Source organism: Silene latifolia, chromosome Y (assembly GCF_048544455.1).
Source record: "Silene latifolia isolate original U9 population chromosome Y, ASM4854445v1, whole genome shotgun sequence".
In the NCBI taxonomy this organism is placed as follows: Eukaryota; Viridiplantae; Streptophyta; class Magnoliopsida; order Caryophyllales; family Caryophyllaceae; genus Silene; species Silene latifolia.
Genome location: NC_133538.1, coordinates 479,913,963 through 479,986,051, shown reverse-complemented (window position 1 = coordinate 479,986,051; position 72,089 = coordinate 479,913,963). Strand labels below are relative to the sequence as shown.

Sequence of the window (72,089 nt, the reverse complement as noted above, 5' to 3'; positions counted from 1 at the left end):
GACATTTATCACCCACTTCCCCTACGTAACAAGGTTTGTACCCCGGTATGGCCGAGTGCACTCCCTCACGAAATAGGTTTTCATGGTTTTTACTATTTGGTAAGGCTATGTCTCAATTGATTGTTTTAGCGAGAGGTCATGTCAATTTATTATCTATCACGTTTTTAAGTGAAATAAAGCGGTGAACTACGATAATTCTAATTGACACGGTCGATTAACTCGATTAAAAGATGATGCATGTTTTAGTTAAGGCGATTTAGCGATGAATGCGACATATAAATAAAATGCAAAGCATAAATTAAATCCTAGTATGGCCTTCCTAGAATAGAAAATCTAATTAACTATTACATATTCAGAAACCAACTCCATTGGTCCCTTGAACTTCGGTTTTGGCACGCATCTCGAGGTAACACCGTCTTTATGTATCGCCATCTTGAATGACACCGTCTTCAAGGAACTCCGGAATAAATAAATTACATAACAAATTACATAATTTCCTATTATACATTTTTAATTAAAATAAAATAAATCTATTAAATTACAAAACGGTGATACGAGATCACAATAAATTACAACCGAATCGATATTCCCATACATTTCGGGCAATATCAATTAAAACTAAGGCCATACTAAGTAAAAATTACATAATTCAAAATTACATAAAATAAAATTATGACAATCATAAATAAAATACAGCATTATAATATGTATGAACATGCCCAATTTTATGCTAAATCGCCTTTAAGGAGCCAATATCGTATATTTAATCGGTTTTTACCGATTTGCGTGATTCAACCTTTTAAAATCACAATAAATTACATAAATTCATATTTATGCACAAGTTAATTACCCTAACTTCTTAGGACTCAAAATTAGTCTCCATTAACTATTTTACTATAATTAACTCATATTTCTTAAAATTGTTCATTAATGGACCCAAAATTACAATAAAAATGCTATAAACTTCAAATAAATCACAAAAAATTCAAATAAATTCAAAATTTGAAATTTGAACTTATGAACATTCTGGAAAAATACCATGACACTCATAAAAATTTATCGGAAAAAACAATGTTGCTGTTTATCGGATTTTTCAATAATAATCATAAAAACATGAGAGAAATTATATTCATCAACTTTTCAATTTTAGATCTGAAAAAGATAATAAAATGCAACATGTGACGTTTTTCTTTAGTCATGGAGTATGTTTTAGCAATTATTCACTAATTAAGTCACTATTTATGCTATTTTTCATCAAAAATTCATAAATCATGCATAAAGACTTCAATATAGCCTATTATTTTACACACATCTTGTAAAATTTCATGTGACAACATACTAAATTTCAATGACCAGATTCGAAATTTATCTCATATTAACCTATTTTTCATCTAAATCCGATTTTTATCATGAAAAATCCATATTTCGAGCATAAAAACTCCAAAAAATTTGAAAATTTACAGGTCATCTAAAAATAAAACATGTGATAACATATCCAAAAATCACTGGAAAATTCGAAGTTTAGCTAATTTTAGTCCGAAAATGACATTTTAATCATAAAATCATATTTTTAATGCCATTATTATATAAGATGAACAATAAAAATCCATAAATCAACCAAAATATCCTAAATACATTTTAGGATCAGAAAATTTAACATGCATAAATTATTTTCGTGATATATCATAATAACACAAATTTACAAGTTTTATATGTTAATCGTATAACTCGGAAAAACTATAACCGATTTGCATGCAAACAACCAAGGCTCTGATACCGCTTGTTAGAAATCTATATCTCATTACTTGATATATTCATATATGTGATGATTTTAATTTAGTCATAAAATTAAAAGATGATCTTATATGCATGCAAACAATAAAATAATTAAAGAAGAAATCATCATCTCACATTGAAGATTTCGGTTTATATGGGTACAAGTGAGTTCTCCTACTCACTTGTTCTTGAGCTTCCTTAAGTGGATGAACAAGGATTAAAGTAGAAAATCCCTCCCAAGGTTTTATACCCAAAGTAACAACTTAATAAAATTAATATTATTATTACTAGAACAATATTAATTTTGTATAAAAATTGACCCAAAATATTATTTGATCTCTCAATAATTTCGGTTAAGAGAGAGGGAGGAGGAGGGAGATTTTATCTCACTAAAACTCTTATTTTTAGATGATGAAAAATGAATAATTGATATACTAACTATTGGTAGTGTATATGGTAAAATAAGGAGAAAAATCCATGGTTTTCTCCTCTTGAAAAACCGGGTAGAAGGGGAAGGAAGGGGCCAATGCATGCACAAGGTTGTCTTCACAAGATCAAGTAGGGTTGCATGGCTAGGTTTAGGAAGACATGATTATGTTTACCACTAACATAATCAACATAATATATTCCTAATCATCCCCATTATTTCGGTTTTCATGGATAAAATGGACTCCATTTTATTTTTGTCAATTTGTCAATTTATCATATGTCACATGTCACATGTCACATAAAATTGTTATGTATTTTTAACATATTAAAAATCAACGCATTAATAAAAATACGTCATATAAAAAATCGACTTAGTAATTCATAATTACTTGTACCAAAATAATTTACCAATTATAAATGACAACATCTTGTATTTATAATAATTTATTCATTCAAATGTAATTGTTTCCTTAAACAATAATTTCATCTAAGTAATAAAACAATTCGATTACTTAGACCGTATCTTATTTAATCAAATTACAATGAGACACGTAAATATTACTTCCAAAATCGTCCGTCAATTTTAAGTAATTTAATTAACCCGTATCGTCATACGATCAATTAAATGATCAATTAAGAGTGTTACCCTTTAGGTATGACCTAAGTGGATCAACTGATCACCACCGTCGCACGACAGTAATGTCAAACTCTAGTCAGCCAATCATTACCGATATGTGTGGACCAGTTGACAATAAAATATTACTTCCCAATTGTATTCTTTAGAATGAGACTGAAACATGTGATCATCATGATCAACAGTTGTGATCGCATTATTGTCGGAGGACACATATTTCAACACCTGTGACCTGCGCATAAGAAGAAACTACAAGTAGAATATGAGAATAGTTTAAGGAACAGATGTCCCTTAAACTAATAGAAAGACTAAAAATAAAAACAACTAAAAATTTTAAACAATTACCTCCCCGGCAACGGCTCCAAAATTTGATGCCAGTCGTTGTGTGCACCAAAGATAAAATTTATAATACCTATTAAAACTAAAAGAAGCTAGTGGTAACACGGTCGAACCACAGGGAGGAGATGCAATTATTAGTTGTCTATTTAAGTCTTAAAGTAACGGTGTGTGGGGGTTTGATTTGATTTGTTCTATAGCTAAAGACAATAAAAGATAAGTAAACTAAATAAACAGATGAAAACAAATATTAAAAGGGTGCTAAGATGGTCGGTTCACTATAGTTTCGGCGGCAGTATACTAGGTAGGTCTAAAACAAACACGTGAGACGGGAAAATAAGAAGTCCTCTCGGTCCATTCTTACACGTAACATCTTTCGATCTCGCTACAGGTCCCTAATATCACTAATACTAACTTTCGTCCTGAAAGGTCACTAAAAAGGCTAAATTAACTCATCTCTCGATCTTATTAATTTAGTCGTCTTAATTAGGTAGGCTATCTCCCTTCCCTAACTTTCGATCTTTATTGGGTCGGTCAAGTCCTAGGCATTTAACTAGTCGCGTGCACTCGATTCGTCAAACATAGCAATTTGATTAATTAAAACGAAGGTGATCTCACGTGGCCGGTCGATCGACCAGGGAACCCAGTCGATCGACCAAGGCGCGATTCAGGCCTACTATTCTAACGCCGCCTACTTCTACAGATTCCCTACATCCTAGCACAGGGTATTTAGCTACTCATGACTATGACGAAAACAACAGTGAAATTAACGAATAAAGATATTGAATGCATGATTAAACTAACGAAACAAGCAATTAACATAAGATGATAAATTGGCTTTTGGGAAACTACTCTAACAATTCTAAACTACGAACGAAATAAAGCAATAAAACTGAATAATAGAACAAAGAAGTACCGTGAGAAACAGGAGCAAAGAATTGCAGAATAAAGATCCAAAAACCGAATGCAAAAGTAAACTGTATTCAATACGAAATAATCTTTAAAACCCTAATTACTGATGGTAAAACTTGATAAAAACTGAATTAAAGCTTGATTATCATTCTGAATAACCTAGGTTACGTTATATAGAATATCGCGTAACACTTATTCCTAAACCTAATATACAATGGGCTTTGGAAATCTCGTTCTATTAATTCACGTCAGAATTAACGGTATGGTCGATTGAACATAGCAGCCGGTTGATCGACCGGTCTGCAGTGTATAGTAGCTTCTGTAAGTCGTGGGTTGGTCGATCGACCATGGAGGCCAGTCGATCGACTGCTTTAGCTGATAGTCCGCTTCTAATTCTTCATAAAATTATCTTTCAGGCCTCGAAATGCGCACCAAGCTCGTTCCTTAAGTAAATACTTCACGTCAAGTGCAATGCAAGATACTCGGGGACGGATTTAGCTCAATATCTACTCATTTTCGCATAAATCTGCAATATTACATAAAAATACGAAAGTAGACGAAATGGGGCAAATAGTAGCTTTAAACTATATAATTGAGCTCTGAAATGCGTGTAAAATGGGGTGTAAAACATCATATTTAGGACACGCATAACTTAGTCTAATTTACTTCCGTGCCTCTCGACTTTAGAACGAATGAACAAACTTAATCTACGATTACGGCCGATAACCAAAGATTAAACGTAACAATGCAAACATGTGATGGAAACAATTGAACAATATTATTATCAACCTATTTAAACATGTTATATATTTGATTTTGCATGGCTCCCCTAGTCTTTAGACTAAGAAATTTAGCTACTCATATTAAAATGCAAATTGCAAACTAAATTATAAGAAATGCAAACATGGTTGTATGATTTATATGGATTAGATGATATAACATGTAAAAGGAAAAATGCTAATGTAAAATGAAGTACTTAATTATATGGTAACTAAATTAGTAATGTGAAATTGCAAACTTAGAATTAGAAATACCTTAATGGAAGAGAACTTATATGGAAGAACAAATAACAATAACCAAATGCTTGAATATCAAATGCTTGAACAATAGTTTGTAGTACAAATGTTGAAAGATTAACTAATGGAATGCTTAACAACTTCTAAATTAAAATGAGAAAACTAATGAGAGAAAATATAATGCTTGAGGCTATTGTAAGTAAACTTAGACGTGAAAAATGATATCCTAAGCCTTGGAATACCTCTCCTATTTATAGGAGAGGAAGAGGAAACGTAAGAAATCAATGAGCATGCGGCCCCGATCGGGGTCGTGTGTTTTCTGATTAATTGCCTTAATTCCTTGATTAATTACTTGAGGAATCTCTATGCTCGTGTTTTAATGCTCCTTAATCACCCGTTAATGCTCTAAATTCCTAGCATCCTAAGGTTCATGGCATCCAATGCTTTCACCTTAATATGGACCTTTATTTTGGGCTTGACTTTACACTTGGCTTCATTTGTAATTTCTTACTTCAATCCACTAAATCTTCATGCAAAACCCAAGCAACTTTACACACTTAGTCCAATACTTGGTCTTGTTTAGCTTAGTGAACTTGGTGTATAAAATCATAGGAAAAAGCCTCTAAATGCTTAGATTCCTACAAAACCGTAACAAACACAACAATACACCTAGAACACAAGATTAGCTCAAATACATACTAATTAATGTATGATAAATAATAGAAACCGAGCTAAAATGACGGGTAAAAGTATATATAAAATGAACATATCAAACTCCCTCAAGCTAAACCCTTGCTTGTCCCCAAGCAAGAAACCAAATCCCATCAATTGTAATATCCCAAACAAGCCATGCATAATGATTTAGAAACCTGAATCAACATGGGCAAGTGACAAAGCAAAACATGGATAAAATTTACATGACGGCGTAGCATAGAAAACTTTGAAATGAACCTTTAAGCTCTTGCATGATCTTGTGACTTATGGACTCTCACGGGACACTCAAACTCTTTTATATGTGAAAGGACAATTTTGTTAATGAACACTCAACTATCCTCAACTTATAACAATATGCCCGCAATCTAATATGGTAAACATGTCAAAACTAGCAAGCTAAGATAATCAAATATAAGCATGATACAGAAGCCAAATGGGTAGGAAGAAGGCGAATAAACTGTTGGAATATGTGTCCTCCGACAATAATGCGATCACAACTTTTGATCATGATGATCACATGTTTAAGTCTCATTATAAAGAATACAATTGGGAAGTAATATTTACTGTCAACTGGTCCACACATATCGGTAATGATTTGCTGACTAGAGTTTGACATTACTGTAGTGCGACGGTGGTGATCAGTTGATCCCCTAGGTCATACCTAAAGGGCAACACTCTTAATTGATCATTTAATTGAACGTATAACGTTACGAGTCAATTAAATTATTTAAAATTGACGGACGATTTTGGAAGTAATATTTACGTGTCTCATTGAAATTTGATTGAATGAGATACGGTCTGAGTAATCGAATTATTTCATTACTAAGATGAAATTATTGTTTAAAGAAACAATTGAAATTGAATGAATTATTATAAATACAAATTGTTGTGATTTATAATTGGTAAAATATTTTTGTACAAGTAATTATGAATTACTAGGTCAATTTTTGTATATGACGTATTTTTATTAATACGTTGATTTTTAATATGTTAAAAATACATAACAATTTTATATGACATATAACATGTGACATATTGACAAAAATAAAATGGATTCCATTTTACAAAAGTGCCGAAATTAAGAGGAGGATTAAGCTAATATTGTGTTGACTATATTAGTGGAGAGCATGACGATTACCCTAATTGACTAGCCATGCAAAACTAGTGTTCATTGTGAAGAACAACTCAAGCATGCATTGGCTCCCTCTAATCCCCTCTTCCACCCGGTTTTTGAGAGGAAAAAACACTTTGGTTTTTCCTCTTATTTTACCTAATATACACAAAATGTTTTAGTTGTTCATTCATTCAATTTCATTCATCAAAAATATTTTAGAGAGATAAAATATTTTCTTCTTCTTCTCCTCCTCTTAACCGGTTTTAAGAGTCCAAAATCAAAGATTTTTGGGTCAATTTTATGCTAAATTAATATTGTACTAGTACTCATAATATTAATTTTATTAAGAGTGTGCCTTGGGTATTATACTTTGGGAGAGATCCTATACTTGGATCTTAGTTTTTCCATTAAGGAAAGCACAAGAACAAGAGAGAAGGAGATCTCTCTTGTGCCCTTATAAACCGAAATTCCAATGTAAGATAAAGATTTCTTCTTTATATTGTTTATAGTTTGCATGCATAAGATCACCAATTAATTTTATGATTAAATTAACCTAAAACATTTATGAATATATTGAGTATATAGATCTACTTTTCCTTACAATTGGTATCAAGAGCCTTGGTTGTTTGCATGCAAATCGGTTAAAAGTTTTTCCGAGTTATACGATTAACATATAAAACTTGTTAAATTTGTGTTATTATGATATATCACGAAAATCATTATGCATGTTAAAATTTCTGGTCCTAAAATTTTTTTAGGATATTTTGGTTAATTTATGGATTTTTATTGTTCATATTATATAATAATGGCATTAAAATATGATTTTATGAATAAAATGTCATTTTCGGACTAAAATTAGCTAAACTTCGAATTTTCCAGTGATTTTTGGATATGTTGTCACATATATTATTTTGAGATGACCTGTAAATTTTCATAATTTTTGGACTTCTTATGCTCGAAAAAATGGTTTTTTCATTATTAAAATCGGATTTAGATGAAAAATAGGTTAATATGAGATAAATTTCGAATCTGGTCATATAAATTTAGTATGTTGTCACATGATATTTTACAAGATGTGTGTAAAATAATAGGCTATATTGAAGTCTTTATGCATGATTTATGATTTTTGAAGAAAAATAGCATAAATACTGACTTAATTAGTGAAATATTAATAAAACATACTCTATGACTAAGGAAAAACATCACATGTTGCATTTTATTATCTTTTCCAGATCTAAAATTGAAAAGTTGATGAATATAAATTTTCTCATGTTTTTATGATTATTTTGTTAAAACCGATAAATCGCAACATTGTTTTTCCGGATAAATTTCGAAATTTTTAACCTAAGTTTTTTGAACATTATGAGTGTCATGGTATTTTTCCAGAATGTTCATGAGTTTAAATTTCAAATTTCGAATTTATTTGAAATTTTGTGATTTATTTGAAATTTATAGCTTATTTTTGTAATTTTAAGTCCATTAATGAACAAATTTTAGAAATATGAGTTAATTATGGTCAAATAATTAGTGAAGACTAAATTTTGAGTCCTAAAAGGTTAGGGTAATTAACTTATGCATAAATATGAATTTATGTAATTTTTGTGATTATAAAATGTTGAATCACGCAAATCCGTAAAAACCGAGTAATATACGATATTGGCTATTTAAAGGCGATTTAGCATAAAATTGGGCATGTTCATACATATTATAATGCTGCATTTTATTTATGATTTTCATAATTTTATTTTATGTAATTTTTGAATTATGTAATTTTACTTAGTATGGCCTTAGTTTTTTATTGGTATTACCCGAAATGTATGGGAATATCAATTCGGTTGTAATTTATTGTGATCTCGTATCACCGTTTTGTAATTTAATAGATTTATTTTATTTTAGTTACAAATGTATAATAGGAAATTATGTAATTTGTTATGTAATTTTATTTATTTCGGAGTTCCCAAAGACGGATTTCTTCAAGATAGCGATTCACAAAGACGGTGTTACCTCGAGATGCGTGCCACAACCGAAGTTCAAGGGACCAATGGAGTTGGTTTCCGAATATGTAATAGTTAATTAGATTTTCTATTTTAGGAAGGCCATACTGGGATTTATTTTTATGCTTTGCATTTTATTTATATGTCGCATGCATCGCTAAATCGCCATAACTAAAACATGCATCATCTTTCATCGAGTTTATCGACCGTGTCAATTAGAATTATCGTAGTTCACCGCTTTAGTTCACTTAAAACGTTATAGAAAATAAATTGACATGACCTCTCGCTAAAATAAATAATTGAGACATAGCCTTACCAAATAGTAGAAACCATGAAAACCTATTTCGCGAGGGAGTTCACTCGGCCATCCCGGGGTACAAACCTTGTTACGTAAGGGAAGTGGGTGATAAATGTCTATCCACCGAATTCGTGTTGATGAGGGTTTCATCGGCCATCCCGTGCCCAAATTAATGTGAATTTGGATCATGGACACATTTATTCGAAATTTGGATTGACCTCAACGGAAGTATTCGTGACCGTAGTCGCATGTGTTCCGGGCTATAGATAAACATTAGAGTAAATTTATCGACCAAGAGTTCTAAAATTAGAATCGATTAAGCGTTAATCCACCGAGTTATATTGATAAGGGTTTCATCGGCTATCCCATGCCTAAGTTGATATGAATTTGGGTCTTGGAATCATTTATCTAGTTGGGTAGAGGTCACTAGAAAAATGCAATAAAACTTGTTTAAATTAGTTTTCACGAGTATTATTATTAAAACGACATTTGTTTTACTTTTTCTATTTTGTTTTGTAGACCACTTCTTTTTCTCATAACAAATGGCTACACCAAACCCAAACGCCACGCCGCTCGCTAGTTCATCATGGCTCCGATCCTTCATGGATCGATGTAAACTTGAAAAGAATGGGTCAAATTTGTCCGATTGGGATGCCCAACTCAAATTAGCCGCCCAAGGTGACGACAAGCTTTGTTACCTTACCGAGGCCTCTCCACCCGAACCTACTACTAGGTCGACCGCCGCCACTAGGGAAGCATATGAGGCTTACCATAAGGAGTCCGCCACAATGAAAAATGTATTAATCTTTGCGATGGAGGCGGATCTCCAAAGGAGAGCCTTTAAGATGGGCACCGCTAATGAGATTTACTCCAAGCTTGTGACAATGTTTTCACAACTCCGCGGATCGTCCAATATGAGGCGGGCGCGGCATTCTTTGATCTCGACTTCAAAGAGGGCCAAAAGGTTAGCCCTCATGTGCTCAAACTTATGGAGCTTGTCGAGACCTTGAAGATTCAAAAGGTTGAAATCCCCAAAGAACTCATTGTAGATAGGATTCTACACTCCTTGTCCAAAGTCAAAGCGTATGTTCAATTCCGGGTGAATTTTAACATGCAAGACAAGGATGTGTCTCTTGAAGAATTGCACAAGTTACTTGTGCAAGCCGAAAGGGACATGGGGTTAAATGTGAACCCACCCAAGGATGTGCTTAACATTAGCACCAAAAGCAAGGGGAAGTTCAAGAAGAATGGGAGGAAGGGTAAGAAACAAGCTCCCACTTTCACCAAAGCTAAGACTTATGAAGCTAGCACTTCAAAAATCAAGAAGGGTCCTCTTGATAAATGCCATTATTGTAATGGTGTAGGACATTGGAAAAGAAATTGTTCCAAATACCTTGGTGATAATAAGGCTGGAAAGATTACTCCAGTAGGTAAATGACTATCCTTTCTTTTATGTTTCTATTTCAACTATGGTATTGTGATACAAAGTTGTGATAATGTATCTCCCTTTTTATTGTAAATAGGGCCTCCACCAAGCAAAGACAAGGGAAAAGAAAAGCAAGCTTGAGAAACCATCAAGAAGCTAGGAATAGCTTTCATGGAGCTTCGCTTTTTATTGTCTTATTTTAACTATGTTTTGGATTTTAGAACCTTTAAGTTTCCGTGTTCGACATGGAAAGGTATTTTGGATAATTGGTTGTATTTTGGATAATGGTGGCTTGGTTTGCAACCCAAGTCACCCGTTTTATCATTTTATCCTTGTTCTAAAATTCGTATTTACATGCTTGCTCTTAGAAACATATGATTATTCACTTAAAGTGATCTAATAGACAACTATAATGATGGGATTCATTATACGTCCACGTGCTTAAGGATTGTGTATGATCATTTATAAAGTGATATTGAGTCTATGAACTCTCTTAAAGGAATGTCAATCACCAAGTACACTTCAAAATCTAAAACTATTAGTCAACTTATGAGATAGTTCTCCTTATACTTCAAAATCATTATTTGTGTCTCATATGCTATCTTTGAATCTCTAGTGTATTTATTCTAAAGATAGACTGGGAGAAAAATGAGGACACAACATACACCAAGATAAATATGTGTACTTGTGTATATGAGATCTACGCAAGGAGAATGAATATGAATATGGTCTCAAATAGTTCTATATGACTAAAGAGACCAAGTGAAGTAATCAAAGGAATATTTTCTCAAGATTACTACACGAGGAGACCAAAAGAAAGTTTTGGAAGAAAAATGACTAATGTAAAGTCTTAACAAGAGTTTTGACTAGTTTATGATAAATTTTGACCAATAGTTTCAATATTAATATTTACTTAAGAGCCTAAATGAATCAAAGTAACATCCTAGAAGATAAACAAGATTTATGACTAGAGGTTGCAAGGATTGATATACCGATATCTTCAACAGCCAAGTTTTAACCACGCAGATGTCATTACTTAACCTCATTATCAAAATGGAATGGTTAAACCTCCTTCCGAAAGGGTATTTCGAAGGACGTGTTCTAGATATTATTTATATTTGAATAATGACATTGCTACACATCATTATGACATGTGTGAGTTAGAGATTAAAATCTCTTTTAATATGGTTAAGATGAGACCACTTTAAAATAGGTATTTTGAATGGATATGATGGGAACACATATGGTTTTATCTTAATAACTTGGCAATGCAATTTATATTTCAATTCTTGAAATGTTTCAATTAAGAAGTAAATTTCGAAACATGTGGAATTGAGTGGGAGTTTGAAATTATCATGTGAAGACATGGAATTTAGTGGGAGCAATCATCTTGTAAAAGTTTATAACTCATCGCTCATTGAAGAATGACGAGCTAATACCTTCCTTCACAGAGGAAGATTTGAGTTTTCAATTCAGGATGAAAATGGACCATGATGAATCCAACTACATCATGAGATGTTGGATAAGTATTGTAAGATACACATCGAATCAACGAGATACGTAGGTTATTCATTTAAATGAAGATGGAATTGCCATTAGCAGTCATGGTCGTTCCTTGAACCTAAATATAGTTGATAACATGATTAAAAGTTACTAATGTTTCCGCCATTAGAATAATCATGCACATGTCCAATTATGAATCATATGCATAAGAGCATGATGAATAATTGGTAAGCCATAGTAGAAACGTCATGAATTCTCGAGAAGAATTCGATGAGCGATTTCGGTGTTTGACAGAATACTCTGTTATGTGTCAAGAGGTTGCACATATTATAGAAAATCCGAACACACGTAAAGATTTATGAAAATCCTAAACTTTACAAGCTAAAGGGAGAAATAGGAAGTTTGGAAAGATACTTAGTTGAATAAAGAAGTTGCTTAAAACTAATCTTTCCTAATATGCTAGGACTTGTGAGAAGTGCTAGGCTAATCATTTTGACAAATTGTTGCAAGACTCTACAAAACATTTACCTAGTGCATTGTGTGTGGATGAAGTACTTGATCAGTACAAGTTATATCATTCACCACAAATTCGTTCGTTATGTGATAATCGATAAGGAAATTCTTTCAAGATAAAGAACCGAAACCAAGGTCGGGAACCTTGATGTGTACTTGGTAAGGTTCATGCTATGAGTGATAACATGAATGTAAAGGATAATATGATTAAGAAGTTTGAACACATGGACACGTAACATGTTAAACTTCTATTGCAATCAACAAGTATTTACACACTTGCAATATGCATCACAAGGTTGTAATATGTATTGACTACCCGAGTGTGATGTCGACATTTGTCGTTTGAGTTTTTATTAACTCACCTTATACTTTGTTACATCCAACGGGTTGTAGAGACAATTGAACCCCGTTTAAGTGAACACGGATTAGCATTGTATTTGCCCATAGTTACTTACATGAGGTGACGTCTCGAAGTGACTAGAGTGTGATGCGATTGATGGCAAGTTTATGTGCCATAGAGTCATATGAGAATGACTAGTCGATCACATAGGCGGAATGTTAGGAACATTTTGTCGGGCCTTATGACCGCTTATAGAGTTCTGGCAAATTTATATAGCCTGGTCGTGGCGAGAGCTGCTATAGTATTCTAATGAGTCGATTCTTTTGACTAAAGACTATTCGCCTAAGATGGCACAGTTTCAGATTAACTTTGATTTGTGTTACTACGACCTTCGTAAATGGGGTCAAATGGGCATATTTTGGGTTATGATGGCTGTGGCTAGTTGAAGGGAATGAGTGCGATAGGAATTGTCCACCCCTAGTCAGGGTTATAACAATATCTCAGGGACACTCGAGGAGTAATGAACTGGAAATGCGTGGCCACGCTCGGATTGTATCCATGGTGGATAAATCCGGTCAATCAGTTATTCTCCAGATCGACGAAACCACTCTCGATATGATCACTTGCAAGTACGACCTAAAAGGCACCTTGCATTGAGTGGGAGATAGTAATAGGACAAGAGAATTGGTGACGCACACTTGTCGAGGACAAGTGGGAGATTGTTGGAATATGTGTCCTCCGACAATAATGCGATCACAACTAATGATCATGATGATCACATGTTTAAGTCTCATTATAAAGAATACAATTGGGAAGTAATATTTACTGTCAACTGGTCCACACATATCGGTAATGATTGGCTGACTAGAGTTTGACATTACTGTCGTGCGACGGTGGTGATCAGTTGATCCCCTAGGTCACACCTAAAGGGCAACACTCGTAATTGATCATTTAATTGATTGTATCACGTTACGAGTCAATTAAATTATTTAAAATTGACGGACGATTTTGGAAGTAATATTTACGTGTCTCATTGAAATTTGATTGAATGAGATACGGTCTGAGTAATCGAATTGTTTCATTACTCAGATGAAATTATTGTTTAAAGAAACAATTGAAATTGAATGAATTATTATAAATACAAATTGTTGTGATTTATAATTGGTAAAATATTTTGGTACAAGTAATTATGAATTACTAGGTCAATTTTTGTATATGACGTATTTTTATTAATACGTTGATTTTTAATATGTTAAAAATACATAACAATTTTATGTGACATATGACATGTGACATATTGACAAATTGACAAAAATAAAATGGATTCCATTTTACAGAAGTGCCGAAATTAAGAGGAGGATTAAGCTAATATTGTGTTGATTATATTAGTGGAGAGCATGATGATTACCCTAATTGACTAGCCATGCAAACCTAGTGTTCATTGTGAAGAACAACTCAAGCATGCATTGGCTCCCTCTAATCCCCTCTTCCACCCGGTTTTTGAGAGGAAAAACCACTTTGGTTTTTCCTCTTATTTTACCTAATATACACAAAATGTTTTAGTTGTTCATTCATTCAATTTCATTCATCAAAAATATTTTAGAGAGATAAAATATTTTCTTCTTCTTCTTCTCCTCTTAACCGGTTTTAAGAGTCCAAAACCAAAGATTTTTGGGTCAATTTTATGCTAAATTAATATTGTACTAGTACTCATAATATTAATTTTATTAAGAGTGTGCCTTGGGTATTATACTTTGGGAGAGATCCTATACTTGGATCTTAGTTCTTCCATTAAGGAAAGCACAAGAACAAGAGAGAAGGAGATCTATCTTGTGCCCTTATAAACCGAAATTCCAATGTAAGATAAAGATTTCTTCTTTATATTGTTTATAGTTTGCATGCATAAGATCACCAATTAATTTTATGATTAAATTAACCTAAAACATATATGAATATGTTGACTATATAGATCTACTTTTCCTTACATAAACATGGGTAAGAAAGGGGAACAAAAGTTTTATGGTAATGTGGAGCTAAGTCGAGCTAGCAACTACCAAATTGCAAGGACGCTCAATCCCAATACTAACCCAATTTTGCAATTCAAACCATAAGAAAATTCTCCAAAATAATATGAATAATGCTTGAGAATTTCTCACATCTTTTTTTTTTTTCTTTTCAATGCATACTTCTTTTTTTTCATGCTTTTTCTCATTCATTCATTTTTCTTTCTTCATTTTTCCATTTTTTTCATTTTTTTTTATTCTCATTTTTTTCTTTTCCATTTTTTTTATTTTTGAGCATTAAGACCAAGCTCACATGACTTCAAACAATAAACCATATCCCAATGAGCACCCAAACACTATCCAACTAAGCTACTAGCTTAATAAATTTTGTGAAGGGGTCAAAAAGACTAAAATATCATGTGAATGGCTCCAAAATGCTATAACAAATGAATGCATGCTAACCAAGAAATGACATGAGAACCATACTTGTGCGTTTTGATGAAACACGCATTATAAGGAGACACCTACACTCACCTAAGAGAGACCGGATATGGATGCATCGGTCAAAAATAAGCTTTACCTTACCATTTTGTAGCTTGCCACAAGTCAAGATCAAGCCTATTCGGTTCATTCTCCATCTCCCACCTACTATGTCAAGACTTCCCCATGTAGCTAATATCCCATCATGAAAGAATAAATCATTAGCAACAAGCCATTATTAGGATAAGCAAAGAAAAAAGTAGACTACAAGCAAGCACAAAGCAAAAATTTCTCTCAAAAAATTTTCAAATTTTCTACACTACATGCAAAACTACACTATATGCAAATGCAATCTCCCCCCAAGCTAAACATCACATTGTCCTCAATGTGCCAATAATTCAAATTACCCAATCAAACCATAAAAATGGCTCAAAGCACAAAACAAGAAGGACTAGAGGTTATGTTTAATGGGTTGCAAGATCTAAACTAAAATGCAAAGCAATTAAAAACTTGCTTGACTTGCTAGTCCCCCCCCCCCCCCCAAGCTAGCATGAATTCGGGGGATTTCTTCATCAATCAACTAAGAAAAGGGCCAAAAATTGAACCCCTTCCTCCCTTTCTTCTTCTTCTTACCACTACCACTTGATTCACCTTGGTGGCCACTTCCACTTGAATCATCCTCTTGAAGAGGAGTGACATACTCACCAATATTTTGGCCACTACCAAGACCATCACCATAGCTACTAATCCCACCATATCCCACCATATCCTCCATATAATGCTTCAACACCATAATCTGAACCACAAAAATCCGGACCGAGTTCATATGTAGCAAATGTACCTGCATCATTGTTAGGAGGGGGAGGGGGAATAGGAAAAGGAGGAGGAAATCCACCCAGATGATAAGTATAGAATGAAGGGTGTGGCCCCTCATGTTGGACAACTCATTGCCTAGCAAAATGATCATAAATAGGATGTAATGCAAGTCGTTGGTCATCACGAATTTGATTTACACCTAAGTTCATTTCCCGCATCATATTCATCATTTCTATGCTAGATGGTGACTCAATGCTAGAAGTGGAGTGACGTGCTTGAGAGGGTTGACCTCCCGCACGCCTCTCAATCGTGGTAGGCGGCTCACCTCTTAGGTCTAAATGGTAGGTAGGTCTAGTAAAGGGGTCACTTCCACGATGAGGCTTAGTGTGAACCAAAACCTTAATTTCTTTCTTTTCTTCGGGTAGACGAATGGAGTCTTGCCTACCTATCTTCCAAAACATGTTAGGGTAAGCATCCCTAAACCAATTACAAGAAATAAAATATTCATAATCAAGCCCAATTCTCTTTTCCCTAGACTCAAGCAATGGTCTCAAATTGGTATTCTCTTGGTTAAACCTACATAAGTGGTGTGCAATCTTAGTGACCAAACCTCCTAAGACAATACAACTATTCTTGGCATTACATTGTTTGGTCAAGTGGACCGCAAAGTGGTAGGGGATATTGATTCCCCATTTCTCATCACCATTAACATTCAAGAAAGCACCCAAAATTTCTACCTCAATCTTCCTCACCGAGTGAGGTTCATTTCTCCCAAAAAAGGTCCATCCCATAAACCTTTGCCAAATCCTTATGTCAGGATAATGAATAAGTTGATGAGGGGTATGATCCCAACCCAGAAAAAGGAAGTGAGAGATTGCATCCCAAGTCAAAACGGGGTTATAATCAACGGGTGATTCGATGGGTAAGTCCTTGTGAGGCAATTGAAAGATAGCGGCAAAGTCCGTTAAGTCCATTCTATGGTCTTCGTTAAACAAGCAAAAGGTAACAAAAACAACAAAACCGGGTTTCCTAGACCTATGAAACTCGAAAGAGCTCAAGAACTTAAGGGTGAGTTCGGGGAAGGTCTTATAATTCATTGTAAAACAATGCTTCATACCAAGATTTTTAAACAAAGCTTTCACATTTTTCTCAATTCCAATGTTGTTTAAAGAAGCGTGGTTGATAAATTTTGTTGGTTTCATACCTTTGCTCTTCAAGATGACCCAATTGTTGTATTGAGCTTGTGAATTGAAGATCACACTCGGAAAATCCGGGTCTTGCCACTCCGGGACTTCTCCATTTGCACATCCTCCGCAGCATGGGAGGATTCCGCCTCACCTCTCCTTCTCTTAGAAGCACCTTGGGTAGGAGGTCTTCTTGGTGCCATTTTTCTGAAATTGAAGACAAAAATTCATCTTAAGGCAATCCAAAATTCATCCTAATACGCATAATAGTATGAATTAGTGAACTAATTCACGCTACAAACATGTAATAAGCATTCTACAATCAATTTCTAGCACTAAAAAGCACAAAATCGAATTCCCCAAATTGAGTTAGGGTTTGCATAATCCAATTAATTGATTGAAATGGATGAATTAAAGAGAAAAGAGAAGAAAACTTACCAAATTGATGTTAATGGGTGAATGAATCTTGCAAATCAATGAAGAAATTGAGGTTTCCTTGTGATTTTAGATGAAGAAGTGAAGAAAATAATGGAGATAGAGGAGAGCAAGGTACCGTCGGGTTTGTGAAAATGAGAGAAAAAAAAAATTTTTTTTTTTTACTTACCCGTCAAATAGCACCACAAAAGTCACAGAACCACGACCTCGATCGGGGCCCCCAACCCCGATCAGGGTTGACTGCCTCTTCCCGCATTGACTTGCTTGCATACGGAAGTGAATTCTTTTCTTTTTTTTTTCGAAAACCACGTCCCCAAACGGGGTTCTTGCATGGGAAGCGTGTCAAATTCACTCCAAATTCCCCTTTCTTCATTTTCACCTAAAAATCACAAAAAGAAACATCGTCAAGTCGAGTATTTTATTACTAATCTACGAAAAACAATAAATTGCAGAAAATTAAAAACAAAAATAAATAAAAGCAATAAAAAGCTTGGGTTGCCTCCCAAGAAGCGCTGGTTTAACGTCCCACACGACGAAAGAGCTTGAGTCGGTTTAAGCTTTCTTTGGTAGAGGTTGAACGGTCATTTCCTCTATCACACCAACGATCACATTCTCATGGTAGAGCTTCAAACGATGACCTTTTGCTTTGAATTTTTCTCCCTTGGTGGTCATCACTTCAACGGAACCGAACTTGTTGACATTTGTGACGGTATATGGACCGGTCCACCGTGATCGTAATTTTCCCGGAAATAGCTTGTAACGGGAATTGAATAACAAGACCTTATCACCAATTTGAAATTCCTTGTTCAAGATCTTCTTGTCATGCCATCTTTTTGTTTTCTCCTTATGGAGACGGGAGCTCTCATAAGCTTGCAAACGAAATTCATCAAGTTCATTGAGTTGCAATAACCGCTTCTCTCCACTCAATTTCGGGTCCATGTTAAGCTCCTTAATTGCCCAAAAAGCCTTTTGTTCCATCTCAACGGGAAGATGGCACGCCTTTCCATAGACCAACCTATATGGTAAGGTACCAATAGGTGTCTTAAACGCGGTACGGTAGGCCCATAAGGTGTCATCGAGCTTCATACTCCAATCCTTTCGTGATTTGGCAACAACTTTCTCAAGTATGGACTTGATCTCATGGTTGGAAACCTCCAGTTGGCCACTAGTTTGTGGGTGATAAGCCAAGCCTCTTCTATGATAGACTCCATACTTTTCCAACAAAGCATCAAGTTGTTTCTCACCGAAATGAGTACCACGATCACTAATGATAGCTTTTGGAACACCGAACCTTGGAAATATGATCTTATTGAATAAGTTAATCACGGTGCAAGCATCATTAGTTGGAGTAGCAATTGCCTCTACCCATTTAGAGACATAATCAACGGCAACCAAAATATACCGATTCCCTTTTGAGGAAGGAAACGGTCCTTGATAGTCTATGCCCCAAACATCGAACACCTCTACTTCCAAGATACCATTTAGAGGCATCTCGTGCCTCCTTGATATGGAGTCCGTCCTTTGGCAAGCATCACAAGCCATCACGAAATTCTTAGCATCTTGGAACATGGTTGGCCAATAGAAGCCGGATTGCAACACCTTTGCAACGGTCTTGGATGGTCCATGATGACCACCATAAGGAGAAGAATAGCATCCTTCTAACACCCCTTTCACATCCCAATATGGGATACATCTCCGGAATAGTCCATCGGAGCAATGTTTGAACAAATGTGGATCATCCCATAGGAAGAACTTGGCATCATGTAAGAACTTCTTCCTTTGTTGATATGAAAGGTCGGGTGGCAACTCTCTTCCAACTAGGTAGTTGGCTATGTCGGCATACCAAGCAGTATTGGCTACCAACATCATTAAAACATCGTCGGCGAAGGAATCATCGATAGGTAATTCAATACCTCCATCATGGAACTTCAGTCGGGATAAGTGATCGGCAAAACCATTTTCGGCCCCCTTCTTGTCTTTAATCTCAAGATCAAATTCTTGCAAGAGCAAGATCCATTTTATCAACCTTGGCTTAGCTTCTTGTTTGGCTAGGAGATTCTTCAATGCGGCATGATCGGTATGAACAATGACTTTAGAACCGATCAAGTAAGAGCGAAATTTGTCTATGGCATAGAAAATGGCAAGTAGCTCTTTCTCCGTCGTGGCATAGTTAATTTGAGCCGCATCCAAGGTTTTGCTAGCGTAGTAGATATCATGGAGAACCTTATCCTTTCTTTGTCCTAGCACGGCACCTATCGCATAGTCACTTTCATCACACATGAGCTCGAATGGCAAGTTCCAATCCGGTGATTGGATGATAGGTGCGGAAATTAAAGCCTTCTTGATCCTATTAAAAGACTCAAGACAATCATTAGTAAACAAAAAGGGAGCATCTTTTAAAAGAAGCTCCGTAAGGGGTTTGGCAATCTTAGAAAAATCTTTAATAAAACGGCGGTAGAAACCCGCATGGCCTAAGAAACTCCTTACACTCTTCACATTTACCGGTGGGAGTAGTTGCTCAATAACTTGGACCTTAGCACGATCCACTTCAATTCCTCTTTCCGAAACAATATGACCAAGCACCACTCCTTCATTTACCATGAAGTAGCACTTTTCCCAATTCAACACCAAATCAAACTCTTCACAACGCTTCAAAACTTTGGATAAGTTAGTCAAACAAGTATCAAAAGAAGAACCATAGACACTAAAATCATCCATAAACACCTCCATGATAGACTCAATGTAGTCGGAAAAGATTCTTATCATGCAACGTTGGAAAGTGGCGGGGGCATTATAAAGACCAAAAGGCATTCTACGGTAGGCAAATGTACCATAGGGACATGTAAACGTGGTCTTCTCTTGGTCATCCGGGTGAATGGGTATTTGAAAGAACCCGGAATAACCATCTAGGTAGCAAAAATATTTGTGACATGCCAACCTTTCCAACATTTGGTCAATAAAAGGTAATGGGTAGTGGTCTTTCTTGGTGGCTAGATTTAGCCTCCTATAGTCAATGCACATTCTCTAACCCGTCACAATTCTTGTTGGAATTAACTCATTTTTATCATTTTTGACTACGGTGGTTCCTCCTTTCTTAGGAACCACTTGGACCGGACTTACCCATTTAGAATCGGAAATTGCATAGATAATTCCCGCATCTAACAATTTAAGCACTTCCTTTTTTACCACTTCTTGCATGTTAGGATTTAGTCGTCTTTGACCTTGGACACATGGTTTATGATCTTCCTCAAGATTAATTCGGTGCATGCAAAATTCAGGACTAATGCCTTTTAAATCGTCAAGTTTATAGCCAATGGCTTTCTTGTGAGACCTTAAGACATGAAGCAATTTAGCCAATTGACTCTCATCTAATTTAGCACTAACGATTACCAGACACATCCCCTCATCATCTAGAAAAGCATACCTCAAATTGGAAGGAAGGGGCTTAAGCTCGGGTTTTTGTACCTCAAAATCTTGAGGTGTGGCAACCAAGCCTATAAAGTGTGAGCTCTCCTAAAATGATAGCTCCTCTCCATCCAATTCTTGCTCCAAAGCAACAATCTCCTCATTTCCAATCTCATCATCACCTGCAAATGATTCTAAAAGCAAGAGTGCCTCCAAGGGATCTTTAGATAAAGATCGAGGTGTAGAGTCTTCTATAACGAAGTCAACAACATCCAAAATGTCAATAGAATAACAAGACTCTTCTATCATTGGACTCTTCATGGCACTATTCAAATTATATGTGACCTTATCTTCACCCACTTCCAATGTAATTTTACCGTTCTTGACATCAATTAACGCACCCGCGGTGTGTAAAAATGGTCTTCCCAAAATGATTGAGATTTGGGCATCCTCGGCCATGTCAAGAACAATGAAATCAACCGGAATGAGAAACATACCAACTTTAACGGGAACATCCTCCAAAACACCCAAAGGGCGTTTTATATAACGGTCAGCCATTTGCAATGTGACACTAGTGCATTTTAAGACTCCCATATTAAGCTTAGCACAAATAGAGTAAGGTATTACACTCACAGTAGCACCTAAATCGCATAAAGCTTTGTTAATTTGGTAGGTGCCAATTGTGCATGGAATAGAAAAGCTACCGGGATCTTTGAACTTAGGAGGGGACTTATTTTGCAAAAGAGCACTCACCTCGGCTGTGAGAGCTATTGTTTCAACCTCATCAAAAGTCCTGTTCTTAGTTAAAATATCTTTCATGAACTTAGTGTAAGATGGAATTTAAGTGATTAATTCGGTAAAAGGAACGGTTACCTGGAGATTCTTCAAAACTTCCATGAATTTACCGAATTGAGAATTCTTTTGATGCTTTGCCAATCTATGAGGGAATGGCACTTTGACTTTTTCCGGAATCTTTGCTTCAACATCTTTCTTTGGAGGAGCATCCTCCAGTTCCTTGACTTTCTCAACAACAAGTGGATCATCCACTTTCTTGGAAATTTCTTCATTTTCCTATCATTTGGAGAGATCTCCAACTCAACAAGCACTTCCTCATATTCTTTGGGCATGGATGGCCCATCATATTTTGTACCACTTCTTAAGGAGATAGCATTAAGGGTAGCATGTTGTTGCTCACCTTGAGGGGGTAGTTGACCCGATTTCCTTGAGGAGCTAGATGAGTCCAATTGAGCCATTTGTTGCTCCAACATCTTAATTGCAGCATTTTGAGCTTGCTCATTCTTTTGGATTTGAGCCAACAATTCCTTTTGCATACGGACTATCAAGCCCTCAAGCGTACCTCATTATTGGTTGTTTTGTGGGCATTTTGTGGTGGAGGTTGATTTTGTTGGAAATTGTTTTGTGGGGGCCTTTGTTGATTTTGATAACCCGGTGGAGGGACATATTTTTGATGTTGAGGGACATAGGCATTTTGTTGTGGTGGGGGTTGTGGTTGAGGATTTAGAACATTGTTGCTTCTATAAGACATATTCGGGTGAAATATTGAATTTGGGTTATATGTGTTTGAGAATGTACCCTGTGGATAAGCATTTTGTCTTAAAGCTAGAAAGACATTTACCTCTTCAATAGGAGCTTGGAAATGAGCGGCATAATGACCTGCACCTCCGCAACCATCACATATAACGATTTGGCTTGTTGAAGATATAGCATTGACTTGTTGAATGGAATCTCTAGCATCCCTTTCTGCCAATAGTTGTTGGAGCAAAGAAATTTGAGCTACCAAAACGGAGTTGTTGGAGGATTCTTCTTTACCTATGGATGGCACAACTCGGGAATTGACATATTGTGCATCATGGATTGCCATAGATTCGATCGTGGCTTGAGCAAGGTCGGTGTCAATTTGATCAAACCGCCCATTGTTGGCGGAATCAAGAATCCTTCAGGACTCGGCACAACATCCATTGTAGAATGTTATTGCTAGAAACCAATCATCTAGCCCATGATGTGGCCATTGTCTTTGAAGCTCTTTGTACCTCTCACAAGCCTCATATAAGCTCTCAAGAGCTTATTGACGGAATTCGGTAATTTGGCTCCTCAAAGTTTGAGTTTTCTCCGGTGGAGAAAACTTTTGATAGAAGGCTAGAGCCAATGTCTCCCAATTTGTGATTCCCATGGCGGTGCGGTCAAGGCTAGTGATCCAAAGCTTGGCCTTGTCCTTCAAAGAGAAAGGGAAAAGTATTTCCCTTATTTGGGCTTGAGTGACACCCGTTTGACGGATCATGGAGTAATAGTCACAAAAGTTTTGCACATGCAAATTGGGATCCTCCAAAGGACTTCCCCCAAATTGCTTCCTCTCCACAAGGCTAGTGAAAGCCGGTTTGATCTCGAAGTCCGGCGCGGTGATTTGAGTGGTTGTGATACCGGCCGGAAGCATGGCCGCGTAGGGCTTTGAGTGATCGGAAAGTTTCACCATCTTTTTGGTAGTAGCTATTGGTGGGGATGGAGATGATGAACTTGAAACCTCCTCCTCTTCAAGGGCTTCTAGATCGTCTAAATAAGATTTTCTAGCACTTTCGGCTTGTATGGGAGAAGAGGTCTCTTTTACTTCCTTCCAAAACCGTCGCCTTCTCCTAAAGGTTTTCTCGGGATCAGAATCCGGTGAAAGCAATTCTCCCTTGCGCGAGGACCTGGGCATAAGACAACAATTTCTAGAGAAGTGATAAGTAACGGTCTCAAGGAACAAGTATTCCCCAAGACAAAGGAAAACAAGATAAAAATCGACAATTCAAAATGAAATAAAACCGTTTCCCCGGCAACGGCGCCAAAATTTGATAGGCTTATCGCTTACCTATGCAAAGATAATTTCCCTAGACACAAATTAATGTAGTAATAGGGGTCGAAAACAAGGAAACGGGAATTACGTCGTGAATTGCTATGGGTAGATTCTTATCAAGGTCGATTTTGATTTTAATTTGATTGGTTTGTTTGATGATTAATAAAAGTTATGATGTAAGTTATATAATTAAAAGGGAGTCCAAAAGGGTTCGGGTCACACAAGCAAAGGTAAACATATGATTATGATAAGTTCGGGACTAATAATTTTGTTAATTGTTTAGGCTTAGAGATACCCACCTTACGGCATTAGTATCAACCATAGACCGGGTCCTAGAGAAACTCTCGTCCATGACTAGGTCGTCCTACCACACATGCTTAGTCTAATTCAATTTCGTGCCTCTCGACTTTAGAACGAATGAACAAACTTAATCTACGATTACGGCCGATAACCAAAGATTAAACGTAACAATGCAAACATGTGATGGAAACAATTGAACAATATTATTATCAACCTATTTAAACATGTTATATATTTGATTTTGCCTCGCTCCCCTAGCCTTTAGACGAAGAAATTTAGCTACTCATATTAAAATGCAAATTGCAAACTAAATTATAAGAAATGCTAAACATGGTTGTATGATTTATATGGATTAGATGATATAACATGTAAAAGGAAAAATGCTAATGTAAAATGAAGTACTTAATTATAAACTATGTGGTAACTAAATTAGTAATGTGAAATTGCAAACTTAGAATTAGAAATACCTTAATGGAAGAGAACTTATATGGAAGAACAAATAACAATAACCAAATGCTTGAATATCAAATGCTTGAATAATAGTTTGTAGTACAAATGTTGAAAGATTAACTAATGGAATGCTTAACAACTTGTAAATTAAAATGAGAAAACTAATGAGAGAAAATATAATGCTTGAGGCTATTGTAAGTAAACTTAGACGTGAAAAATGATACCCTAAGCCTTGGAATACCTTACCTATTTATAGGAGAGGAAGAGGAAACGTAAGAAATTAATGAGCATGCGGCCCCGATCAGGGTCGTGTGTTTTTTGATTAATTGCCTTAATTCCTTGGTTAATTACTTGATGAATCTCTATGCTCGTGTTTTAATGCTCCTTAATCACCCGGTAATGCTCTAAATTCCTAGCATCCTAAGCTTCTTGGCATCCAATGCTTGCACCTTAATATAGACCTTTATTTTGGGCATGACTTTACACTTGGCTTCATTTGTAATTTCTTACTTCAATCCACTCAATATTCATGCAAAACCCAAGCAACTTTACACACTTAGTCCAATACTTGGTCTTGTTTATCTTAGTGAACTTGGTGTATAAAATCATAGGAAAAAGCCTCTAAATGCTTAGATTCCTACAAAACCGTAACAAACACAACAATACACCTAGAACACAAGATTAGCTCTAATATATACTAATTAAAGTATGATAAATAATAGAAACCGAGCTAAAATGAGGGGTAAAAGTATATATAAAATGAACATATCATTTTCAAACCCGGTTTTTATAACCATTTCAACACGCCTTTCTTGGCCGTCATAATGACGATTTTCAAACCCGGTTTTTATAACCATTTCAACACACCTTTCTAGGCCGTCATAATGACGATTTTCAAACCCGGTTTTTTATAACCATTTAAACACACCTTTCTAGGCCGTCGTGATGACGATTTTTGATGCGATCCCGCTAAGTGTTCACAAATTAAGATGTGGTCGTTGGTCACGGTCGAATCAAAACACAATTTATAGCTTAACAAGCAACTCTACAATTAGTAAAGAGGCAAGTAAAGGTCGGATCCCAAGGGACGGGAGTTGAAATGAGATTTCTATTGTAACTAGTGGTGTCTAAGGGGTGTCACAAATTGGGTTGATGAAGAAGGTTACTAAACTATAATAACAATGAAAATAAACAAGCAAGATGAATAAAAAGGGGTGTAAACAATTGATTAAAGGCACTAGGGTGTCATGGGATCATAGGGGAATCATGGGATATGATCAAACAAACATGTTCTCAAATTATAAGCAAGCAATTATTGTTGTGATGGATTGAGTTGGGTTATATCTTACAATCCTAGGAAAGTTTGGGTCCCGGAGCCGAATCGATTAGATTGTACAACACCTACAAGTCGACTTAATCTTCCCTACTAAACAACATGCATGGTCTAATGAGACTCGAGTTGGGTTATGTCTTACAAGTCTCATTGAAAAGATAGGAGATGATAGTAAATGCAAGGATTCATAGGCTTAGAATTTCATCAAATATAACATGTGCATGAGTTGAGATCAAAACAAGCAAGCAAATAAAACATGAAAGCATATTAATTTAAGCATGAATCATTCCCCATGTTGGTTTCCCCTAATCACCCTTTAACCCTAGCTAAGAGACTACTCACTCATTATCATGTTGATCATGCTAGCAAGGTTGTCAATCATACTAACAATATGAAACATGATGAATAAATGAAAGTAATTAACAATAATTAAAAAGGGATTAAGAGATTATACCTACTAATGATTCCAATAATAAAGCAAGAATAATAGAAGTACTTGAATGCTAGATTGAGAGGTTGTCAATCTCCCAATAATAACCCAAATAATCTTCAATTACCCAAAATAAAGGATGAACAAAAGAGAGATTAAAGAACTAAAACTTGGATTAAAACTTGATTAATACTTGATTACAATATTGAAGAGAGATTTGATTGATATTAACTACACTAATTATTGATAAGAAGAACATGCTCCTCTAATTAGCCTACTGGGGTATTTATAGTGAAAATTAGGGAGGATGCATTAGGGTTAACTAAGGGCTAAACTAGTAATTACACTTTTTAAGTTGAGCAAGGAGGACCCGGTATTTTCTGAGAGAAGGGCTTCTCTTTTCGTAGCTTGAAGAAGACAATCCGTGCTGTGAAGAAATCCGGGCGGAATAAGGTCGGGACGGCCGGATTTGGGCGGTGGAATCCGAGCGGATTCTGGGGAATCCGGACGGATTGTTGAGGGGGAATCCGAGCGGATTCAGGTACGGGACGCTCGGATTGTGCAGAGGCTGGACGGGCGGATTGTTGACAATCCGCTCGGATTGTCGTCCAAAGATAGTAACTTCTTCTTTTCTTCCCTTTTCTTCATAAATTCCTTGGGGATTTCCTTGGGGACTCAAGGATCTTTCCTCAACATTGCTCTTCTACTATGATATGTACAAAGGCCTTCTAATCTTGTCTCTCCTTGATGCTTGGTCATTGAATTCGATCAATTTAGTCTCGTTTTGCCATGAAAATGCAAGATTCTTACTCCTTTCCTACCAAGGGATCAAAATCTCAAAGAATATGCAAAACAAAGAACTAAAGATAAGAAATGACCCAAATAAGCACTAAAAAGCATGGAAACAATGGTAATTCGGGGCTAAATATGCGCCAATTATGGTCACATCAAATATCCCCAAACCGAACCTTTGCTCGTCCCGAGTAAAGAGGTGACAAAGACTAGGACCAATACTAACCTATCCTAATAATATAGCCGATATGAGACAATTAGCGGGTCTCACTCCGCCCCTTCAACTCACAACAAGACAACCATGAGGTAGGATGCCTTCTTGCAAGGCAAGGTGGGTCTTGCCAAAATGGCGACACATCCAAACATTAAGCACACAAAAACACATAATGGATGCATCTACAAAAAGAATAGCCACTCCCTCATCAAGTGGCGGAAATTATCTACAAGGGAAGCAATTCAAGGGTACACAATCCTTCATAGATGCAATTTGTTCAAACTACTAAGCCTAGAAGGATACCAATAAATCACCTCCAAAATGTGTCAAGCTAGGGTACCTTTGTCCTCAATCGTTAAATGCTTTTGTCAAGAGTAGACTCCCTATGGTGTTAGAAACACTGGAGGATCGCGGAATTCCCCCTCTTGCCTAGACAAGAAGAAGGGTCGTCCCCTCTCTACCATGCACAAAAATGAATATGATGGATAAAGGGATCAATAGATAATTGAGTTTCACTTTTGGGAGTTTGCTTTTGTTTTTGTTTTTTTTTTCCAATTTCTTGTGGCATTTGACATTTGAGAACACTTTCTTTGCCATTTCTTTTTGAACATTTTCAAAGTCAATACTTGACAACTTTTTTGCATTTCTTTTTGAACATTTTTAAAGTCACCCCAATTAGTAACGAGGGTGCCTTGTATTTGAAGCTTAGGAGTTCTATTTTTGCTCCTCTTTTCTTTTGATGCATTTTTGCAAACTTTCTTTCACTTTTTCATTTCATTGAACTCGAATTGATTTGTTTTTGTGCCCATTCCCTTTTGTTGATAAAATGTATGGTAGAACATGGATGATGGATGGTTGTATGGTTTCAAGGGTCACCTTGGAATAAACGGTAGCCAAGGAGTTATCACACCACAAGGTACTCTTGACTAGGCCTTAATCCATGGGTCAAAGGATACTAGCATGACACATTCTAGGGTGTTTTACAAGTATTCTAAAAAGCAAAGTCTTAAGAAGAAAAAGCATCTACTAGGGCCTATATACACTTGTCAAGCTTCCCAAATAGACGGTTTCGCAAAATTTTCTAACATGCAAACTACATGCCATGATGCAACTAACATATAAACATCCTAATGTAAATGATTCTACCAACTAATATGACATATAAACTAAATGCAAGTCCTAGATTCACATTGTTATACCGCATCAATCTAAATAAAGCCACATAGTCATTAACATAAAGAGGAAAAAGGAGATTGGAAAGATCATACCATGCGGTCTTCAATATCCTCATGTCTCGGATGTGGCGTAGTCAATCAATGTGAACAAGGATAAAACAAACACAATATATACAAGACAATATATACAAAGGAAATGAACTTGTTTTTGGGTTTTCAATTTTTCAATTTTTATGATTTTTGAAATTTTTCAATTTTTATGGGTTTTTGAATAAGAGTTAAATGTTAGAATTCCCATCCCCACACTAATATGGGAATTGTCCTCAATGGCCAAAATGATGGAAATTATGCAAAGATGATGCATGATTTCTATACTAAATGCAATCTATACTAAGCTACACTACATGATGCATGGTTTTTGTTATGACGGAGAGGATAATTTAGATTACCTCCCGTTGCGTATGCATTAACTTCCCCAAACCGAGTGAGACACTATTGCTAATGTCCAAGGATGGGTATAGTTCATGCACACACTATGCTATGCATGAAACTAGTTTGTCATTTTGGATTTTACAAATGGGAACAATAAGATAAGAACACCTCAATGGTATCGAGGTGTGAGTCCTTTGATGGGGCTAGGACTAAACCAACAATGATCAAAATGAAATAAAATACAAAGAGATATAGACAAACCATGGGAGTGTAGGAGTCTCCAAGGCTTGCTAGTCTTCCATCATGCTATCATCATCACCACTTCCCTCATGGGAAGTGGACACATTGCCACTTTCCTTGTCATTTGCTTCTTCACTTTCTTCCTCATCTTGCTCATCATCATCTTCACCATTTCTTTCTCCATCTTCACTCGCATCTTCCTCAATATTATCATCAACTTCTTCATCATTTCCAACAACCTCATTGTCTCCCACCACGTCCCTAGATGCACCCGGAAATAAGACTTCTCTATCCGCCCAACTAGGCAAAGGACAAGATGGATCAAGGAGTCCTTGCCTAGCTAGATGTAGGAGAGGTGGATATTGAGCCAAATACGCATTTTTCCGATCTTCATAGGCTTGCTTGTGCATTGCTTGCATGAGAAGAGTCACATAGTCTTTCCCAATTTCAATTCCTTCCGGCTTGAACTCTTCATACTTAAAGGGGTAAGGTGGTATGACAATGGAAGAGGAGGGGGTTTCAAGATCACCCTTTTGTTGTTGAATGATATACTCGGCTTCTTCGGAAAGGGGAAGTAAATAATTGGTCCGGTGGACGCTTAGGCGGCAAATCTTCGAGGGCAAGGTGAACGATCTAGCTTCACTAGTTAGCCATCCATACTTAGTGTCAAGGGGGTTATGGGCAACCCACTTGAACTTGTGAATCATAATATGCATATCAATAAGATGGCCACCTTCCTTTGCTTTGTACTTCTTATCCTTATTGAAATTAGGATCAAAGTGCTTAGCTAGGACCGTGACTAGGCCGCCATTGACAATAACGGTCGTGCCCTTCTTCCCATTATCAACATTAAGCCATCTTTCTACCAAGAGCCTCAAAGAATTGTAAGGCTTGGTATGAATTCTTCCGATATTCAAAGCCGATTCAAGGAGAATAAAATCAAGTCTTGTGAAATGATTGGTGTCTTTCCTAGCAATTATGGTATTTCCCACAACCTTGTGCCATACTCTTATGCCCGGATGATGGACCAAAAGAGCACGACATGCATGAAAATCCTCAAATTTCTTCCCGGAGATTGCCTCCCAAAGAGGCTCGGGTCATACTTTCCATAATGCTTAAGATAACTCGATTCATCACTAAGACCCAAAATTTCACCTAATTCCGTAAAGGTAATGCGTCTACTAACATTAGCTAGACGAAACTCGAGATTTTCTCTATTCTCAACTTTGGTGACTTTCAAAGAACTTAAAAATTCCAAGACAAGGGAGGGGTATGTCAATTCCTTTGTTTCAAACAATTTCTTCAATCCCATGGCTTTGAAAAAGGCTTTTGTTTGTTCAAGAACACCCAATTTTTCCAAGGCATCTTTACATATGAATTTGGTGGATTGAATAGATTTCATAGCAAACTTGACAAAGGTATTTCTATGGGTATCGGAAATAAAAGTTACCTCCGGATAATGCAAAAGTTGATTAATTACCGGAGTAGAAGATGTTGATGGTCCCATAGAAGGTTGTTGTTGTTGTTGCACTTCCAAGTTTGGTGTTGCCACCACCATAGCCAAAGCTTTCTTTGTTTGAAGAGCCTTTTGCCTTTGTGAGAGTGCTTTAGCCTTTGGTGCCTTTGTTGCCTTTGTTGCACCCTTAGTCCTTGCCATTGATGAGCTTAACCAAGAAAAGAGTGAAAAATCTTCAATTTGTAGTATGCCCAAATCGATTTGAAGGTGAAAGGCTTTGCCTTTATGAAAACAAAAATCGACTCAAAGGTTGAAGATTTTGTTCTTGGTTTTGATTTTTGTTGAAGAAGGAGTGATTAAATTGTTGTTGGAAGGATGGTTTGATTTGATTTTGGTGAATGTTGTTGAGGGTTTTTGTTTTTATGATGGAGAGGATGAGGGTTTTGATGTTGTGGGTAGTGTTTATGAATGAATGAATGAATGAATGAATGAAGGTGGGAGGGGTTATAAAGAGGCCGAAATTTCAAAATCTAGGGGGCAATCCGTGCGGATTAGGCTCAATCCGTGCGGATTCTGCTTCTTCTACCTTTGCAAAAACTCGCCTAAAGACGGGCGGATTTGGTACAATCCGCTCGGATTTGCTGAACACGGGACGGGCGGATTTGCTCAAGGACGGACGGATTTCTGTCCAGAGAAATTTGCTTGTTTTCCTCAGCTGCAAAGACTGGCGTCTTTCTCACAAGACGGACGGATTCTTCAGGACGGGCGGATTTTCAGAAATCCGCTCGGATTCTTTAACATCAAGAAAATTTCAAAATTCAGCTCGATTCGGGACGGCGTCTTTTCTCGCAGGGGACGCTCGTTTGCATAAGACGGCGGATTCTTGGGAATCCACTCGGATTCTTCCCCTATGTACACGGATTCAGTTCCACCCGTGCACAGCGCATTCCCTTTATCATTCTTCCATTCTTTCTTCAAGTCTTGTGTTCTTCATTGTGGGGGCACTACTAAGGCATGGATAGCCTAGGCAATTGCCATCCCCACACTAAGGTAAAGCACTACACATCAATTGAAATTGTTAGTCCCTCCCTCACTTCTCTCTTACATGACAATTATTTTGATCAAAGTAACTAAAAATCCAAAGATGACAAAAAATGCAATACAAGAATTGAAATGTAAGTTAGGGAGTTAGAAATATTTACAAGTGGTGGTTTAGGGAGGACTCCACCAAACTCTCATTCTTGATGAGATGTCAAGGGGGCATGTTCAAGGTGTTGTTGATGTTGCTCAACACCTTGAAGAAGTAATCAAAAGCTTGTTCATTATTATGGTAGAGGTCCTCAATAGACCGTGGCCCTTGTTGTTGATCATGATCGATGGCATGTCCAATGTAGGGATTAAAAATCCCTTCAAATTCGTCGTCCCAAAGACCACAAACTTCATTGAGTTGATCATTGAAAATCTCTTGCTTAGATGGAGACAACTCTCCCAATTTCTTCTCTTAGCCAATGAGTCCATCCTCTTCTTCCTTGGTTGATTTTGATGAGCTTAGCAAGCTCTCCTTGTTACTATTCACTTGCTCTTTGAATGGAGCATCTTCAACTTTCTTCTTCCATTGGAGTTCCGATTTCTTCCTTTCATCTTTTCGGCTATAATGATCAATCATGAAACATGGCTCATGCAAACGAGGAGCTCTCATAGTCTTGTCAAGATTGAAAGTTATGCTTTCATCTCCCACTTCTAGAGTGAGCTCTCCATGTTTCACATCAATCACCGCACCGGCGGTGTGTAGGAAAGGTCTTCCTAGGATGATTGGAATGTTGGAATCTTCCTCCATATCAACAATGACAAAGTCCACCGGGATGAAAAACTTCCCAATTCGCACGGGGACATCTTCCCATATCCCTAACGGTGTCTTCGTCGATCTATCGGCCATTTGGAGTGTGATGTTGGTGCATTTAAGCTCTCCCATCCCCAACCTTTTACTCACCGAGTACGGCATGACACTCACACTAGCCCCTAGATCACATAAGGCTTTGTTGATCGTCGTGTCGCCAATGGTACACGGTATTGAGAAGCTTCCCGGATCCTTTAACTTTGGAGGTGAACTCCCTTGAAGTATTGCACTACTCACCTTAGTGAAGGCGATAGTCTCAAGTTTCCGGATCGACTTCTTCTTTGTGAGGATATCTTTCATGTACTTCGCATAGGCCGGAACGTGGTTGATTAATTCCGTGAAAGGAATTGAGACTTCTAAATTCTTCACAATTTCCATGAACTTTCCAAGTTGATCATCAAATTTGGGCTTGGCTTGACAACTTGGAAAAGGAAGTCTAATCACAATGGGCTCCTTTTCTTTGGCCTTGTCTTCATTTTTCTTTGAACTTTCTTCTTTTGATGATTCTCCTTCTTTGGAGTTTTGCACAATTTCTTCCTTTTCACTAGCTTCCACAACTTCATCCTCAACTTGCTTCTTCGGTGCTTCATACCTTGTACCACTTCTCAAGTGAATGGCACTAACCGTTTCATGTCTAGGGGGATTACTTTGAGGTGGTAATTGCCCCTTTTGTCTTTGTGAGCTTGAAGATGCTAGTTGAGTCAATTGTGTTTCCAACATCTTGGTGTGAGCTAGAATGTTGTTGATGGTGGTTTCTTTTGCTTGGCTATCTTTTTGCATTTGGGTGAAAAATTCTTGTTGATTCTTTTGCATTTGGAGGACCGCTTTTTGGACATCAAAACCTTGGTCATTTTGGTGATTGTATGGATTTTGATTTTGGTAACCTTGGTTTTGATTGTAAAAGGGTCTTTGATTTTGGTTTCTCATGGGTGGTGGAGTGTATGTTGTTTGAGGGTTTTGAACATTTTGGCTTTTGTATGAGAGATTTGGATGGAACTTGGTGTTTTCATTGTAAAAATTTGAATAAGGGGTACCACTTTTATATGCTTGGAAAGCATTCACTTGTTCGGTTGTTCCCCTTCACTCACTTTGGTCATGTCCCAAAGTTCCACAATTCTCACATATCCCACTTGGGATTGATGAGGATGCCGTCATGGCATTTGTTGGAATATGTGTCCTCCGACAATAATGCGATCACGACTGTTGATCATGATGATCACATGTTTAAGTCTCATTAAAATGAATACAATTGGGAAGTAATATTGTTACTGTCAACTGGTCAACATATATCGGTAATGATTGGTCGACTAGAGTTTGACATTATTTATCGTGTGACGGTGGTGATCGTTGACCCCTAGGTCATACCTAAAGGGCAATACGCTTAATTGATTATTTAATCAATCGTATAATGTTACGAGTTGATTAAATTATTTGAAAATTGACGGACGATTTTGGAAGTAAAATTTACGTATCAAATTGAAATGTGATTAAATGAGATACGGTCTGAGTAATCGAATTGTATCATTACTCGGATGAAATTATTGTTTAAAGAAACAATTGGATTTGAATGAATTATTATAAATACAATCTGTTGTGATTTATAAATGGTAAAATATTTTGGCACAAGTAATTATGAAATTACTAAGTCAATTTTTGTATATGACGTATTTTTGATAATACGTTGAATTTTTAATATGTTAAAAATTACATAACGAATATATGTGACACGTGACATGTAACATATAGACAATTGACAAAAATAATATGGACTCCATATTATGTAAAAGTGCCGAAATAATGAAGGAGGATTAGGCTTAAATTGTGTTTATATTTTAAATAGAAAACATAATGATTAAAAGCTAATAGTAGCCATGCAACCCTATTTATCTTGTGAAGACAAATATGGGCATGCATTGGCTCTCTAAAAGCCCCTCCCACCACCGGTTTTCCTAGTGCCTTTTAGAGAGTTTTCTCCTCTAAAAAATATTCATTCATTCACTTATTATTTTTCTAGTGTAAGAAACAAACATTCACTCTCTACTTTCAATGCTAAATTAGAGAGATAAAATACTCCCAAAATTCCTTCTCCTCTACACGGTTTTAGGAGCTTAGAACCAAAATAATTTTGGTTCAATTTTCACTACATTAATATTATACTAGTACTTATAATATTAATTAGATTAAGTGTTGAGCCTTGGGTATAAAGCATAGGGAGAGATCTTACACTTAGATCTTTATTCTTCCATTGGAAAAGCTCAAGAACAAGAAGAGATAGGTGATCTCTCTTGTGCCCTAATAGCCGAAATCTACAATGTAAGGACATGATTTCTCCTCTATTTATATTATTGTTTGCATGCATAAGATCCGTTTTAATTTTATGACAAATTAGTTTAGACATATATGAGTATGTTTTATGTATATGAATCTACATTTCCTTCAATCGGTATCAAGAGCCACGGTTGTTTGCATGCAAATTGGTTAAAAGTTTTTCCGAGTTATATGAATAACAAATAAAACTTGTAAAATTTGTGTTATTATGATATATCACGAAATTATTACATGCATATTAATATTTCTGGTCCTAAAGTGTTTTAGGATATTTTGGTTAATTTTTCGGATTTTTATTGTTCATATTTTATAATAATGACATTTAAATGTGATTTTATGAGTAAAAATGTCATTTTTGGTCTAAAAATAGCTATACTTCGAATTTTCACTTGGTTTTTGGATATGTTGTCACATATATTATTTTGAGATAACCTGTAAATTTTCATAATTTTTGGACTTGTTATGCTCGAAAAATGAATTTTTCATTATTAAATTCGGATTTAGGTGAAAAATAGGTTAATATGAGTTAAATTTCGAATCTGGTCATAGAAAATTAATATGTTGTCACATGCAATTTTACAAGATGTGTGTAAAATAATTGGCTATAAAGAAATCTTTTTGCATGATTTATGAATTTTTGAAGAAAAATAGCATAAATAGTGACATTATTAGTGGAAAATTAATAAAACATAATCTATGACTTAGGAAAAACGTCTAATGTTGCATTTTATTATATTTTTCAGATCTAAATTGAAAAGTTTATGAAAATAATTTTTCCATGTTTTTATGATTATTTTATTAAAAATCGATAAACCGCAACATTGTTTTTCCGGAAAAAAATTTCGAAATTTTTAACCTAAGATTTTGAACATTATGAGTGTCATGGATTTTTTCCAGAATGTTCATGAATTTAAATTTTGAATTTTGAATTTATTTGAAATTTTTGGATTTATTTGAAGTTTAATAGCTTATTTTTTGTAATTTTGGTCCATTTATGAACAATTTTGTAAATAAAAGTTAATTATGGTCAAATTACTAGTGGAGACTATATTTTGAGTCCTAAGAGGTTAAGGTAATTAACTTATGCATAAATATGAGTTTATGCATTTTTGTGATTATAAAATGTTGAAATCACGCAAATCCGTAAAAACCGAGTAATATACGATATTGGCTAATTAAAAGGCGATTTAGCATAAAAATTGAGCATGTTCATACATATTATAATGCTGCATTTTTCTTTATGATTGTCATAATTTTAATTTATGTAATTTTGAATTATGTAATTTTACTTAGTATGGCCTTAGATTTTAATTGGTATTTCGCGAAATGTATGGGAATATCGATTCGGTTGTAATTTTTATTGTGATCTCGTATCACCGTTTTGTAATTTAATAGATTTATTTTATTTTAGTTACAAATGTATAATAGGAAATTATGTAATTTATTATGTAATTTTATTCATTCCGGAGTTCCAAAAGACGGATTACTTCAAGAATGGCGATACATAAAGACGGTGTTACCTCGAGATGCGTGCCACAACCGAAGTTCAAGGGACCAATGGAGTTGGTTTCCGAATATGTAATAGATTAATAGTTTTTCTATTTTAGGAAAGGCCATACTAGGATTTATTTACTTTTATGCTTGCATTTTATTTTATGTCACATGCATCGCTAAATCGCCATAACTAAACATGCATTGTTATTTTATCGAGTTTATCGACCGTGTCAATTCAATTATCGTAGTTCACCGCTTTAGTTCACTTAAAACGTGATAGATAATAAATTGACATGACCTCTCGCTAAAACAACTAATTGAGACATAGCCTTACCAAATAGTAGAAACCATGAAAACCTATTTCGCGAGGGAGTGCACTCGGCTACCCCGGGTACAAACCTTGTTACGTAGGGGAAGTGGGTGATAAATGTCTAATCCACCGAATTCATGTTGATGAGGGTTTCATTGGCTACCCCGTGCCTAAATTAATATGGGTTTGGATAATGGACACATTTATTCGAAATTTGGATTGAACTCAACAAAAGTAATTGATAAGGGTTTCATCGGCTACCCTTTGCCCTTGTTGATGTGTTTTGGGCTATAGATAAATATTAGAGTAATTTTATCGACCAAGAGTTCTAAAAGTAGAATCGATTAAAAAGTTAATCCACCGAGTTATATTGATGAGGGTTTCATCGGCTACCCCGTGCCTAAGTTGATATGAATTTGGGTCTTGGAATCATTTATTATAGTTGGGTAGAGGTCACTATATAAATGTTCATATCTTGTTAATTTGCAAGTATGATTTAAAAAGTCAAATGTTAATATTTCCTTTTCCTCCATATTTGTAGTTTTTACAATGAATCCATCAAATGCTACCGCACCTATAACTATTGAGTCCTACCACAATGTTCTTGATGACGTTTGCTCCAACAACAAATTCGATACAACTAGAGAACTTCATTTCGGGATAGGTTCGGATGGAAACCTTAATTTCATCACCACTTCTAAACCACCCACTACTACTAGACCTCGTGTGAGTCCGTCTCAGGAAGACCACCTCATACGATCTATAGGATCTTTGTCTCTGGAAGATAAAGATGCCAAAGCTAGTGGGAGCTCTAGCAATCAAGTTCTTGCTTCAAAGGGCAAGAGGTTCAAGAAGAAAGGTAAGAAAATCAAAAAACTTCAAGCAAGTTAATGATGAGTGCCATTATTGCTATGGCATGGGACATTGGCTTAGGAATTGCCCTATGTATTTGCAAAATATAAGGGAAGGACTCATTACTCCAAAAGGTACAATTCCTAAAGAAATTTATGTTATTGATATAAATTATACTTCCACTACGACATGGGTACTAGATACCGGTTGTGGTTCTCACCTTTGTAATCATTTACAGGGTTTAAGAGATGTGGAGAGGCTTAGCAAGGGAGATGTGGATCTACGCCTTGGAAATGGAGCTCGGGTAGCGGCCGAATCCAAAGGAACTTATGTTCTAGCTTTGCCAAATGGATTTGAGTTGTATTTGCATAATTGTTTTTATGTGCCTACGCTCTCTAAAAACATTATTTCAATCGCCATGCTAGACATGGACGGTTTTTGTTTTGTCATTAAGAACAATCGTTGTACTATTTCTAGGAATGATTTGGTTATTGGCCAAGCTTCTTCCATTAATGGCATTTACATTTTAGAGACCTCAAATCCAACAAATGATATTTATAACATACAATCAAAGAAACTCAAATCAAGTGACCCAAGTGAAGCGTTCATTTGGCATTGTCGATTAGGTCACATAAACGAGAATCGCATCAAAAGATTAATTTCAACTAATGTGATTACACCTTTTTGATTATCAAGCATTTGGTACATGCGAATATTGCCTACTTGGCAAAATGACTCGTAATCCTTTTAGTGGTAAAGGGACACGGGCTAGTGAACTATTAGGACTCATACACACCGATGTATGCGGACCAATGAGTATCACCGCTCGTGGTAATTATGACTACTTTATAACCTTCACCGATGACTTAAGTAGGTATGGGTATATCTATTTAATGAAACACAAGAGTGAAGCATTTGAGAAATTCAAGGAATTCCAAAACGAAGTAGAGAACCAATTGAACAAAAGGATTAAGGCACTACGATCCGATCGTGGTGGTGAATACCTTAGTCTTGAATTTGATTCACACTTGAAAGGTTGTGGCATTATATCACAACTCTCTCCACCCGGAACACCACAACTGAATGGTGTTGCCGAAAGGAGGAATCGAACCCTACTTGATATGGTTCGATCCATGATGAGTCAAACCGAGTTACCGAACTCGTTTTGGGGATTTGCAATCCAAACTGCAATTCTATCTTTAAATAATAGTCCCACTAAGGCCACCGAAAAGACTCCATTTGAGACATGGAAAGGAAGAGTTCCTAATCTATCCTATATGAAAATTTGGGGATGTGATGCTTACGTCAAGGCTAAACCCGACAACAAGCTTGCCCCAAGATCCGAAAAATGCATCTTTGTAGGTTATCCTTTGACCTCTCGAGGTTACTACTTCTACAAACCTCAAGAAAACAAAGTGTTTGTGTCTAGTGAGGCTGTCTTCTTAGAAAGTCAATTTATTTCTAAGAGACAGAGTGGGAGAAATTTTGAACTTGACGAAGTTCAAGAGCCACAAACCGAGATAGAGACGCAAGAAGATGTTCCTTCGTCGTCTAACGCGGTTGTACCTCCTCCACTAAGAAGGACGGGCCGAGTTATTCGCCATCCCGATCGATATGTGGGACTTATCGAGGAAGATGGAACACTCGATGTGTTGCTTATGGAAAGTGATGAGCCCGCCACCTACAAGGCCGCAATCTCTAGTCCTAATTCCACCTTATGGCTTGAAGCCATGAAGTCCGAAATGGATTCTATGCTTGAAAACCAAGTTTGGGACTTGGTAGATTTGCCTAAAGGGGCAAGACCCCTTCAATGCAAATGGATATTCAAAGTCAAGAATGGCATAGAAGGACATGACGATGTCTACAAAGCTAGGCTAGTGGCAAAAGGATTTACCCAAGTCCAAGGTCTCCATTATGATGAGACCTTCGCCCCCGTAGCCATGCTAAGATCCATACGAATTTTGTTAGCGATCGCCGCATTTCATGATTATGAAATATGGCAAATGGATGTCAAAACCGCTTTTCTAAATGGGCATTTAGAAGAGGAGGTGTACATGATACAACCCGAAGGTTTTGTTGATTCTAAAAATCCTAACAAAGTGTGCAAGCTTAAGAGATCCATTTATGGTCTTAAGCAAGCATCTAGAAGTTGGAATCATCGATTCAATCATGTTATAAAGGAAAATGGTTTCACTCGAAATATTGAGGAACCATGTTTATACATGAAATTCAGTGGGAGCAATGTTGTGTTCCTAATCTTGTATGTCGATGACATACTACTCATTGGAAATGATATTCCAATGTTGTCTTCTGTTAAGAAGTGGTTAGGTAACCACTTCCAAATGAAGGATTTAGGAGAGGCACAACGCATATTAGGTATCCGGATCTATAGAGACAGATCCAAGAGGATAATGGCACTAAGTCAAGAGTCTTATGTAGATAAGATTCTTCGACGGTTCAGCATGGACAAATCCAAAAGGGGTTTGGTACCTATGGTAACCGGGACGATATTGAGCAAGACTCAATCTCCCTCCGAGCCCCATGATGTTGAACGCATGAAGTTGATCCCTTATGCTTCCGCTGTTGGATCAATCATGTATGCCATGTTATGCACACGTCCTGATGTCTCATATGCCTTGAGCATGACGAGTAGATATCAAGGAAATCCAGGTGAGAGTCACTGGATTGCTGTCAAGAACATCCTTAAGTACTTGAGAAGAACTAAGGATTCTATCCTTGTGTTTGGAGGAGACACTGAGTTGCGTGTTACTGGATACACGGACTCAAGTTTTCAAACAGATAGAGATGACTTGAAATCACAAGCTGGTTTCGTGTTTATGCTCAATGGTGGTGCCGTAAGCTGGAGAAGCTTCAAGGAAGTCAGAATCATGGATTCTACAACGAAGGTGAGTACATAGCAAAGATCGGGAAGCTCGCCAAGGAAGCTATGTGGATCAAGCAATTCACGGAAGGTCTAAAAGTAGTACCTACCGCCGATGATCCCATCACTCTCTATTGTGATAATAGTGGGACGATCTTCCAAGCTAAGGAGCCAAAGTCTAGTAATAGATCTAGACATGTACTTAGAAAGTATCATGTAATAAGAGATTTCATTGAAAGAAAGGAAATTGCGATTTGTAAGGTTGGGACGGATGACAACATAGCCGATCCGCTCACCAAGCCTTTATCGCAGGCTAAGCATGATGGACATGTTACGTCCATGGGACTTAAACGTGTACCAAATTTTTGTTAGATTTTGAAATGAAATAAAAGTGTTGTTTTTGTTCATGTTCATAATCGCATTTGTCTTTTATCTTTAATTTATACTTTGTTACATCCAAACGAGTTGTAGAGACAATTGAACCCCGTTAAAGTGAACACGGATTAACATAGTATTTGCCCATAGTCACTTGTATGGGGTGACGTCTCGAAGTGACTAGAGTGTGAGGCGATTGATGGCAAGTTCAAGTGCCATAGAGTCATGTGAGATGACAAGTCGATCACATAGGCATCGTTAAGAACATTTTGTCGGGCCTAATGACCGCTTATAGAGTTCTCGCAAATTTATATAGCCTGGTCGTGGCGAGAGCTACTATAGTATTCAAATGGGTCGATTCTTTTGACTAAAGACTATTCGCCTAAGATGGCACGATTTCGATTAACTTTGATTTGTGTTACTACGACCTTCGTAAATGGGGTCAAATGGGCATATTTTGGGTTATGATGGTCGTGGCTAGCAAGGAATGAGTGCGATAAGAATTGTCCACCCCTAGTGGTTATAACAATATCTCAGGGCCACTCGAGGAGTAATGAATCGGAAATGCGTGGCCACGCTCGATGGCATCCAGAGTGGATAAATCCGGTCAATCGCTTATTCTCCGGATCGAGGAAACCACTCTCGATATGATCACTTGCAAGTACGACCTGAAAGACACCTTGCATTGAGTGGGAGATAGTAATAGGACAAGAGAATTGGTGACGCACACTTGTCGAGGACAAGTGGGAGATTGTTGGAATATGTGTCCTCCGACAATAATGCGATCACGACTGTTGATCATGATGATCACATGTTTAAGTCTCATTAAAATGAATACAATTGGGAAGTAATATTGTTACAAGTAACTGGTCAACATATATCGGTAATGATTGGCTGACTAGAGTTTGACATTACTGTCGTGTGACGGTGGTGATCAGTTGACCCCCTAGGTCATACCTAAAGGGCAATACGCTTAATTGATTATTTAATCAATCGTATAATGTTACGAGTTGATTAAATTATTTGAAAATTGACGGACGATTTTGGAAGTAAAATTTACGTATCAAATTGAAATGTGATTAAATGAGATACGGTCTGAGTAATCGAATTGTATCATTACTCGGATGAAATTATTGTTTAAAGAAACAATTGGATTTGAATGAATTATTATAAATACAATCTGTTGTGATTTATAAATGGTAAAATATTTTGGCACAAGTAATTATGAAATTACTAAGTCAATTTTTGTATATGACGTATTTTTGATAATACGTTGAATTTTTAATATGTTAAAAATTACATAACGAATATATGTGACATGTGACATGTAACATATAGACAATTGACAAAAATAATATGGACTCCATATTATGTAAAAGTGCCGAAATAATGAAGGAGGATTAGGCTTAAATTGTGTTTATATTTTAAATAGAAAACATAATGATTAAAAGCTAATAGTAGCCATGCAACCCTATTTATCTTGTGAAGACAAATATGGGCATGCATTGGCTCCCTAAAAGCCCCTCCCACCACCGGTTTTCCTAGTGCCTTTTAGAGAGTTTTCTCCTCTAAAAAATATTCATTCATTCACTTATTATTTTTCTAGTGTAAGAAACAAACATTCACTCTCTACTTTCAATGCTAAATTAGAGAGATAAAATACTCCCAAAATTCCTTCTCCTCTACACGGTTTTAGGAGCTTAAAACCAAAATAATTTTGGTTCAATTTTCACTACATTAATATTATACTAGTACTTATAATATTAATTAGATTAAGTGTTGAGCCTTGGGTATAAAGCATAGGGAGAGATCTTACACTTAGATCTTTATTCTTCCATTGGAAAAGCTCAAGAACAAGAAGAGATAGGTGATCTCTCTTGTGCCCTAATAGCCGAAATCTACAATGTAAGGACATGATTTCTCCTCTATTTATATTATTGTTTGCATGCATAAGATCCGTTTTAATTTTATGACAAATTAGTTTAGCCATATATGAGTATGTTTTATGTATATGAACCTACATTTCCTTCAGCATTGACATGATGCTTCGATGATTTTGAGTTTTCCTCAAGTCTAGCCATAGCTTGTTCAAACTTCAAGTTGATTGTATCGATATGGGAGCTTAGTTGGGCACCTAATTGAGTAACGACGTCCACTTCATACTTTCCTCCTCTAGTAGCCTTGCGAGGCCTACTATATTGTGAATTGTGGATTGCCATCTCTTCAATTTTGCTCCAAGTTTGGTTGTCATCAACCTCGGTGAACATTCCATTTGATCCCATATTAAGAATGTTCCTAGAATCTTCATATAAACCATTCCAAAATTGTTGTACCAAAAACCATTCGCTAAGTCCATGGTGAGGACATGAGCGACAAATACCTTTAAACCGCTCCCAAGCTTCATACAAAGACTCTTCATCCCTTTGCTTAAAACCCGTAATTTGAGCTCTTAGCATGTTGGTCTTTTCCGGTGGGTAGAATTTTTTGTAGAAAGCTAGAGCTAACTTCTTCCAAGAATCTATTCCAAGGGTGGCCGTATCAAGGCCCTTCAACCATTGCTTTGCGGTGCCGATTAAGGAAAAAGGAAATAAGACCCATCTAATTTGGTCTTGAGTCACGCCCGTTTGAGAGATAGCATCACAATAATCGCAAAAGGTTTCCATATGAGAATGAGGGTCCTCACTAGGCATCCCCTCAAATTGGCTCCTCTCAACTAGTTGGATGAAGGCGGACTTGGCAATAAAATTTCCGGTGAGATGTTGCGGTGTAGGAGTACCATTTGGTAGATTCTCCTCGGTGGGTACGGAGTGTGACGAGAATTTTGGCATTGTAGGTGGATTTTGTGGGGTATTGTGTAATGGGTTTTCTTCTCCTTCTATTGCGAAAGGATTGACAAACTCACTAGTGGGTTGAACAACTTCACTAACACCTCTCAAATTCCTCCTAACAAGTCTCCTATTGTTCGTCAAGGTTCTTTCGATTTCACGGTCAAAAGGTAACAAATCACTTTGTAACCTTCTAGACATGCAAAATATCAAACAACTCAAAAACAATTAGAACAAACCTTGAGGAGTTTTACTTCCTCAAGGCGAAGAAAGACACAACTAATAACAAAAAGGAAATCTAAGTCAAACAAACACCGTCCCCGGCAACGGCGCCATTTTTGATGCGATCCCGCTAAGTGTTCACAAATTAAGATGTGGTCGTTGGTCACGGTCGAATCAAAACACAATTTATAGCTTAACAAGCAACTCTACAATTAGTAAAGAGGCAAGTAAAGGTCGGATCCCAAGAGACGGGAGTTGAAATGAGATTTCTATTGTAACTAGTGGTGTCTAAGGGGTGTCACAAATTGGGTTGATGAAGAAGGTTACTAAACTAGAATAACAATGAAAATAAACAAGCCAGATGAATAAAAAGGGGTATAAACAATTGATTAAAGGCACTAGGGTGTCATGGGATCATAGGGGAATCATGGGATATGATCATACAAACATGTTCTCAAATTATAAGCAAGAAATTATTGTTGTGATGGATTGAGTTGGGTTATATCTTACAATCCTAGGAAAGTTTGGGTCCCGGAGCCGAATTGATTAGATTGTACAACACCTACAAGTCGACTTAATCTTCCCTACTCAACAACATGCATGGTCTAATGAGACTCGAGTTGGGTTATGTCTTACAAGTCTCATTGAAAAGATAGGAGATGATAGTAAATGCAAGGATTCATAGGCTTAGCATTTCATCAAATATAACATGTGCATGAGTTGAGATCAAAACAAGCAAGCAAATAAAACATGAAAGCATATTAATTTAAGCATGAATCATTCCCCATGTTGGTTTCCCCTAATCACCCATTAACCCTAGCTAAGAGACTACTCACTCATTATCATGTTGATCATGCTAGCAAGGTTGTCAATCATACTAACAATATGAAACATGATGAATAAATGAAAGTAATTAACAATAATTAAAAAGGGATTAAGAGATTATACCTACTAATGATTCCAATAATAAAGCAAGAATAATAGAAGTACTTGAATGCTAGATTGAGAGGTTGTCAATCTCCCAATAATAACCCAAATAATCTTCAATTACCCAAAATAAAGGATGAACAAAAGAGAGATTAAAGAACTAAAACTTGGATTAAAACTTGATTAATACTTGATTACAATATTGAAGAGAGATTTGATTGATATTAACTACACTAATTATTGATAAGAAGAACATGCTCCTCTAATTAGCCTAATGGGGTATTTATAGTGAAAATTAGGGAGGATGCATTAGGGTTAACTAAGGGCTAAACTAGTAATTACACTTTTAAGTTGAGCAAGGAGGACCCGGTATTTTCTGAGAGAAGGGCTTCTCTTTTCGTAGCTTGAAGAACACAATCCGTCTTTGTGAAGAAATCCGGGCGGAATAAGGTCGGGACGGCCGGATTTGGGCGGTGGAATCCGAGCGGATTCTGGGAATCCGGACGGATTGTTGAGGGGAATCCGAGCGGATTCGGTGCGGGACGCTCAGTTGTGCAGAGCAGGCCGGACGGGCGGATTGTTGACAATCCGCTCGGATTGTCGATCAAAGATAGTAACTTCTTCTTTTCTTCCCTTTTCTTCATAAATTCCTTGGGGATTTCCTTGGGGACTCAAGGATCTTTCCTCAACATTGCTCTTCTACTATGATATGTACAAAGGCCTTCTAATCTTGTCTCTCCTTGATGCTTGGTCATTGAATTCGATCAATTTAGTCTCGTTTTGCCATGAAAATGCAAGATTCTTACTCCTTTCCTACCAAGGGATCAAAATCTCAAAGAATATGCAAAACAAAGAACTAAAGATAAGAAATGACCCAAATAAGCACTAAAAAGCATGGAAACAAGGCTAATTCGGGGGCTAAATATGCGCCAATTATGGTCACATCAATTTTCAAACTCGGTTTTCTACAACCATTTAAAATCACCTTTTTACGCTGTTATAATCGCCGCGTCTAGACACGGATTTTAACCCGTTTCGCACCGACAATGGCTCTTTCAAAACCCGAGAAAAGCACACACCCTTTTCTCGAGACACTTTCGAGAACCCAAGGACCATACACCGTCCCCGAAACCTCTTCAAACATTTTAAACCCGATTTTCAAAACATACAATTTTGAATTTCGAAAACCGTCTTGGGAAGCTGTACGTTGTTTTCGGAGCCGATTCAAACTCAAAATCGTCTTTCGCAAACAAACTTAAGAAAACCCCTTGAACTGACCGACTTGCGGAGATCCCTCTCTTCGGAAGCCGTCCATAAAGCAACAAATGAATCTTTTTGAAAATTTCTATTTTCGAAAACTTTTGTCCACCATTCGAATTCCGCCTCGTGTCTATCGAGTCGAAGCAAACGTACTTATGGGTCTTTACTTATGAGTCGTCTCACCACGAGACTCGTCCAATGTCGTCACGCCGCTACGTTGGACGCGTGTCAAAGTTCGGTCAACACCGTCACATTTTAAATCGAGTCAGCACCGAGGTACCATACACGGTCACCCTCGTCTTGTTGAGTCTGATCTTTGTCTCGTCCTTTATGTTGTCTGTGTTTAGTCTTTGAGCCGTGTCAGATCGAGTTTTAATATGAGCCGTTTTTCGGCCTCAGAACCATGGCCCCGTCTTCAACTTCGTCCAACAACAATAATGATAACAACAGAGATGTCACGACTGCTCAGCTAGCCAGCCTCCTCACTGCTCTTAAGGTCACTCTGGACCGTGTCGAGACCCATATCGATACCCTGGAAAACAAAGAAGTTGGAGAACACAACACTCCGCCTTTGACTGAAACTGAGAAAAGGCTCAAGCTCCTCGAAGAACAGCTCCTAGCCCGGGGTAACAATATCCATCTTGAGAACAACCGAAAGTTTGAACCTGTTGGGGATCAACTACCTGACAACTTTACCTTGACCGATGTGCCCAAATTAAACGGAGTGGAGGACTCACTCAATCATATCCGAGCCTTCAATTACTACATGGCCATAAAAGGGGTTAAACATGAACTTTTCACCCGGATCTTTCTATCATCCTTGGAACCGATCCCTCGCCAATGGTACTACTCCCTTGACCCGAAGAACCTTAATACTTGGGATGAGGTCGCAGTTGAATTTGCTAAGCAATATGCCGACAATGTCGAAATCCAAGCCAACACCCGTACCCTTGAGGTCCTAACCCAGAATGACAAGGAGGGATTCACCGAGTTCTTAACCCGTTGGAGGAGGGTAAGCACCCAGTTGGTCAGCAAGCCGATTGAGTCAACCTTGGTGGAAAAATTTGTCAACAATCTCCGCCAGGTGTATGCCAATGATCGTGATCCCTCGTGAGGTTTAATTTTTAGTACTTGTCGTTAGGAGCACCTAGACCAAAACACAATTTATAACTTCACCAACAACTCTACAATTAGTAAAGAGGCAAGTAAAGGTCGGATCCCAAGGGACGGGAATTGAGATGAGATTTTTATTGCAACTAGTGGTGTCTAAGGGTGTTACAATTGGGGTTTGAAGTAGAAGATCACTAAACTAAATAGCAATGAAAGTAAACAAGCAAGATGAATTAAAAGGGATGTAAACAATTGATAAAAAGCACTAGGGTGTCATGGGGTCATAGGGGATTCATGGGAATTGATCATACAAACATATTCTCAAATTATAAGCAAGCAATTATTATTGTGATGGATCGAGTTGGTTTATATCTTACAATCCTAGGAATGTTTGGGTCCCAGAGCCGAATTGATTAGATTGTACAACACCTACAAGTCGACTTAATCTTCCCTACTCAACTATATGCATGGTCTAATGAGACTCGAGGTTGTTTATGTCTTACAAGTCTCATTGAAAAGATAAGTGATGGGTAAAAATGCAAATATTCATAGGCTCACATTTCATCAAACATAACATGTGCATAAGTTGAGATCACAACAAGAAAGCAAATAAATTATGAAAACATATTAAATTAAGCATGAATCATTCCCCATGTTGGTTTCCCCTAATTACCCATTAACCCTAGCTAAGGAAACTACTCACTCATTATCATGTTGAACATGCTAGCAAGGTTGTCAATCATACCAACAAAGTGAAACATGATGAATAAATGAAAGTGATTAACAATAATTAAAAAGGGATTAAGAGAATTATACCTACTAATGATTCCAATAATAATGCAAAGAATAAAAGAAGTACTTGATGCTTGATTGGAAGGTTGTCAATCTCCCAATAATAACCCAAATAATCTTCAATTACCCAAAATAAAGGATGAACAAGAGAGAGATTAAGGAAATAAAACTTGTATTAAAACTTGATTAAATGTTGATTACAAAATTAAAGAGAGATTTGATTGATATTAACTACACTAAAGATTGCTAAGAAGAACATGCTCTTCTAATTAGACTAATGGGGTATTTATAGTGGGGATTAGGTACATAAATTAGGGTTTTCTAAGGTCTTAAATGACGATTAAGTCCTTGAGGAATCGCCGGTCTCTAGGGAGACTCCGGTCTCTTTTTCGCCGGTCTTAGAAAAAGATGTGCATCCTTCCTTGAAGCTTTTAGAAGACGAAAGTACTGTCTGGGAATCCGGGCGTTTTTGGCACGGGACGGGCAGATTTGGGAGCTTCTGGACGGGCGTCCAGAGGGGGAAGACGGGCGTCTTGTGGAGGTTTTGCCCGGGCATCCAGCTGAGGAAGACGCTCGGATTGTGGGTGAGGGACGGGCGTCTTCGGGGCAATCCGCACAGATTGTCAAACAGTTTCATTCCTTCTTCTTTTCTTCCTTTTTCTTCATAAAATCCTTGAGGATTTCCTCGGGGATGCAAGGATCTTTTCTCATCATTGCCCATCTACTATAGTATGTACAAAGGCCTTCTAATCTTGTCTCTCCTTGATGCTTGGTCATTGAATTCAATCAATTTAGCCTCATTTTGCCATGAAAATGCAAGGTTTGCACTCCTTTCCTACCAAGGACACAAAACCTCAAAGAATATGCAAAACAAAGAACTAAAGACAATAAATGACCCAAATATGCACTAAAAAGCATGGGAATAAGGCTAATTCGGGGACTAAATATGCTCTAATTATGGTCACATTAAATATCCTCAAACCGAACCTTCTTCCAAGTCCAGCTAACATCATTGGGACATTGATACTCCCCCCAACCAGTCCCTCTTATATATGTGCTATGAATCCACTGAACCCAGAGCTTGTCAGGGTGAGCATGGATACACCAGAGAAGTTTACCAACTTTAGCTTTATTCCATAAGCATTCATTCTTTAGGCCGAAGCCCCCCTGTTTCTTTCCTTTACAAATTTTAGACCATGCTACTGTAGGAGTTTTAGCATATTCTGAACCCCCACTCCATAAGAAATTCCTACAAATAGCTTCAATCTTAGCAATGACACCCTTTGGAAGAATTAAAATAGACGCCTAGTATGTATGTAAGGATTTGAAGACATCTTTAACCAGGACTAATTTGCCAGCATATGACAACTTTTTGTTACCCAACATTCTGATTCTTTCTAACACCTTATCTATTAGAGGTTGACAGTCCTTGATGCTCAGCTTAGATGGTTTGACAGGCACCCCTAAGTATTTGAATAGCAATGTACCTCCAATGCAACCAGACACATGCACAATTTCACTCCTGATATCAGCAGGCACTCCATTAAAGTACACATTAGACTTACCTTTACTCATCTGCAAACCTGATGCCTTAGAGAAAGTAGAGAAGGTCCTGAGTAAGATCATTATGGACTCCACATCCCCTTTACAGAAAAGTAAGAGATCATCAGCAAACATCAGGCTGCTCAGCTTCATATTTTTGCATAGAGGGTGAAATCTGAAGTTCATATTAGTGGTAGTATATGCTAGGAGCCTGGTAAGGTACTCCATGCAGATAGTGAATAGCAGAGGAGAGAGAGGTTCGTCTTGTCTCAGTCCCCTTTGACCTTTGAACCACCCAAAAGAATCACCATTCAAAGAGAGAGTATAGCTAGCTGAGGTGACATATTCCTTGATGAGGTTGAGAAATTGATTGGGAAAGTTGAGCTCAGTCATTACTTGAAAAAGAAACTCCCATTCTGCCGAGTCCTATGCCTTTTGTAAATCAATCTTAAACAAACATCTAGGAGAAACTGTTTTCCTTCCATAAAGTCTTACCAAGTCTTGACAGATGAGAATATTCTCCATGATACTTCTACCTTGGATAAAACCTCCTTGGGCGAGGGATATGAGATGTGGAAGGACTTTGGCCAGTCTGGAACACAGTATTTTTGATATACATTTATATACCACATTGCAGCAGGCAATAGGACGGAATTGCATTACACTGGTAGGATTGGTTACCTTGGGGATTAGGGTGATGCTTGTAGCATTTAACTGCTTCAAGAGTTTGCCATTTCTGAAGAATTCCTGTATAGCCTCACAGAAGTCCACCCCTATCAAATCCCAGCTGGCTTTAAAGAATTGACTGGAATAACCATCTGGCCCTGGAGGCTTATCATTAGGGATGCTAAGCAGAATATCTTTAATCTCATCATTTGTCACAGGAACCATCAACTGTTGAGCATGTAATACATCACATTTATTCCTATATTCCATTACTTTTTTGCTAACACTCACAGTGGCATTACTCCTCCCCAGCAAATTAGTATAGAATTGGATGAAGCTCTCTTGAATTCCAGTAGGGGTCACATGAATTTCTCCTTTCTGATCAGCAATTTGGAGTACCTGATTCTGTCTTCTTCTGGTTCTGAGGAGGCCATAAAAGTAAGCTGAATTAGTATCCCCATCAAGATTCCAACTAAGTTTGGCTTTTTGTTGCAAGAAATCCTGCTGTGCCTCAGCGAGTTTTTTATACTCCTCTCTTAATTGACATTCTTGCTGGATGAGATCATGGTCCTGGAGCCTGACACCTAGTTCCTGCTGAATCTGAGTCAATTTGATAAGGGCTATATCTGTACTCCTCTCAATATCTGAAAATTGGGATTTATTCAATCTCTTCAAGTATGGCTTAAGATTACTCAACTTCCCAACTAATTCAAACATTTTTGTTCCTTTTCTACTAGCCTGCCAACCCTCTTGCACCACCTCACTAAAATTAGCTGCCTTACTCCACATGTTAAAGTATTTAAAAGGCCTGACCTTAGCAACCTGATGACACCCGTTCCTGACCAAGCATGGAGTATGATCAAAGAGCCCTTCGGGGAGAAAATTAGCAACCAGTTCAGGGAACGTATCTTGCCATTCTTGATTAATAAGCCATATATCAAGTTTGCTATACACTATATCTTCAGGACATTGCTTATTATTCCAAGTATAGAACGCCCCAATAGAAGGACTATCCATTAAATCACATTGATGAATACAGTTCAGGAAAGGCTCAACATCAGCTCTAGAGAAAGCACCCCCAATCCTCTCATCCGCATTTAGGACACAGTTGAAGTCACCTACCACAGCGCAATGACCATGCATACTGCTTGCAATTCTACTCAGGTTAGTCCAGAGGGGTTCCCTCTCCTTATTACCATTAAAAGCATAAACTACCGTCCAATGAAAACTCAAATTGTCAGGCTGTGTAGTGATCTGCATATGAATGTATTGAGAATCATATTCAATAAACTGAACATTGTAAAGATTGGCTTGCCAAAGGATCCATATACGTCCTCCAGGGTGGCATGCAGTATTGGTGGAGATACTCCAATTATTAAAAATAGCCATAGCTTTATTCACATTAGTTGGTTTAATCTTGGTCTCTATCAATTCAACAATCATCCCAGCATTATTTTCTAATAAAAATTTATTAATAACTAGTTATTTATTCTTCTTGTTCATACCTCGAACATTCCAAAAACCAAGGCTTAACATTAATTATTTTTGGGAGTCAAGTGGCCCTCCATCTCTATCTGTTCTGACCTTGGCACACTCTGCTGGTGAGCATCAGGGTTGCCAAGGGGAACCTGATTGTCATCCTTATGTGCATCAGATATTTGTTGTATAACCGGTTCTTCATCTGATCTCAGGTGTGGCACTCTTGGAGTTATCAGTGGGTTATCCTGAGTAGGGATAGTTTTGGTTACAGTAGTCATTGGTCTCCAAATCTGTTTAACTGGTTTCACAGGTGGAGGAGGTTTAACAGTCTTCCTGTTAAGGATTCTGCATTGTTCTTCTTCGTGCCCTAACCTCTTACACCCCTTGCACAAGACTGGTTTCCATTCATATTCTATGTCAATTTCAGTCAGCTGTTGCTTCTCATCCACCACCTTAAGTGTCTTAGGGAATTTTTGATCCACTTGAACTTCCACCATAACCCTAGCATAACCCAATCTGGCCTTAAGATCTGTAGCATTATCATTCTGTATGTATGATCCTATGGCCCCTGCTAGTTTAGGTAAGCTCTGTCCCCAGAATTTCAAAGGCAGTTTATGAAGTCGCACCCATGTTGGGACACTCACATTTTCTTATCTTCGCGTTTTATGAAATCCGACACGGTTTCCTTGACGTAGCTTTAAACATACGGATTTTTCTTTCATTTTTTTAAAAGGGGGAAGGGCTAGTCGCCCTGATCCGCGGCGGATCGTTTCCATCAAAATTCCAAAAAAATTTCGCTTTTTCGCAATTTCCCAGCAAAAATAAAAATTGAAAATTGATACCACGTCAGTTTTCCTCAAAATTTCAAGCACTCACAAATTCGAGTCTTGATCTCACCAAAAAATCAAATAAAATACACTCATAAAAACCTTTTCTAAAATTCATCCATGACGGTTTGAGTTTGAATTTTTTTTCCGAGTCACAAATCAATTTCAATAATTTCGATGCAATTTAATTCAAGACACGAGTTAATTGCTCAAATTTTCAAATCAATTTCTTTTTAAGAGGTCCGAATACGACGACTTGTCGCACAATTTTCAAAAAATCATTTCAAATTTCAAATTTCAATTTTTAACTTCGTGTCATCGCGGTTAAATTTTGTCTTCAATCGAGTGCCTTTTACGTGTTTACGTTTACGCACACGTACTACCTGTTGCCTGTTTTCTACACTAACGATACAGGAACTGATGCAAAGAAAAAGGGGAATTGACATCCGACAGCGCTCCTCCGAAACACAACACAAAAAAGCCAAAAATCACAAAATGAACCACAATCCAAAAACACATATATACAAACCGCCTCACGCAAAATACATCGACACATGTTTGGTACAAACGATTGACCATGCAAACATGAGCTAGTATAGACATCGATAATACAGACACTGGCCTAAAAACAACCATCTATCATACAGACACTGGCCTAACACAACAAACTGGGGGATATCTGCCACCTACCGAACTAAGCACTCCTTATCCTTTCGCTCGGAAAATAAAAGGAGCAACACAGGAAACAGAGGAGTAACAACAGAAGCAGAGGTGGTTACCACGACGGTAATACCTCGCTCCTACTCCACGACAAAAAAGAAGATAGTGTCTGGCAGACTTCGGATGATAAGGAGACCAAGAACCATAATGCGGCGCACCACCCCGGTGTTGACCCCCAATCATCAGTCATCCTGTCTATGAGCCACAATGAAAAGGACAAGCCGACGACATCAGCCGCCTCCCCTTCTCTACGAAAGCATCCTCTACCACCACCTCAGCTCCAGCAGCCCCCCCGGTCGCTTCTGCTCCTCCCGGATCATCTTCCTCCTCCAAGATCTCAACGACAGGCCCCGTAGGCCCCAAACGCTCCCCAGGCAAATCAAAGAACGTCAGCCAAAATTTCGCATTACAAAGGCACAAAATGGACAAATCCAAAAAAAAAAAAACTTGTAAAGTAGAACCAGGGCAATCCCGCCCAAACCCAAGCAAACAAAAACAATTTACAAAAAACGCACAAAAAAAACGACTCGCACTTATTTTCAAGCAAAAGACGAGTCAAATCAACAACAGACAAAAATGGCATCTCAAGACCCGCACAAGGTCCGCCAACAAACCAAAATACATTACCAATCCAATGGCGTATTTTTCTACGGCTCAAAAAGACAATTCCTACGCCTATTTGAGCACAAACTGGTCAAAATTTCAAAATACGACCACAACAAGGCAACGTGATTTTATCACGCCTCAAAGCGACCCAAACTACCAATAAGGTCCATTTCAAGGCAAACTGACTCAATTCAAGCCCGAACAGGCGCTTATTTTGTCAGACATAAGACCGTCACACAAGGCAAAAATTCCAATTTTGCCCAGAATATCCAACAAAGATCCACAATGGCAAATGCGGTCTTTCCCGACTACAATGCAACCTAGTGGGACCCACTACCCAAGCAAATAAAATTAGCGTTGTGAAATGAGACGGTTTCTTCGCCTCACTCACGTTTTTCGAGCATATGGGACGCAAACGGGGACCAAAATGCAAACTAAAAGCACCCATATACTCCTAAACAGGTTTCTAACCTAACACAATCATCAATTTCACTCGAAATGGGCTCAATCAAAAACGCCAAAATCGATTCTCAAGGGTAAACATTTCGCCCTAATTCAATCTATCAAAAAGACCAACAAATTCAAATGGATTCAAAAAGAAATACGTACCTTGAGATGACATGTTGATAATGGCACGAATGGGAGCAAGCAAGAAGACCAACAATGGCGATTTTCCGCGGGTTTTCGAGTTTGTGTGAGGAAGGCGAAGAATGAATGACGAGCAAGCCATTCTCGCGTCTTTTACAGGAAAATAGAGAAGCCCCCTTACCTCGCCAAGTTGCTCGAGCCTCAATGGGGTGCTCCGTGCTCTATTGTAGCGGAATTTTGGGCTTTGGCCCAATTTCCCATCAAACTTCAAATTTTCAATGACGACATTAAGGACCGTCATTTTTCAAATACAAAAACAAATAGTGAAATCAAAATTCCCTATTTTTCTTCAAAATTCCAAACAAACGGCGATTAAAACCGCCATTTTGCAAATACAAAAATAATAGTGAAAATTCAAATTCACTATTTCTTCAAATTTCAAATGACGGCAATTAAAACCGTCATTTTCAAAAATGATAGTGAAAAATTCAAATTCACTATTTCTCCAAATTTCAAACGACGGCAATTAAAACCGTCATTTTCAAAATAATAGTGAAAATTCAAAATTCACTATTTCCTTCACATGTCAACGGCGGCAACATAAACCGTCACTTCAAACGTGATGGCGAAAATTCAAAAATTCGCTATTTCCTCCAAAATTCAAACAAACGACGATTAAAACCGCTTTAGACACCTCAAAGTTGTCAACTGGCCTTACGGGTACCCGATGATGAGGCTCAAATTTAATGACTAAAAGAAAATTGACAATGTTATAATTAAAGGCTCTTTACGCTTATTTCCCGAAAAGTTACTAAAAATGGCATAACCATTCGTAGACCTTTGTTCCATTCTTTCTATTTGACATCTTATTCCATAACCAAGTCCAAATAGTTATCCGGCCCAATTAATTAAGGCAACCCACCTTATTAACCCGATATATTACATCCATTCTAGTTGTTCACGACAGCCCACGAGTAAAAAAGAAGACTCTTGAGTTTTCGTATTGGCCAAGTCTCCGTCCCTGTCCAGGATCATGCTCAATAACACGTTATTTTTTTGAAAAAATTTTTTAACAGGACTAGTAATGGATGTATCACGTTTCTATAGTCTATTTTAGAAATAATGCATCGCTAGTTGGCTAGTGTGTTAGTTGTTGTCTTAGCACACTAAAATCGTCATTAATATATACATCGTCAGCATCATATGTTATCATGCATCATCATCAAAATCATGATCATATTGTTGGGGTAGTTGTATTTTAAACACTCAAGCACACCACTTGATTTAGGAGATAAAAATAAAATAAAAAAGGGAGCATAATTTCAATTCAGTCATATTATCAGTCAAGCACACACCTTGATTCATAAGACGAGTAAAAAAATGGTAAAGTTGGCATTAATGTCACAATTGCGCAATCAGTTCAGTCCTATTATCAAGCACACAACTTGATTTGCGAGACCAGTAAAATTATCAGTTCAATCATCAAGCATACGACTTGACCAGCGAAAATACGGAACGAAAAAAAAGCATGAATTTGAAGTCAGTCAATAAAGAGACAGGATACTTACGATCTGATTTGGAGCTTGAAAGCAAGAATGGAAATCCGGTCAAAAAATCACAAGATCTGACGGGGCTCCTTCGTCAGTCATCCGGTCACCAATCAGGGGCTCAAATTGCGGCACACCTCCGCTTATTTCACTCTATCTCAGGAGCTAGCAGAATCGACAATCGACAGTGCTCCTTCATCAGTCAACTCGTCGTCATTCTATTGCTCAGACGATGGCTAGAAAGGTACATCTGCTGTCGATCGTGTCCCATATCAGGATAGTATATTTGAGCAATCATTTAAAGAGTATAAATTCGAAATCAATCGACAAAAAAAAGAAGCACTTACTTCGACGGGACTCCTTCATTAGTCATTCGGTCGCTAATCGGGGCTCAAATAGCGGCACAAAACCGTTGATCCCATCCCATATTAGGAGCCTACAGATTCGACGGTTCACCGCTATCAGACAGTCACCTAGTCGCCAATCTAGCGATGGCCATGACGGCGTAACTTCTGTTGATCTCAGCCCATATTAGGTGTCACGGCCAAAGGGTTCGACGGTGTTCCGATGTCAATCATCTTGTTCCCCATCGATAGCTAGAATGACGGCCAAGGCGGCACAACCCATGCTGATTTCATCCCATATCAGGAGAGCCAAAGAATAGGCAGATTAAGGAAAAGAAATCGAATCAATTTGGCAACATGGGCACGATTTATTGAAGTAGCTTTAATAAACAACAATGGGGTAATTGAAAGTTCAATAAACAAAAAGAGGAAAGAGAGAGCCTGGTCAGCTGATGATTTCTTTATCTTGAGATTTGTGAGATTTGTAAGGATAAGGCCTAATTTAGTTGCAAGATACATTATTGAAATGGGTCCACTACAATATACGACAACATGTTTCAACTTTCACTATTTCTCGTTTTTCGGTCAAAAATGAGATTTTACGGCCTATAAAACCGCACTATTTTCACAAGTAAAACTTAGCAATTTTTTAAATTCAAGCTCGTAAATAAAATTTTACGTTCTTTCCTCTTTTTTTTCAAGCTAGATTTTGAATTCTTCAAATAAAATTTTCTAAACTTGTCTCTTTGCAAAATAAAATTTTCAAATTTTCAAATCAATTGGTCGGCAGGCCCTGACATGCATTTGAGTTCTTAAAATAAAATTTTATGAACTTGTCTTTTTTGCGAAATAAAATTTTGGAATTTTCAAATCCTTTGGTCGGCAGGCCCTGACATGCATTTTGAGTTCTTAAAATAAAATCTTCTGAACTTACCTTTTTGCGAAATAAAATTTTGCAATTTTCAATTGGTCGGCAGGCCCTGACATGCGTTTGAGTTCTTAAAATAAAATTTTCTGAACTTCCTTTTTGCGAAATAAAATTTTGAAAATCCTAGTTTGTAAAATAAAATTTTACATTCTAATCCCTTTTCAAAATAAAATTTTGAATTCCTCGGTCGGCGGGCCCTGACACGCATTCGAGCTTGTGAAATCAAATTTTGCAGGTTCATTCTTAAGTGAAACAAAGTTTTGCTTAACCAGATTCCAGACCAGCAAAACAAAGTTTCACTATACCAGATTGCAGACCAGCTAAACAAAGTTTGGCTATTCCAGATTCCAGACCAGCAAAACAAAGTTTTGCTTTTACAAGATTCCAGACCGACGAAACAAAGTTTTGCCATACCAGTTTCCAGATTGGTGAAACAAATTTTTACCAGCTCCATTCCAGATTGACAAAACAAAGTTCTGTCATGCCAGTATCAGACAAGCTAAACAAAGTTTGGCTATACCAGTTCCAGACCAGTGAAACAAAGTTTCACTATGCCAGTTTCAGACCAATAAAACAAAGTTTCGTTGCACGAGTTCCAACTTCATTCCAGAATAGTAAAACAAAGTTTTCCTAAGCTAGATCCAATTTCCAGCTACTCTACACAGGTAATGTAAGAGGCCCAGGTACGTTTCTTATCCTTTATCTGTCCCGACCGGACTACTTTGACCTTCGTCTTACTCAGACTCGGTCAAAGTGGGGGCTTCTGTAGACACCTCAAAGTTGTCTACTAGCCTTGCGGGTACCCGATGATGAGGCTAAAACTAAATGGCTAAATGAAAATTGGCAATGTTATAATTAAATGGTTCTTTACGCTTATGTCCCGGGAAATTACATAAATGGTACAAAACCACCTTAAACCCTTCCATTTTCTTTCATTTCACCATGACAATTATTTTATAAACCTTTCAAATAGTGTATCATCCGCCTAAAACGGATCGGGTTTATATTGAAGCGGCCTCAAATATGTTCATTAAATCGGATTTATGTAGCCGCAATACAATTAAGGCCCAATAAAAGAAGGCAGCCTACCTTGTACTCCGAACAAATGGGCCTAATCCATATTTTCCTATATAATTGATTAGCTCATTCATTCACCGTAAAGGAGAATATTACTAGAAGACAAATGATGAGATTAAGTTTGTCAACCTACTTTATCACAAGTGAGGATTAATTATTAAGATAAATAAGTGTTGATCAAGATAAGCTAGCAAATAGGCTCTCGTAGTGGATCTAATAATGCGAGGTTTGCACATGAAACAAATATGCACCCAAATTCTTGAAACACCCAAACTCCATCTTGTCGGTTTCCTAAGATAAGTAGACTCCAACCTTAAAATATTATAACTATATTAGCTTTCTCATGATATCGAAGGGGGACGAACAACGATAATCTCAGGACGAGACACAAATCTGTTGGATTAATCTCCCAAAAACTCCAACAATTAAATGTTGAAATAAAGTGTTAAATGTTTCACAAAATAATACGTAAATTATTTACGTTTTGGAAGAAGAAATATATTGCAGTGTAGTGTCCAAGGGTTTAGACAAAAACAACAATCAAACCAGCAAACCAAAGACAGTTTCTCAGGAATGCAATAAACTTGTGCTAATTAATAAAATTATGAATTGACCTCCTAAAATCATGAGACTTGGCAGTAAATTACTTTGATATAAGGACTAACTCTGAGCAAAACTCCAGGATTTTTAGAGGACTCAAAGTAATTTTAGGACTCGACTGAACTGACTGACAGACACAAAGGACTGAAATTGAGACAGTTCTGGGGCAGTGGTTGAAAGGAGGGAACTTTGGATATAATTATCAACTGAAAAACCCATAGAATACTCACAGGGAATTAAGCTAATAATTTAGGGAACTTGAGTTAAGAAATTCCACATTAACACAGAAAAACTCAATCAAGCAACAAAGAAAGCTAAACTAACCACAAGTCTCAAAGACAGAAAGTTTAGACTCTACTAACAGGTACTTAATCAATAACCACAGTCTAAGCACAGGTTATTATCAAGCCCGACTCTAATCTACAGACTAAGCACAAGATTAAGAGGTTTAAATTTGAGAGAAATATCGGGTTTCATTCATAAATCACCAATTGTTACAACATCCGAGTTGAGGTCCTTATATAGGCCTTTTTAGGTTACAAACTTGAAAGGAAACTACATCCAAGGGTCAGGATCCCTCCTCACATGCTGGTAAGAGTCCAAGTACAATATTACAACGGTTTAAAAGCTCTTAATTGTAAACTGGAATGAAAACAAAAGAGAAATGCAGGTGTGGTGACAGGTTGTGGTCCTTTGCTTTGCATTGCTTGGCCTTTCTCATTGCATGTAGGCACTTGAGGACGAAATGATTGAGTCCTTGGTATTAAAATTGGCTCTAGGTTGTATCTGGTATATGGGAAGACAAGCCAAAAGTTCTTTGAGTGCTTTTTCCTTATGGTTTAGCCAGAAATGGAAAGGTTGCTTTTGTTGTTTGTCATTTGCTGCAGATCTGTCCAGCTTGGATTTCTAGGACTTGCATTGTGAATTTTCCTTGGACCCCTAGGACTTTTCTGAGCCTAATTTAGTGACCAACCAGCTGGCCATGGTGGCAGCTGGTGGTTGGGCTTGTACTCATACTTATTGGCCACTAAACTTAGCTCGGCTTGACCGGTTTCGAGATGGGTGTGGTGTTGCTTTGGTCTGTCTGCGTGTGAAGTGCCCTGTCGGTGGCTCTGCGCAACCTCCCTGGTTGAACAGGGCTTGTCCTCAAGCCTGGTGACTCCTCCCCCTCAAAGATCATCATAATATGGACTTAGGTCACCTACATTAAAAGTGCCATGCACCTCATACTCTCCTGGTAGATCCACTTTGTAGGCATTTGGACCAATCCTCTCAACAATTTCAAAGGGGCCATCAGCTCTTGGCATTAACTTGTTCTTTCTTCTTGCTGAAACCTCTCTTTTCTTAAATGAACCCAGACCAAATCCCCGGAACAAACTCCTTTCTTTTAAATGCACCTTGGACTGTTTCATGTATTTCTCATTGGTCTTCTCAATCTCCCTTTTCACAGTTTCATGGAGTTTCAGGAGTTTCTCTGCCCTGGCTTTAGCATCATGATGCACCTCATTTCTTGGCACAGAGGACAAGTCTACAGGCATTAGTGGATTAATCCCATAGACAACCTCAAAAGGACTATGACCGATGCAGTTGATGGTGATCTGTTAAAGGCAAATTCTCTGCTTGCTAATTTGATGTCCCAATCCTTTAGACTCTTGTTTACAAGACATCTCAAAATCCTACCCAAGGTTTTGTTGGTGACCTCAGTTTGGCCATCTGTTTGGGGATGGTGAGAGGTACTGAACAACAGTTTTGTCATGAGCAGCTTCCATAGAGTTTTCCAAAAGTAACTCATGAACTTTGTATCTCTATCTGAAACAATTGTCTTTGGAGCTCCATGAAGCCTCACAATTTCCTTTAGGTATAGCTCAAAGAACACTGGCAAATCTTCTGTTTTCTTGCAAGCTATAAAATGGGCCATTTTACTGAACCTGTCAACAACAACCATGATTGAATCCTTTCCTCTCTGTGTCCTTGGCAATGCAACAATAAAATCCATGCTCACATCCTCCCATGGCTTGCTTGGCACTGGTAATGGAATATATGGACCAGTTTGGAAGGAACTCTTAGCCATTTGACATACTGAACATCTCCTGAGAACATTTTGGACATCCCCCATCATTTTGGGCCAATAGAACTGTTCCTGTAGTATGTCCAGTGTTTTTTGAACACCAAAATGCCCTCCCAAGCCTCCTGAATGGACTTCCCTGATTAGGAGGTCCCTGTAGGAACCCCTTGGAACACAGAGCTTGTTCCCTTGGAATAGAAACCCATCTTGTAGTAAGTATTTGTTCCCTGGAACCCTATGCCCCTCAACCTGTGTGATCCACTCCTCGAGAGAAGTCGGGGTCTTCCCCGTACATCTCTTTCATGAACTCAAAACCAAGGACCCCGGTTCCCATAGGCTGACAAGAAGGAGTGCCTCCTTGATAGTGCATCTGCCACTACATTTTGTTTTCCTTCCTTATACTTGCTGGAAAAAGTGAATGACTGCAAGTACTCCACCCACTTAGCATGTCTGTGACTCAATTTGTGTTGACCATTTATATACTTCAAAGCTTCATGATCAGAGTGTAACACAAATGGCTTTGGCTTCAAATAGTGACTCCAATGCATGATCGCCCGATAATTGCATAAAATTCCTTGTCATAGGTAGAATACTTTAATTTAGCTCCATTCAATTTCTCACCGAAGTAAGCTACGGGTTTCGAGCTTGGATCGGGACGCACCAATGCCTACTCCACCGGCATCACACTCTACTTCAAAGAGTTGATCAAAGTCCGGTAATTTCGAATAGGAGTCTCACACATCAATTTCTTAATCCTCTCAAAGGATCGCTGAGCACTCTCGGTCCAGTGGAACTCCCCTTTCTTCATACACTCGAATTGGAGCAACAATCGAACTCAAGTTCTTGATAAATCTCCTATAAAAGGAGGTCAATCCATGGAACCCCCTCACCTCAGTGATTGTTTTAGGAGTTGGCCATGATTGAATGGCTACAACTTTGTCCTGATCAACTGTAATCCCCCTCCCAGAGACAATGTACCCTAGGAATGCCACTTCTTCAACCATAAAAGTGCATTTTTCTAGTTTGCCAAATAGTTTTTGTTCCTTGAGGATCCTGAACACAGCTTCAAGATGTTTCAGGTGTTCTCTTTCACTGCTGCTATAAACCAAGATATCATCAAAGTAGACCACTGCAAATCTGCCTAAACATGGCCTTAGCACCTCAGTCATCAGTCTCATAAAGGTGCTTGGTGCATTAGAAAGACCAAATGGCATCACAAGCCACTCATACAGTCCATGTTTAGTTTTGAAGGCGCGTCTTCCACTCATCCCCTTCCCTTATCCTGACTTGATGGTACCCTTGTCTGAGATCAATTTTAGAAAAAATCACGGCACCACTGAGCTCATCTAACATGTCATCCAACCTTGGGATTGGGAATCTGTATTTGACAGTGATGTTGTTAATGGCCCTGCTGTCAGTACACATCCTCCATGTCCCATCTTTCTTTGGAACAAGTAGAGCGGGGACCGCACAAGGACCGAGAGATTCCCCGACAAATCCTTTGCTCATAAGTTCCTCAATTTGGCTTTGTAATTCTTTGGTAGCAAAATGGATCACTTCTATAAGCTGGCCTGTTGGGAAGCACTGAGCCTGGAACAAGGTCAATGTGGTGCTCAATGCCTCTCAATGGTGGCAACCCACTAGGCAGCTCTCTTGGAAATACTTCCTTATACCTCTGAATTAATGGCCTAACTTCAAAGAGACATCTCGGGCTCCCTTCCTTGCTTACTTCTTTGGATAGTAACACCCCAGACAGTTGTTCTTGCTTCATTTCTTTGATCATGGCTGCTTCAGAAAGAAATAGCACACCATTGCCCTCCTCTGGCATACTTGGACCTCCATAGTTTCTCTGGTTGGGTGGTAATGGGGTCAGGGTGACCTTCTTGCCTTCATGCCTGAAACTATAGATGTTATCCTTCCCATGGTGGGTGGTATTCCTGTCATACTCCCATGGCCTCCCCAGGAGTAGGTGGCAGGCATCCATTGGGACAATGTCACACAGGACTTCATCTTTATACACCTTCCCGATAGAAAATGGAACCAAGCATTGTTTGTCCACCCTTACTTCTGCTCCCTTGTTCAACCATCTCAACTTGTAAGGGTTTGGGTGCTCTTGAGTTGTAAGGTTGAGTTTGCTAACCATGGCATTTGATGCCACATTTGTACAACTTCCCCCATCTATGATTAGGTTACAAACCCTCCCCTGGACTGTGCATCTGGTTCTGAATATCAGGGATCTTTGATTAGCTTCCAGAGGTGAGTGTTGGGAATGCATGACCCTCCACAAGACTAAGTTATGACCTGTATCGGGGGCCACAACGCATCTTGTTCTGTTCTCCTTCGATCTCCACTTCCTCCATTATCAGGGTCTCATCTTCTTCATACTGAACCAAACCTTCCCTCTCCCACTGTTCTACTTCCATTCTTTGTCAAGGTTCTCTTAGAAGGACAGTCCTTCCTAAAATGGCCATACCCTTGGCACTGGAAGCATTTAATTTTACCATCGATCACAGTGTGTTGGTTCTAGGATTCACATGGCTCTTCCCCTTGTCTGGTGTTGGTTGGGTTGCAAGTTTTGGGATTTCTCCAATCCTAACCCCAGAAAAAGGTTTGAAAGTGGATCTGGTAAGGGGTTTGGAAGCAGTGACCTTGGCTTTTCCCATCTTTTCAATCCTCAATGCCAGGTTGACTGCCTCATCAAAGGACCAAACTTGCTGCATTCTAACCCTTATAGCAATTTTAGGATCTAAGCCCTCAATGAACCTAGCAATTTTCTTCGGGCTTTTCAGTGATCTCACATTGCAGGGTAAGTTGTTCAAAGCTCCTAAGATAAGACTCAACAGATTGTTGGTCTTGTTTCACCGGGTTAACTTAATAAACATATCCTGTGTGTAATCTTTAGCTATAAACTTATCCTTCAATTTCTTTTTAAGTTTTAGCCAAGATTTAATGGGTTCCTTGCCTTCTCTCATTCTCTGGCTTTTCAGGGTTTCATACCAAAGTGAGGCATAACCTTTGAATTTAAGGATAGAAACTTTGAAAGCTTTCTGTCGTATATCCCTTAAATTCAAAGACTCTCTCAACAGTTCTAATCCGAGTCTAACAAATCTTCGAGTTTTAAACTACCATGGAAATCAGGAATTTCTACCTTTATATCTTTGTCTCTTTCCATGTAGATGCCCTCTGCCATAGATTCATCAGTATCTGACATGTCTTCTCCATGTTCCTGGTGGTATTGTTGTCCTCTTCCTGCTCCAACAAAGCCTCTACCCCTGCCTCTGCCTCTGTAGGGTGGCCTCCTTGGATCATGGTTAGGAACTCCTTCTGCAAGAGTGTTGACAATATTTACCAGTTCATTGATTCTTCCTGCTATCTGATCCACCCTGGTCTCAATACCAGTAAATCTCTCTTCACTCATGGGTTATTTTTTGTAGTTTTGTTGTAGTTAGGGTAAAAATGAACTCACTTTCCTTCCCAAGACTAACACAAGACGGAATTGTGTTAAAACCTTGCTCTGATATACCAATTTGCAGTGTAATGTCCAAGGGTTTAGACAAAAACAACAATCAAACCAGCAAACCAAAGACAGTTTCTCAGGAATGCAATAAACTTGTGCTAATTAATAAAATTATGAATTGACCTCCTAAAATCATGAGACTTGGCAGTAAATTAGTTTGATATAAGGACTAACTCTGAGCAAAACTCCAGGATTTTTAGAGGACTCCAAGTAATTTTAGGACTCGACTAAACTGACTGACAGACACAAAGGACTGAAATTGAGACAGTTCTGGGGCAGTGGTTGAAAGGAGGGAACTTTGGATATAATTATCAACTGAAAAACCCACAGAATACTCACAGGGAATTAAGTTAATAATTTAGGGAACTTGAGTTAAGAAATTCCACAGATAACACAGGAAAAACTCAACTGAAGCAACAGCAAAGCTAAACTAACTAACCACGATCTCAAAGACAGAAAAGTTTAGACTCTACTAACAGGTACTTAATCAATAACCACAGTCTAAGCACAGGTTATTATCAAGCCTGACTCTAATCTACAGACTAAGCACAAGATTAAGAGGTTTAAATTTGAGAGAAATCTCAGGTTTCATTCATAAATCAATCACTGTGTTACAACGATCGATTTGAGGTCCTTATATAGGCCTTTTTAGGTTACAAACTTGAAAGGAAACTACATCCAAGGGTCAGGATCCCTCCTCACATGCTGGTAAGAGTCCAAGTACAATATTACAACGGTTTAAAAGCTCTTAATTGTAAACGGAATGAAAACAAAAGAGAAATGCGGTGACAAAGTGATGAGTTGTGGTCCTTTGTTGCATTGCTGGCCTTTCTGTTGAATGTAGGCACTTGAGGACGAAATGAGTGAGTCCTTGGCATTAAAATTGGCTCTAGGTTGTATCTGGTATATGGGAAGACAAGCCAAAAGTTCTTTGAGTGCTTTTTCCTTATGGTTTAGCCAGAAATGGAAAGGTTGCTTTTGTTGTTTGTCATTTGCTGCAGATCTGTCCAGCTTGGATTTCTAGGACTTGCATTGTGAATTTTCCTTGGACCCCTAGGACTTTTCTGAGCCTAATTTAGTGACCAACCAGCTGGCCATGGTGGCAGCTGGTGGTTGGGCTTGTACTCATACTTATTGGCCACTAAACTAAGCTCAGCTTGACTGGTTTCTGAGATGGGTGTGGTGTTGCTTTGGTCTGTCTGCTAATGTGAAGTGCCCTGGTCAGTGGCTCCTGCTGCATATATAATGCACAAAAGGTTATGAAATTGTTTTAATAAAAACAATTAACGGTTTACTAGAAGTTATGAGAACTTTTAGTATAAATTGATGTTGATGCTAATCGTTTTAGTACACAAAAAATTAGAAAGACAAATTACATTATATAGGTGAGAATACTTCTTGTTCTAAAGAGTGAAAAGAGAGTGTTCAACATCCATTAGAAATAATAAGAGTGAGGCAAAGTTTGAGAGAAAGTGACAATACTAGTGTGAGTGATTGTACTTACGAACTTTGTAATATCTTATTAAGTGAATTAATTTGTCGAGAGAGCCGTGGTTTTTCCCTTAGTTGATAAGGGTTTCCACGTGATAAATTGTGGTGTCATTTTTATTTGTTGTTACTTACGTTTGTTGTTTGTGTTCCATCCTAATATCATTGTTGGGTGAGACTCTTCCCGCACCGGGTTTACAGGACGCTTCCCCAACAGTGGTATCAGAGCCGAAGGTTACTATCTTTGGGGGAGGTGTGGGAGATTCCGATTTAGGGAGGAACTTATTTATCGTAAGTAAGATGGCGGAGAAATTTCATGTTCCATTATTTGATGGGAAGATGAATTTTATGGTGTGGAAAAGCACAGTTGAAGACTTGCTAGTCCAGTCGAGTCTTGATGAGGCTTTGGAATTGACTAAGCCATTAGAGATGAGTGAATCTAATTGGGAGTCAAAGAAAAAGAAAGCCGTGAGTATGATAAGGTTGGCGGTAGCACCGGAGATTAAGTATAATCTTTTGAGCGAGAAGGAGCCGAGGGCCTTGTTAGAAAAGTTACAAGGCATGTATGCGTCAAAGTCGCTCACCAACCGATTATGTTTGCGATGGGAGTTGTATCAACTCAAGATGGAGGAGGGTGATACAAATTTACAAGACCACATAAATAAATTCAACCAGCTCGTGTGTCAACACTTGAATGCCGATGAGAAGATAACGGATCAAGAGCAAGCTCTCTTATTATTGGCTTCATTGCCGAAAAGTTTTAGACCCATTGTGATGACGATGCTCGTGGGTAAAGAGAAAATTTCTTTGGATGAAGCTATAACGGTGGTGAGAGAAAATGAGAGGATGATGGCGAAAATAGATGGAGATGCATCATCAAGTGATGGGGGCACTAGTGGCAGATGGTTGTGAAAGAGGGAGAAGATCACAAAGACATGTAAATGGCCAAAGAAGTAAATCGAAGTCGCGCGCGAGGGACATGGATAGTGTGGAGTGCTATTATTGTCATGAGATGGGCCATATTCAACGAAATTATCCAATGATGAAGGAAGACTTGAAAAGTGTGAAGTCTTTAAGAGAAAAGTTGGGCAAGGCAAAGGTTGATGATGTAGGTGATTCTTCAAATGTCGTGTGTGGTAATAGTAGTGATGAAGATATATACTTGACTACTCAAGATGAGGTGGAATGTCAAGATAAATGGGTGATGGATTCGGGTGCATCCGTGCAAGTGTGTAAAGACCAAGGAGCATTTGATACTTTGCAAACAAATGGAGCCTTTGGGCATGTCAAAGTGGGCGACGGCCTCAAATTGAAGGTTGAGGGTGTAAGGAGTGTGAGGATGAAACTCCATGATGGCACTATGAGAACTTTAAAAACTGTGAGGTATGTCCCTAAAGCTTGTTCCAACATTATTTCTTTGGGTGTGCTGACGACTCAGGGGAACCGATATGTTGGTAATGGTAAGTGGTGCAAAGTGTATCGTGGAAGAAACTTGGTAATGCAAGGGGTGAAAAAGAAAAATAACATTTGCTATGTGGATGGACATAGCGTGAAAAGGAAGGTCGCCGTAAAGAAGAAAGTTCGCTTTTCCGAGATAGTTGAGGTGTTTGGAGCTTTTGGTCGAGGGAGGAAATTGTTGGATTAATTTCCCAAAAACTCCAACAATTAAATGTTGAAATATAGTGTTAAATGTTTCACAAAATAATACGTAAATTATTTACGTTTTGGAAGAAGAAATATATAATGCACAAAAGGTTATGAAACCAATTAATGGTTTACTAGAAGTTATGAGAACTTTTAGTATAAATTGATGTTGAAGCTAATAGTTTTAGTACACACAAAATTAGAAAGACAAATTACATTATATAGGTGAGAATACTTCTTGTTCTAAAGAGTGAAAAGAGAGTGTTCAACATCCATTAGAAATAATAAGAGTGAGGCAAAGTTTGAGAGAAAGTGACAATACTAGTGTGAGTGATTGTACTTACGAACTTTGTAATATCTTATTAAGTGAATTAATTTGTCGAGAGAGCCGTGGTTTTTCCCTTAGTTGAGAAAGGTTTCCACGTGATAAATTGTGGTGTCATTTTTATTTGTTGTTACTTACGTTTGTTGTTTGTGTTCCATCCTAATATCATTGTTGGGTGAGACTCTTCCCGCACCGGGTTTACAGGACGCTTCCCCAACAAAATCACACCAGATCCAAATTCAATAATCTCTCCCACATATCGTCTCAAATATACTATCACAGATTCAACATTCATCAAATTGTCCCAGTTCCATATAAGCGCATAAGAGCCATTAATTATTAATAGTCAACATCCACGTAGGCCTGAGGGCACCAAATTCAAATAAGTTTTTCTTTACTCTTTTTATTTAATTCTTTTTATTTTGTTTTTTTATTTATTTTGTTTATTTATTGTGTTGACAAACCTAGTTTATTTCTTTTTGTATATAATTTGTATCGTTTTTCTTATTCTTTTGATAAATTTCGTCAAATATATAATATTACAAATAAATAGTAGAGGCCGTCAGTTTGATGGACGGTCCGGGTGCCTCACACCTTCCCTGACCGTACCTTTACCCCCGAATCCGCAATCTTTGGTTCAGACCGGAGTGACGGATCAGTCCCCATTCCAGGGATCAAAAGGGGCATTTTCCGTTAACTTATTTTTGTATGTTTTTTTATAAAACCTAGAGACTCCATACTTATTGACTTATTTTCAAAAAGGAGATTTTTTCAGGGATCTCACAGTGGCGAATTCGCTGGGGACTTATTAAACGGGTAAGGCCTAAAATTTATTTATAATCTTATATATTTGACAAAATTAATTTGTTTTTTTTTCCGAGTACTTGCTTCTCGAGTGACTTGCACACTTTTTTGTATTTTGAGCACCCAGAACGTTTTTTTATCTATAAAATTGGGTAACAACGGATTGAGAATTGCCTAATTGAAAATCAGATTGCAAGTGTGTGCAGGTGACCGTATGAATTTGGTTATTGACTTCTAATTTCTTGCATGTGCGCAGGTGTCCAAACAAGATAATATGTTTCCTTATGAATAAGCATTACACTCTGAATATTGTTATTATTATCTTTTTCTTTTTCTTTTTTTTATATTTCTATTTTCTATTTTTTTTCTTATTATGTATATTAATTCAGATAAAAAAGGCATAGGCTCTCCGTAAGCCAATATTATGCCATCTTAAGCTATCCTAATTCACCCTCGGTAAGGTACGTTGCATACTTAGAAGGTCCATTCGACCGACTATGCCTTGCACGTATTTTACACCTCATGACGTCGCGTTTTGGCAACTCGTCTGGTCCATATGACTGGGGGAGCACAAAAGCGAGAGATACCTTCGGGTATTTTAATGTTATCAGTACCCAATTTCCAAACCGAAACCTAACCATAGAGCCCGTAGATCCTTGTTATAGGTCATATTATGATGTGTGCTATTGTTTTTTTTTTTTTTAATTTCATGCTCTAGATAATTACTATTTCGCGGGAAAGAACCACTGTGAAGCTACGAGTACACTTACATTAATCTTAAGCAGTAGCAGCATGCATTCCATGTCCATAAGTTAGTCAAACACAGTACTATTTTCAGGTCATAAGGCTTTTGTTGTGTACATAGTCATATCACACCGAGTCGAATAAAAACCTTGAGTTGCATTTAATGTCTCGTGCTCATCTATCCTACAATATTCAGTCTCATAAAAATAGTAGTCTATACTAATTTAATTTTACATAGGGAAATTAGAATACATAGTCATTAGCCAGCATCAGTCGCTTAGATAACATTTACACGTAGGCACATGCATACATATATCCATTGTAATTAGTTGTCATTTGTATAACAATGATCGTCACTAATATAATTTGCATTAGAAGAAAATTTGCATCGTCAGTTGACTACAATAGGTTTCTATAGGGCTTAGTACAATAGGATCATGCATCATTTACATTAACATTGAGCATTGTGTATGTTCGTTTTCAAATTTTCTTCTTTTCTTTTAAAAAAAAATTCTTTATTTCTTTAATGGGTCTTCTTTTAAATACTGATTTTATTTTAATAATCTTTTTAAAAAAAGACAAAAAAAATGTTTCCTTTCTTTCTTTTTTATTTACAAAAAAAACTCACTTGTGATCCAGGTAGAAATTTGTATATATATCGTCTTACACATCGAGTCAATTTCTAAACAATTCTCCCAAATTTTTCCTTGTAAAGACTTGTCAACCCGTTTAAAAATAAAATAGTGAGTAAGAACAAAAAAAGTCCAAACTTCCCGACTATCAATATAACATAACCTTGTCAAAAGAGAATTATATACCAGTTATGAGTCATGTTCTAAGTATAGCTCTCTCGTGTCTTTTAATTCAGTACAAGTAGCTCATATCAGTTAAAAATGGATAAGCATTAACAAGACAGTAATGACGACCATAGGAGAGTAGCAAAATAGGGAATGATAATCCCACCTTTTTGTCCTAACAAGAGACCAGTGCTATACAAACTAGACCGAATCTTAATCCATTGTCTGTTTCCTATCCCAAGTTCACAAGATACAGGATTATAATTTCATGATTTGGTAGTAAATCACACTCCTAGTATACATTTGATATTAGATAGGACCATCCTAGTCCTTTTTGAGTCAAATAAATAAAAAAGAGCATGTCATTTTTATTAGTCATTTGTTCTACTTTTTACCCCTAACTAGTAGAATAGACTTGAAATACTTTAGGGCGTATCAATGTAGTGTAGATCAATCGACCTCTTAGAATCAGCCTGAGCGAGGGCATGCATTTGACCACCTTTTCCATCTCCTGTGATGTGATAATTCCTTGATCGTCGTGTCTCTAGGTGATCTCTAGGTTGGGAGATTCCATTTTTCTACCAGATTCGTCAACTTTCCATATTTCAAATGACTACCAAATGAGCACAACTCTCTATCTATGTAACACTACGGATTTTATTTAGAGCCTACTCGACCGAGTAGAGCCTACTCGGCCGAGTAGTGCTCTTAGTGCGTGTTGTTTCGGTTCTGCCGAGGAATACTCGGCCGAGTATAGCGAATACTCGACCGAGTATTGGACACTCGGCCGACTGTTGTTGCACTCGACCGAGTGCCCGGTTTGGCGAAGTTATATTTCGACGGTTTGATTAAGGAGTGATTAGGGTATTTTATATTTCCGCGTCAGTTTCTAATATCACTTTTCACAAATATTATCATTTCTACGTTACCCTAATCATACCCAAATCATTCCCTAATCATTCCTTTGAGCATTTCGTAGCATCTTTGTGTGGATAATTGCGGTGATTCTTGCGTATAAGTTCTTGTTGCACTGTTGGTAAGTACATCTTTGTAATTATTGCATCGTTTCAGGTTGCTATACATTTATATGGAAGGGGATGTTGGAAATTGTACAAAGTGTAATTGTGTTGTATGATCATTGTATAGGAGAAGACTTCGTAGAGGAGCCTTTTTGATTGTCCGTGTTGCTTATCTTTGTGATTGCTAAGGTAGGGTTTCCCTACTCGCCATTTCGTGTGCTTTACATGACATGTTGTTGTAATTATCGTTGTCTGTTGATCATCGTAATATGGAGATTGTTGTGACAGTGTTGGTGTGAGGGGATTGAGATGACAGTAATGTCATGTGATTGTGATTATGGTGGAGTCACTTGCGGGAGTGGCTTCACACCCTAGTTCGCCCTCCGTGGAACCCGCCACGGGAGGGGATGTGCACATTAAGGGACAGGGATCGTTGTCGCTCGTGAGGAGCCGGACTAGGTGGGATCGGCCGCGGTCACCCATCGGCG

At 37.6% G+C, this 72,089-nt stretch overlaps 1 protein-coding gene and 2 non-coding genes across 3 annotated transcripts; 2 read left to right on the top strand and 1 right to left on the bottom strand.

Annotated features, from left to right (window-relative positions):
- The first annotated feature begins 23,340 nt into the window (after window positions 1–23,340).
- Window positions 23,341–23,447, top strand: LOC141635336 (small nucleolar RNA R71). Its single transcript, XR_012540032.1, has one exon. It is a non-coding gene; the product is annotated as a small nucleolar RNA R71 (small nucleolar RNA).
- Window positions 23,448–33,411: 9,964 nt separating this feature from the next.
- On the bottom strand, window positions 33,412–48,615 carry LOC141627285 (uncharacterized). The gene is made up of 2 exons (XM_074440626.1): window positions 42,006–48,615; window positions 33,412–34,173 (listed from the first exon to the last, which is right to left on the bottom strand). Exon 1 carries the CDS (start codon window positions 44,162–44,164, stop codon window positions 43,142–43,144), a length of 1,023 nt encoding a protein of 340 aa, XP_074296727.1. The 5' UTR covers window positions 44,165–48,615; the 3' UTR covers window positions 33,412–34,173; window positions 42,006–43,141.
- On the top strand, window positions 43,488–43,594 carry LOC141634717 (small nucleolar RNA R71). Its single transcript, XR_012539442.1, has one exon. It is a non-coding gene; the product is annotated as a small nucleolar RNA R71 (small nucleolar RNA).
- Window positions 48,616–72,089: the final 23,474 nt, after the last annotated feature.

Bases quoted from the DNA above. Each gene is read 5' to 3' on its own strand.
- LOC141627285 (XM_074440626.1), bottom strand. From the start codon at position 44,164: ATGTCTAGAAGGTTACAAAGTGATTTGTTACCTTTTGACCGTGAAATC.